Consider the following 62,393-nt stretch of genomic DNA (forward strand, 5'->3'; position numbering starts at 1 on the left):
GAGGAGCATGAGTGGTGGGGAGGGGCAGAGGGAGAGGAAGAAGCAGGGGCCCCGCTGAGCAAGAAGCCTGATGCAGGACTTGATCCCAGGACTCTGAGATCCTAACCTGAGCCGAAGGCAGACGCTTAACTGACTGAGCCATCCAGGCACTCCCAGATTCGCTACCTTTTTACCTCCTCAAAATACACATGTCCAAAAGCATTGGCGAACAAGGTGGATTTTACTGTATGTTTCCTAGGGAGACGGATTACATACCGCCCAGAAAAATGTAGACTATTCCTTTGGAATCTCATGTTTCTCTTCTTGGCATCCTGTTGTCTGGTCTCTTTTCTCACTTCCTCTTTCTCACACAGCGTTTTCAATTCCCTTTGTTTTCTGGAGCGACTCAGCTCTGGCCTGGAGAGTGTGTGGTAATCCCACCTTATCCGTGAAGGCTGGCTTCCAAGACCCTTGTGGGTGCCTGAAGCCGCGGGCAGTATCACACCCTCCGTATGCTGTATTTTTTCCTGTGCACGTGTACCTAGGATAAAGCTGAATTTATAATGTAAGCACAGTAAGAGATGAGTAAGAATAACTAAGAATAAGAACCATGATAATAATACACTGTAATGGAAGTTATGTGAATGTGGACTGTCTCTCAAAATGTTTTATTGTACTGTACTCACTCTTCTTATGATGACGTGAACTGATAAAGTACCCACATGACGAGATGAGTGAGGCATTGTGATGCAGCGCTGGGCTCCTATTGACCTTCTGATGATACGTCAAAACGAGGGTCATCGGCTTCTGGACCGTGGTTCCCTGGCAGGAACTGAAACCATGGAAAGCATGTTACCATGAAACCGGTAAACCACTCAGCAAAACCGAGGCCCACTGTCAACAATGACGTGGTATGTTCTTCAGGCGTGCCTTTTAGGGCAGGGATGCCTCAGTTCATTTGGCCATACCTGTGGCTTTTTGACTACTGATTCTTCACAAAAACAGATCTAGAGTTAAGATCAGTTCAGGCCTGGCAGTAGATAAAATTAGAAAAACCGGCAGAATAAACTGGTAACTCTTAACTTCTCTCCCAATATCCCTGCGTTCTCTGGGTGTCTTCCCCACTAGACACTTGGATCCCAGATTCGATTTAGTTCCCGTAATATTTTTTGAGCTTCTGCTATGGACCAGGCACCGTGCATGTGCCTTCGCTCTTGTAGTTTCATGGAGGAAAGGGGGCCAGCCTGTAAAGAGATGGAAGCAACACCAAGTGCTGCTGAGTGTTTTAGCGTGAGCGTGCACAAAGGGCTTTGGGAATAGTGAGTTCAAGTGGCTTTACAGAGGAGGTGACAGCAGAGATGGCCTTGATCGGCAAGAGCACAGAGTAGGCACAAAGGCTGTCGTGTTTGAAGGCACTGAGGGCTCAGTGGGGCCCCTCGTAGGGAGAGAAGGCCATGAGCTGAGACCAGAGGAGAAGAGGTCAGGGTGAGAAGGACTTGGAGTGGTGAATATTATCTTCTAGGCAAGACGCGGCCCCCAAATGGAGCCTTGGATATCTTAACTTTTCTCAAAGTTTGACGCACTCATACGCTGACGAGTTAAGTATTTCCGCAAGATTTGTTGAAAAATCCTAACAGCGCTCAGCGCTCCTTCCCAGTTCTCCCTTCCAGAGGGAACTGCCTTCTAGAATGATGTTGGTTTCTACCTCCCACCCCTGCACCACGCGTTTGCATTACCATTTCTTGCGTTTTGGGGTCCGTGTCATTATCTGCTGGCGGGAGAATGGGGATTGGGTTCTTCCTCCCTGTACCCTGGTGCCATCACTCACACAGGCACCCTTCCTACACCACCTCTTTTCAACAGTGCGATTTTAGTTGGATCAGTATTTGGTATTTACATTCTTAAGGTCATATAAACGCTAGTCACAGCTGAGGCAACTAGTCAACTACTGTTCCTTCTGCTTTGCTACAGACGGCCCTTGAGTTCATCTTCTTGTTTGTTTCCTTTTTCAGTTCATGTATTGTCACTAATTCATTCCTAAATGTCTGCTCTTCTGCCAACAGTATAAATCCCTTCTCATGTGGTACCAACAAAGTCTAACCATTTCCTATTCCTAAGCAGTCGTTTCTATGGTCTTCGGACATGCCTCTGGAGGAACTGGCGATGGACTGCCCTCTGCTCCTTGTCCTAGGGTCACTCTTATCTTCTTTACTGTCATCCTCAAAGTATTTTCCCTTCTGATTTTGTCTCCGTGTCTGAGGCCTCCTCTTTTCTAGTTTACTCCAATAGCTTTCTGAGAAAAGTGTATGGGATATAAATTATTATTATTATTTTTTAAGATTTTGATTCTCACTCTTGATTGCTGGTTTGCTCAGATATGGAATTCTAGGTTGAAATAACTTTATCTTCAGGTGATTCAAGACTAGCTCCACTTCCTTGTGGTTTCCAGTATTGTGACTGAGAGCCCCAAAACATTGCCGACTACTGATTCTTCTATTTTTTTTGCCTCCTGTTATGAAGATTATAATCTACTTTGAATCTCAACTTACCTTGCTGAGGTTTGATTCAGATCTCAGCGCCTACTCATCCCTTCTTAGTACCCTTCCACCTGCTTTCCAGCTTGTAAAACTTTGTTCTTGTTGTGTTTGTCCCTATTTTCTCCATCCTTAGGGATTTATGCCTAAAAGCAGAAACAAAACCAATAAAAACAAAAGCCAATTACAAGAAAAAACTTTACTATCATTTTATTTATTTATTCTTTAAAAGATTTTATTTATTTATTTGACAGACCGAGATCACAAGGAGGCAGAGAGGCAGGCAGAGAGAGAGAGGAGGAAGCAGGATCCCTGCTGAGCAGAGAACCCGATGCGGGGCTCGATCCCAGGACCCTGGGATCATGACCTGAGCCGAAGACAGAGGCTTAACCCACTGAGCCACCCAGGTGCTCCCATTTACTGTCATTTTAGTAGGGCTTTAGAAATGAAAATGTTTGAGCTGCCATATTTACCTGTAAGTCTCTTTAGAAATGGACACATGGATCTTGGTTAGTAGCGTTTGAAGCTCATGGAATTTTATTGAAGAAGTCTAGAAAATGGTGCATGCCCTCTAAGGCACACTGGTATTATGAGATGACCAATGGCTCTGCACCTTGGTGTTGTCTTGCTGTGAGTTGGCACAGTGGGTGGTGGGGTTATATTGGAAGCCATTCCTACACTGGCTCAGCTAGACATATATTCTGTACTGAGGCAGAGAACCACAGGTATATATGGATAGTACTTATATCCCCAGTTCAACTTCCCTTTAGTCCAATTCCTACTGCGAATCCATTTCTATTCAACACAAGAGGAAATGTGACAGAGGGGAAGTAGAATTGGTAAGAGATGAAAATCTTAACCAATGTTGCTAATCTATTTCAGTTTTGCAGATTTTATAAAGACATATGACCAAGTGAACCCATTGCAGGGGTCCCACCCAGGCTCCTGGAAGGGGTCTGTGGGAGTCAGTATCCCCGAAGCCTGCCTCTGTCCAATGGATGCTTTTCATCCGTGTATGATAGTGATTCAGACCTTTCTTTTTAAAGGAAGGTAAACGATGATGTTGTTTTGGTGACGATATCACCACCTGGATGTTGTGAAACACATTTGGGAAGGAGTCACCCAATTTGGTGATCAGTTCTGCATGGAGAGGTGAGGGAAATGATGTTTTGTGTAAGAAGAATCAGTGAGATCAGGAATTTCTCCTACTTCACTTCTGCCTTTCTTTCAAAATTTAAATGGTATAAATCCATACCTTATAAGAGCCTTATTGTGCTTTCAAAAGTAATATTTGGTTGGTACAAATTTAAGCTTATAAAGAGGATGATGCTGTTGGAACAGGTGTGAACTTTTAATGCTTGTCTCCTTCCTTTTTGTTCTCCAGTCCGAGGGCATAACCTTCTTTTTCTGGGTCTCAGTTTCCCCAAGGAGTTGGATGAAGATCGTAGTCTGGTCTAATATTCTGTGTTTCTCAGACTGCTGATTATGGAGGCTTCATATTGATTTCCTGCACAAGAAATAACTCGTTTTTATTCATTGGATGAGGTGACAAAATTTGTATCTATTGGAATTTGATTATTAAAATAAATACACCCTGCATTTTTTGAGACTTTGCATTTCTTCTTTATAAAGAAATGACTTTTGAGACTCCCACTCTGGCAATGGGAAAAAGCATCTTCTACAAAGGCAACTTCAGCCATATGCCTTGAACAGGATTTTGGTTTGTAGATGAAGAAATTTATCTTGGAAAAAAAAAATGGTCTAGTACTTTATTAGCTCTGCAACTTAGAGCAAATTACTAAAACTTTTGGAGTCTTTTTGTTCTATAAGACAGAAATGACTATAGCCATCTTAAAGGTGTGTTTTGTGGTTAAGTGATGTCATGTATATGAAAAGAACTTAGCCGAGGTCTGGAAGTTATTGCCCCATCAGGTGAGGTGACCCACCAAGGTCATTTTCACCACCATCTTGAAATCTGAGTGCCTCATGGGACACTGATATATCCTACTTCCAAAGATAGTAGCATAGGATTTTTAAGTGGCCTTTTCTTTCCTTCCTTTTTTTTTTTTTTTTTTTAAATATTTTACTTATTTGACAGAGATCACAAGTAGGCATTCAGGCAGGCAGAGAGAGGTAGGGAAACAGGGTCCCCGCTGAGCAGAGAGCCCAGTGCAGGGCTAGATCCCAGGACCCCGAAATCATGACCTGAGCTGAAGGCAGAGGCTTAACCCACTGAGCCACCCAGGTGCCCAAGATACTCTCTTTTTTGACCGGGCTTTTAAAGTTGATAGGATGTGAGTTTAGATAGCTTATGGCCCCCACATGGGGAGTCTCCATTTGAGAATGGGGTTAACTCTAGAGAAAGATGACCCAGGAGGTGAAAAGAGACATATTCCTGATGTCCCTGTGCCTTTGTATAAATCCACTTCTGAAATCAGAAGGCCCCTGGATTACCTAGTCATGAGAACCAATAAATATCTTTTGTTATTTATGCCAATGTTAAATTGGTTTTTGACTCTCATACCTGAACGAATTCTGATTCAAATCCTAATTTAAAGCTAAAGCTTGTTTTCACTCTCCCTCAATCACATGGGAGGTTTGACTGGCCATTTGGTCTGCTCTCACAGTTGGAGGCTTTCAAAGTAAAGACACACACCAAGAAGACAGACAACCACAATAATTAATGGACCATACAGCTCAGTGTCTGGGATTTTTAGCAGTAGTTCAATGCTTTTCTTTAGTAATTTCAATAAAGATGTAACCTTAAAACTGAAGCTCATTTGAGAAATGTCAGAAAAATATTCAGGTTATATCTACTTCCAATTTTAACAGGCTGTGCTCATGGGTTAATATGGTGCAAAAGAAGCAGTTGTGGTTAGAAAAAAGGACGCCAATATTTGCAGACACCAGGTGCTGAGCATTTTCTTGATCATGTGTGTTCGTGTGAAGGGCAAGGATGTCATGGACACCAATCAAGCATGAATTTCAAAGTAGGTCGCAGAAGAAAGTCCCATAAGCAACTAGTCATCATGCTTGTAGCAGTGTGGACAGAGGAAACCTAATGAATCATACCTTCCAAATGACTACTATATTCAAATTGCATATACTTGGTTATTTTCAGGGAAGCCTTCTGTCATCTTAAATTAATGGGGTTAAATGGTGTTTTAATTGTTAATTTGTAAATTATTTATAAATTAAACACAATTAAATTATAAATTATACACAATTTATAAATTAAACACAATTAAAAGCTTTATCAATTTGGTTTTAATAAGTTTCGTGAGAAGCTTGCCCATAGTTTTATGCTTGTTCTTAGGTAACATTATCATCAAAATTATCTAAGTCAATATTGGAGAATACTTTTTCTTTAAAAGAATAGTATTTACTTCCTGTGAAGCAGTCCTGCTTCTCCCAGCCCCCCACCAAAAAAAAAAAAAAAAAAAAAAAAATCAAACCTGAATCTGATCAAGTTTCTGTATCTAACTGTCAACTTACAGGGAGTCTAGAGGGAACCTCTATGTTTCTAAAATAAATAAATTACCAAAAAATGAATTGTAGATTTAAAAAATGTAAAAACAATAGCAACCAGTCATGTATGCAGTCTTTGTTTGGGTCTTGATTAAAAATAAAAAATAAACTGAAAAATTAATTTAAGACATTTGTGAGAAAACTGGAGATCTGAGCACTGTCTGGATGTTGATGATGTTGGGCAACTATGGGGGCTTTTATTTGGTATTATACCCTCTTCAGATGTGCTAAAGAAGGGACTATTCTTGCCCTATGGGGTACATACTGGGATATTTATAGGTGAGAAGAAATTCACATTTTCCTTAGGATAATATTAAAATGATAAAATAAATCTCTACTGTAGTAACAAGTTTTTTTTTTTGTCATAACAAGTTTTAAAAGTTGGTTTTATTAGTTCTAGTTTATATTCTTGGGAAAGAGGCAAACATTGAAATATAAGATAAATATAATTTCCCATAGACAAGAATATTAAAGAAAATCTCATTCTTCTCCATGAGCCTGATGTCTAAGTTATTACAGAAATTGGGACACATATGTAAAATCTAATCAACTATAAATGATAAACATATAGTATAAAACCATTAAAATTCTATATAAAAATGCTTCCCATACCGCCCCCCCTACATACACATTGTATTATTCTAGTTTGGGAAACCATGAGTTATCCTATACTTTCTTGTTGGGCTCATTCTGTATATTAAGGGTCCTAAAACTATAGACCTCAGGAAAAATCTGGCCCACTGCCTGTTTTGGTTTAGCTCATGAGCTAAGAGTGGATTTTATATGTTTAAGTAGTTGACAAATATTAAAGGGATATAAAGTTCCAGTTTTAAAATAAAGAAATCCTGGGGATGTAATGTACAGCATGGGAACTACAGTTAACAATACTGTACTATACGTTTGAAAGTTGCTAAGAGAGTAGATCTTACAAGTTCTCATCACAAGAAAAAGAATCAGTAACTATGTGTGGTGAGGATGTTAATCAGACTTATTGTGGTGATCACTTCACAGCATATACAAATATTGAGTCATTATGCTTTACACCTGAAACTAATATAGTGTCATATGTCAGTTATATCTCAAAGAAACCTTAAATACCAAAAGGGGAACAGTATTTGGTGACAATTGGAAATTGTATGAAAAACTAATTTCATTGTCTATAAGTACAGTTTTATTGGAACACAGCTGTGCTCATTTATTTACTGTTTCATAAATAAAGTTTTATTGGCATCCATCCATCCACTTACGTGTTGTCTATTGCTGCTTTTGACAGCAGAAATGGCAGAGGTGAGTCATTGCAGCAGAGCCGGTATGACATGCAAAGCCTAAAACATTTACCCTCTGGCCCTTTACAGAAGAAGTGTGTCAACCCCTGTTCCAAGTGACGATTGAGACTGGTATGTGAAGTGTTTAGTGTAAAGTTGCCCAGAATCACAATGCAAACCTAGGCCTTCTAACTCTAGATACCAGTTGCGTATGGTTTTCCCTATGTTTTTGCCCCTAAAATAATAATTTTTACTTACACAGTGCTTATTGTGTTCTTGGCATTATTGATCTTTAAATAATCAAAACAGCCTATGATAAATATACCATACTTGGGGAAACTGAGGCACAGATTAGTTAAGCAACGTTACCAAAGTCCCGTACCAACAAGAGACGGAGCCAGGCTGGGGACCCAGAAGAGTCTGTCCTTTGCAATGAGGGAGTCACAAACTCCCAGCAGGACCCATTGAGTGGTTTAATTGTTCTCATCTATTCAGCCTTAAGCTTAGTGGTATAAAGATGATTGTTCTGCTAGCCTGAATTCTCCTCTGCACAAAATACAGAGGACCCTTGGAAAACACAAGCTTGAACTATTCAAGTCCACTTATATGCAGATTTTTTTTTGATATAGTACAGTGCTATATTTCTTCTTCCTTATGATTTTCTTAACATTTTCTTTTTTCCTAGTTTACTTGGTCGTAAGATTAGAGTACATAGGGGCACCTGGGTGGCTCAGTACATTCAGCATCTGCCTTTGGCTCCCGTTGTGACATTAGGGTCCTGGGACGGAGACCCACATTGGGCTCCCTGCTCAGCAGAGAGCCTGCGTCTCCTTCTCCCTCTCCCTGCTCTCTCTCTCTCTCACTTCCTCAGATTAAAAAAAAAAAAAAAAAAGAATAGGGTATATAATACATAAAACATACAAAATATGTGTTACTCAGCTACTTATATTAACAGTAAGGCTTCTGGGCAATAGTAGCCTATGAGTAATTAAGTTTTGGGGGGAATCAAAAGCTACGTGGGGATGATTGACTGCCAGCAGGGGGCTGTTGGCACCCCTAAGCCCCCACATAGTTCAAGGGTTGGTTATTTCATGACATGAAATAATCAGTCTTTCCTTAGAACCGTGGGTCAGGAATGTCTTTTAAACCATTCCCTAAACACTGTTAATAGGCATTAGTATTTCTTATTTAAATTTACAAAACCCTGGACCCATCCTAGCCCTACTGAGTCATTGCCATGGCAGAGCCTAGGAATAGGATTTTTAAAAGGCATGGGCCCAGTGATGAGTCAAGTTTGGGAAACACTAGCCTGGAGCGCACTAAATCTTTCTCAAATGAGTGGCACCTGGCTGGCTCAGTTGGAAGAGTGTGCAACTGTTGATCTGAGGATTGGGAGTTTGAGCCCCGTGTTGGGTGTAAAGATTACTATAAATAAGTAAGTAAATAAATCTTCCTCAAATGCTTATTGAATTGTATCGAGACATTCAGATCACATTAATTTTTTTAAAGATTTTATTTTATTTATTTATTTGACAGAGATCACAAATAGGCAGAGAGGCAGTCAGAGACAGAAAGAGGAGGAAGCAGACTCCCCGCTGAGCAGAGAGCCCGATGCGGGGCTTGATCCCAGGACCCTGGGATCATGACCTGAGCTGAAGGCAGAGGCTTTAACCCACTGAGCCACCCAGGCACCCCCAGGCCACATTAATTGCAATGATGACCTGTCCCATGGGCCTCTGTGCATATTACAGACCACAATTCAGAAGCAAGTTTGGATTTCATTTTCTGAAAAGCTCCTAGAATACTATTAAAAACTAACTTTCACCTCATAATAAAATACATTTATTGCTGAAGAGAAGAAGAAAATAAAAATTATACACATTGCTTTTACTCAGAGACATACTGTTCATCTGTTACTATTTTGATGTATATTCACAATCCTTTTTTGATTGAATTAGTACAATTCTATTAAATTCTTAAAATACCATGTAGTTATTTTGGGTTACAGTTGTGGGAAGGAATTTCACTTGGGTTTCAGATTTGTTACTCTCTTGAAAGTGTTTAGATAAAGAGCCAAGAAATACATTGTTGCTCCTATGGGAACAGAAGAGCTAGTGAATATTAATTACTATTTAAAACCTTGAATTTATATCATAAGACTTGGACAGAGCACATTTAGATTATTTGGATGTGTTCTTTTTGTTCCTTTCTGGTTGCTGCCAAATTATCCTTTAATGAAATCTTTCTCTTTATAGTTCTTTATCAACTGGGCATCCACCATATCACTGTTGATGTCATCTTTGATGTGACAAGGGCGGAGCCATGGACACCGAGGCCCACAAACTGGGCAGTCCCCAGGATTGCTTTAATTAACGCTGAGGAATTGTCTGCCTAAAGATCAATGTTGCAACTGTCAGGTGCTTCTGACAATAACATAAAGAGTGATTGTTCTATTGTATTTAATGTGTAACTTTCCTTTTCTATCTCTGGGTGGTTCCTCCAGGGTTTTGATGATGGAGCAGTGGAGGAAGGTGCTACCTCATTCTGGGTCTTTCCATTCTGAAGGGTCAGCTTCACTGGAATCCAAATGCTTCCAGCTGCTAAATCGTTTGGCAATGTCAATGTCGCCGCCAGCGTTTCTGAAGGTGCACTGAGGGGTTGATTTGGGAGCGAGTGTGGACGTGGTACCCCCTTCGCCATCAGCACAGATAAGATGCCCAACTTTGATTTCCTTGGGGAGTCATGATAAACATGGCTGGCATTAAATGAACCTGGATGCCAGACCATTGAAGCAAGTTATACTTCTGTCTCCTCCAAGACAAAAGATAAGAGTCAGGCATCATTCATGAAAGAGTTCAGTTGGGTATTTAATACAGAGTGCATTCTGGTGTAGTGGAAATAGGATGAACCAAAAATTAGAAAACTTGGATCCTATCTGGGTTCTTTATTCTATACTGATCATTTATCCTTAAGACTGTTACTTGTATTGTCTGAATCTCAGTTTGCTCACCCGTAGGTAAGGATGGCAATATTGACCATGATTATGTTTAGGATTACAGGGAAGGTGAGGATGAGATAGTGGATAAGACTCCTTTGATAAATTATGATGCATTATGTCAGGTGATATTATTAACCATAAAACAACAAGAGTAATAATGATTCCTGTAAAGAATTGCCATTAGAAATGCAAATAGGTTTCTATGTGAAGGCTCTAATTATCTGAATCTGTGTAGCTTATTGCTGTGGATATCATAAGAAATTAGCACCCCCCCCCCTTTTTTTAAGTAGGCTTCATGACCAGCATGGAGCCCAGTGAGGGGCTTGAACTCACCACCCTGAGATTACAACCTGGGCTGAGATCAACTGACTGAGCACAATCTGCTAAGTCCTTTTACTTATTTATTAAACTTCTTTTTCTGAGCAGTTTTAGGCTTACAGAAAAGAATAAATAAAAAGGAGGTTTCCCTTATACCTTCCCGATGCTTTTTCCCATTTATATTCACATCGGGCATTAGTATGGTACATTTGTTACTAATGATGAGCCAGGATAGAGACAGTATTATTAACTAAAGTCCACAGTTTGGGTTAGGGTTCACTCTTGGTGTTGTATATTTTGTGGGTTTTGACAAAAGTCTAATGACATGTATTCACCATTATAGTATCACTGTACAGTATAGTATAGTATAGTATAGTACAGCATCACTGGTATAGTTTCACTGCCCTAAAAGTCCCACCTGTTTAACCCATGCTGCTGCCTTTCCCCTGAACCTCTGGCAACTACTGATCTTTTTCTGTCTTCTTAATCTTGCCTTTCCCTGTGTTGCATAGTTGGAATCATGTAGTCTGTAGCCTTTTATTTTTCTTTCTTTTTTTTTTTTTTTTTTAAGATTTTATTTATTCAACAGAGAGAGAGAGAAAGAGGGAATACAAGCAGGGGTGCTGGGAGAGGGAGAAGCAGGCTTCCCCCTGAGCAGGGAGCCCGATGTGAGGTTTGATACCAGGACTCTGGGTTCATAACCTGAGCCAAAGGCAGATGCTTTTTTTTTTTTTTTTTTTTTAGATTTTATTTATTTGACAGACAGAGATTACAGGTAGGCAGAGAGGGAGAAGCAGGCTCCACTCTGAGCAGAGCCTGACGTGGGACTCGATCCCAGGACCCTGAGATCATGACCTGAGCCGAAGGCAGAGGCTTAACCCACTGAGCCACCCAGGCGCCCCAAGGCCGATGCTTAAAGACTGAGCCACCCAGGTGCCCCCAGTCTCTGGCCTTTTCACATTGGGTTCCTTCAGTTAAAGATACACACTTAAGTTTCTTCCATGTCTTTTTGTGGCTTGAGTGCTCTTTTCTTTTTATCATGAATAAGATTCCCCTATCTGGATGGACCACAGCTGGTTTATCCATTCACCTTCCAAAGGACGTCTTGTCTGGCTTTGGGTTTTGGCAATTATGAGGAAAGTGGTCGTAAACATCGGGGTGTGAGTTTTTGTGTGGACAGTAGTTTTCAACTCCCTTGGGTAGATACCAAGGAGCAGGACTGCTGGGTCATAGGGTAGAACTAAGAGAACTAAGAGTTCTCTTAGTTTTGTGAGAAACTACCGAATTGTCTTCCAAGCTGGCCGTGCCATTATGTGTCCTCATCAGTATTGGATGCTGTCCTTGTTTTGGTTTTGACCATCCTGATATGTGTGTAGTGGTTACTTACGTTCGTAGTTCTCTAACGACCTGTGGTGTTCAGCAGTTTTTTGCATGCTTATTTGCCATCGTGTATCTTTGGTGAGGCGTCTGTTCAGATCTCTTGTGTATTTTAAAAAATTGGTTTGTTTGCTTTCCTACCCTTTAAAGAGTTCTTTTCGGATTTTGGACACTGGCTCTTTATCTGGTACTTTGTTTGCAAAGACAACTCTTTCTGTCTATGGCTTGTACTTGCTTATCTTTAATTATTCACCCTCACTCAACATCATGATCCAACTCTTAAACTAAAGCACCGGCAGGTTTATAGCTATTAAAGAGGATGAACAAGTGAAATGCTCCATTCCTTTTCACCATGGACTGGTTTTGCAGTCGGGAGTGTTTGTAGATGAGATGGAGTCATCGAGCCCATCCGCGTCCATCTCAAGCCCCACGTTCTTAGCCGGGATCCTTGTTGCTAGCATCTGAGAGTCAGCCTGCGGCTTGTCCGAGTTGGCCGGGTCTTGCTGAGCCGATTGGAGCTGCCGACATTTTTGCTGACTGGAGTCATGCTATCTTTGCCAGTTTGCTGGAATAGACACAGACACCGATTGGGTCACGCTGAAGACATTCCTGTCTTGTGAAGCAAGTCTGTTTGTATTTTAGGTTTGCCAGGACTAATGAATTAAAACATTTGGACTCTCCACAACTTGCTGTTTATCAATGCCTCTGACAGGAGGAGGGTTTTCTTTTGCACTTGCTTTTTCTAGAAGCATGACCACATCCTGGCTGGTGGCGAGGCAAGGAAAGGAGAGAGGGGTTGCGGAGGGAAGCGGAACAGGGAGGCCCGTGGGACGCGGGGTCTGGGGGAGAGCAGGTAGCAGTGACGTGCCCTGACAGCTGTCCTTGCTCCTCAGACTGCCCGTGACTGCTATGCAGCAGGTGCAGCCTGCTCTCTTACTAGGTCTTCACTCCACAAAGGCAACGACTGGCCAAGGCAGTGGCTGGCCCTGGATGACACAAGTGCAGACACTCAACTAAGTGAGGTAAGGCAACAGGTGTGGAAACCGAACTAAAGGCTCGGGGCACCAGCAACTTAACCGAAGCCCTGGTACAGCCTAGAGGAGGAATCAGTGGTCCATTTCCCCAGGCGGTGTGATGAAAAGGCAAGTTGGTTGAGGGGCTCTCCTGGCTGACACCGTGAGGAACTCAAAATCCACCCCACTTGGCCGCTGTCATCCTTTGCAAGGCAGACAGATGTTCTCGGTTGTGTGGAGGGGAGGGGCTCTCACGAGCTGTGTTTATCAGTTTCATTTCCCCGCGCTAGAAACCTTGAGGCAAATTCCCACCTCTCGTGCTTTATTTCTTGGTGCAGGAAAGCATTGGGAGATTGAGCCAAAAGAGCAGAGCTTTTCATCCTTAGATGTTAGGATATGATGGGTTGGTGATGGTACAGTGTATAACAGTCAGACTTTTTCTCTTAGCTACAACTTTAAGGTTTTTTTTTTTTTTATTGTTTGTTTTGTTAAATTTGAGACAGTCTGTTCTATTCCCTAGGAACAGGTGGCTAACAAGATGGTTGATTCTAAGCAGAGGAGACTACACAGAAATGTATGTCAGAGCTAAGATAAAACAAATCCAGAGTCAAGTAACAGCAATTTTATATTACCCTTTTCTTAAGTTGAATGTTTCATGTTATTATTTTTTTTTCTAACTTAGAAGGACATGACTCGGAGTGCTTTATGGTTCATTGCTGTTTGTGGTTTTAAATGAATGGGCCAAATACGATTCTAACTGGGTGATAAACAGCTGCTGGTTTTTCTCCAAAGCTCTACTAGGTGTTTAGTATAAGCCTGTTCTCTTTCCATATACTGGGTAGGATGATTCCATATCTATGTATGTCTAAATATATGTGTGTATGTGTGTGTGTGTATGTATATATATGCATTTGAGTTTGCTCTATAAATATGTGTAAAAACAAATTCAGTGTTCTAGACACTATTTTTAGATACAAAAAAGTTATGGGAAAGAGTCGGAAACCTTGCTCTGAGAAAATGTCCTGCTAAACAGTTCCCAGAATCTTGCTGGGGATGGTTAAAGAGATGATTTATATTTTGCCATTTTTAGAGACGTTTTCCTAAAAATATCACTCAGAGCTTTTGCTTTATGGTCTACATGAGAAGGAAAGTAGAGAGTTTAGGGGAAGCAGGATTAAAAATAGAAAAGTTGCATATGTGTATTTAAATAATGAAGATATCATGTATTCATAACAATTTCTTTTCCTTAGTCCCACTGAACCAAAATTATCAAATATCTTGGTTAAAATGTATTTGGGCTAAATTCTATTATTATAACAAGGAAATATGCATGTATTTTTGCCCATCCCAACTCATCTGTAGGATGTTTTTCTATTCATTCGATCTGAGTTTATTAATGATAGTTTAGCAGGTACAGTGAAACATCTGTAGGATGTTTTTAAGTCCTTTTTTTTTTGCTTGCACAATGCATTGTTAAGATGTGCAACCTGATAAAAATTTGATAGATTTATAAGTAGTTAACTAGATATTTAAAGCACATAATATTCATATATTACAACTGCAGGATATTTTAAAATGTCTTTGGATTTCTTGAAGTGGTCCTTGATATTCATTCTTTATCACTCAATAATTCAGATCAATAATTCAGGTCCAATTTAGGCTTTTGAGTGTGAGAAGCTAATTTAATATGAAGCCATCTGATGCCCTACTAGGACTTCTTTATCCTCCTCAATTAAAAATAAAACACTATATAAGAACTTGAAGGCCAGGGTTAGATCAGTCAGTGTGAAGAGATACTAAAAAAGTGAGGTGGGTGGAGATTTTGCTCTATGTTGTATATTTTATTCTAGATATGTATTTCCAAAACAATTTTTTTTATAAGCCAGAAAAAGAATTTTAAAAGGGGCAGGTGAATACTTTCCATGTAGGGAAAGAGAGCTAGGAACTGAGAGTATCTTCAAAATATGAATGCAGTGCTTACTAACTTTCCCTCCAATTCCCAAGATCCTCTGAGTATTTGAGGGATGACTTGGGTAAGTGACAACGGCTCTCCCTTGTCCTTACAGCTGGAAGACCCAGGGGAAGGCCAAGGCTCAGGTGCCCACATGATCAGCACAGCCAGGGTACCTGCGGATAAGCCAGTACGCATTGCTTTCAGCCTCGATAATGCCTCAGGTAAGCTCTGTTCCCCGGGGAGGGGGCCATCTCCCTGCCTGTCACTGCTTTGTGGTCATCTTTTCCTGCTCCACAGAGGATGTTTAAAAAATGCATGCCTGCCATGACCTAATGATGGGGTGTGTGATTTTTCATCAAGCATTATAGGAGCGTGGCTTCCAGAAATGCCTCTGGGGGTGCTTCCCCCACCCCCACCCCCATCCCCCGCCTCTGATGTCTGGTTGTTTTAGCACAACCAGAGGAGTTGTTTAGCACTTTTTGCTTTCCCTATTTAACTTTCTTTTAGCATAAAATTCCCGGAGCTATAACAATTTCTAACAATTCCACTGTATGTCATCATCGAAACTGTGTGAGGAGACGTTTATTAAAGCTCTGGCAGTTGGTTAGGTGATGTAAAAATAATCCCTGTCCCAATTCCAGCAGCATTTCCTGGAGCCCGAGTTCCAAATGCTGGTTTCTCACTGCTGCTCCCACACTTCCGGCTGAGCAAACAGACTTCAGCCAAGAGTGATGAATGGGACAGGTGAGGCAGACCCTCTTGAAATAGTAAGGTCTGAGGTGAGGCTGCCACACTTAGAGCCCTTCAGTGACCTCTTAACACACATATTGGATTACACCACCTATGATGGGGACCTCAGGTGGTGTGAGGTCACAGACGCGAGGAAGGGAACGCTTGGATCTCTTTCGCTGGCATCAGCCTTGGCTGTCAGTCTGTCATCTGATAAAATCCATATCACACACTCAAACATTTCTCTTTCAACCTTGGGACTTTGGAGGACTGAGTCTATTTACATATCTATCCGTCGATCAGTCATCTATTTTTCTTTGTATGCTGCCCCTCGATGGGTAATATTTTAAGAAGTAATAATTGAGAAGAAGCAAGTTTATCCCCCAAATAATGCAGAGTAAGGATCTGGGCTCTGTGAAGTCCGACATTACCCAGCCAATTCAGGTTTCACTAATACCAAGTGATTATGGTGACGGTACATCTGCCTCCATTTTCCTGGACCGTGCAGCCCCCCGCAGAGGATTTGTTCTAGAGAAAGAAGAGGTGAAGCCTTGACTCTCAGTCACCTGTTCTTTCAACCCTCTTCCCAATGGCCTGCTGTTGTCCTATATCTTTGCTCAGGGGTTGCCTTGAAATGCAGTGGTAACGGGAAATCCTCCCAAAAGGCAAACCACCCAACCCAACAAGGAAAGGATGACTAACATTAATTGCATTTCGCATTTCTCTTTTGTATTAGGCATTCATATGTATTATTTTAAATCTTCAAAATAACCATGCAATGTAGGGGCACCTGGCTGGGTCAGTTGGTAGAACATGTGACTCTTGATCTCAGGGTTCTGAGTTCAAGCCTCACACTGGGTAGAGAGATTACTTAAATAAATAAGTAAATATTAACAAAAATAACCATGTAATATAGACATTAGTATTGCCAATTTGCAGACACAGAGCTTGAGGTCCAGAGACCACGCTGTTAGTAGGTAATAAAATTATGATTTAAGTGCAGGTCTCTAGACTTATGAATCTGAACTCTATTATTCTATATCACTACTCTAAAAAGAAAAAGAGGAACCCCTCCTGCTTTCATGCATTTCATAAATGTAAGATTTTGAGGAATAGTTCATGCTTGAGTGGTTCGCTTTCAAGACAGATACATGTGAGCCCCCAAATCTAGGGACAGAGAAGTATAATTTACTTCCTTGTGATTATGTGCCATGTGAGCAGAACAAGTCTGGTCACAATCAGCAGTCTTACAAAGACAATTTCAGTACATAAAGGTTAGTTATTCCAAGCAGTGTTATTATATCATAATTTTGCGTGAGACAAATACGTATACAGTTTCTTCTTTGTTGTATTTATTTATTAAGATTTTGTTTATTTATTTATTTATTTATTTGAGAGAGAGAGAGAGAGAGAGAGAGAGAGAGAAGGCGTATGAGCAGGGGGGAGGAACAGAGGGAGAAGCAGACTCCCCACTGAGCAGGGAGCCTGATGCGGGTTTCGATCCCAGGACCCTGGGATCATGACTTGAGCCAAAGGCAGATGCTTAGCTGTATGAGCTACCCAGGCGCCCTCCTCATCTTTATATTAACATAATTCAGTTCATGTACAGAAAAGAGCCATGGAGAGGTGGATCTTGATCTTTGAGCTGCATAGACTTTTCCTTGAAATACAAGATACACAACTTGTCATTAATTTGCCACCATCCTTTGAATGGTAGCAGCCCCTGACTAGGAGCTCTTGCATTTTTTTTTTTTTTTTTAATCAGTCAGTTTAGATTGATTCTTCCCAGTCTTTCAAACGTCCCAAGAATGCCCACTTTCAAAATTCATGTTTATTGATACGGGAGCTTCCAAAAGGGGTTGTTGTTTAAGTAATCCCTAATCTCTAGCTCCACAAAAAGATGCATGGGAAGATGTATAAATATACGGTTACAATTTAAAAATTTTTTTTTTTCCCTGTGATCTGTGTGTCCTCACATCTCTAAAAAGGCATCTAACTTGAGAATCCAAGGCAGGAGTAGGTTTCTGTGTTTCTCAGCCTTTCTTAAAATAATGACCTGACCAAAAATACATGTTCCAAGGCCCTACTCTTGTATATTCTGGGACAGTAGGGACAGAAGGAGGCCCAGCAATCTGTATTTCTGTATGCATGTGAAGTCGTGAGTGCACAGAAAGATGCTTCGCAGATATTTGGAGACACTCCCTCTGAATTCTTGAGTAAGGAGCCTGGGCAGTGTCACACTGAGCGACACTTGCAGTCACGCACCCTGTGCATGCCTTTTGAATTCCAGCGCATTCTAGAGCACACATTTAGAGGGAAAACAAAGGCAAACATCCTAGATTCCCATGGTAAATAGGGAAACTAGATGGAATTTTGGGAAGTAATTCCATATTTATGGACTGATCATTGAGGGGTATGCAGAGTCCATGAGAAAAGAGACCTCTTTGCCTGTTAATATTAAATTTATTCATTTCTTATGAGTCTAATACAGTGCTCATTCCTTTAGTTATTTTAGAATTTTTTTTGCCTATTTTTCTGACATGATTTGGTGTAGAGGTTAAGGACATAGGGCTTTGGAATCCCCAAGACATGGTTTCTAGACCCATCTCTATCTATCACGATGTGTGTGATCTTGGGCAAGTCACTCAATTTTGCTGAACCTCAGTTTCCCACAAGATGTATATAGTGATAAGTCATGCAGTGGTTATAACAATTAAATATCGCTATATAGGGAAAGCATTTAGCATAGTGCTTGACACAGATTCAGGACTCAAATGGTCCTTGTACCTATGATAATCGGTTCTGGAGTATTAAGGAACATATAGATGTCTTAAGCAGTTTTATGTCTCATCTACATCTTCCACATCCACTTAATGTCACGATGGAGATTATAGTACAACTGGCCTGAGATTATGTAGAGAGTGGTTATGCGATTGGTGGATTTTGGGTACCCCCGTCTTTCCTCTTATCAATGGGCTGAACTTAGTTTCTATGCTCTTGCACTCTGCCACAGGTGAGTGAGATGTGCAAATGCAAAGTATGCCATGATCCCTCCCATAGGTTTCATAAAGAGAGTTGGGGGAAAAATATCTGTGGCTTGAACAACTTCTTGGGAGATGTGATATTCAACCTGCTCTTGAAGAAGTGTGGGGTATTAAAAGGCAGTGTAGGAAAGGACCCATCTCTGGGTACCAGGTAAAAAAAAAGGGGGCTATATAACATTTATTTATTTATTTATTTATTTATTTATTTATTTGACAGACAGAGATCACAAGTAGGCAGAGAGGCAGGCACAGAGAGAGGAGGAAACAGGCTCCCCGCGAGCAGAGAGCCCAATGAGGGGCTCGATCCCAGGACCCTGAGGTCATGACCCGAGCTGGAGGTAGCAGCTTTTACCCACTGAGCCACCCAGGCACCCCATAGGCTATATAACTTTTAAAAATTCTTCCTTTTCCTTCCAAACAGAAAGGCTGAGCAAAACCTAAAGGTCAGGAAGAGCATGATATATTCATGAGATAGTAAAATTCTCATCAGCTGGAGCAGAGGTCTGGGGGGTAGAAGAGTGGCGTATCATTTAATGAACCTGCTTTGAGTTTTACCTGGAATATCTGTGTATATAGCCATTGGCTAGGGTTAATAATATAATCCTAAAAGTTCAACAACAGGGTTTGGATTTGATCCGAAAAAATCGAGTGTCTACAGTTCTTGCGCAAGGGAGTGATAGGATGAAAATGGTAAATATTGGATTGGTTGAATAGTCTGGAATGGATAGAGAGGAGAGAATGGAAGAGGCTTTTTTTTTTTTTTTTAAATATTATTTATTTATTTGAGAGAGAGAGAGAAAGAGAGAGAGAATGAAAGTGAGCCCAAGCAGGTAGAAAAGCAGAAGGAGAGGGAGAAGCAGGCTTCCCGGTGAGAAGGGAGCCTGACTTGGGGCTCGATCCCAGGACACTGGGATCATGACCCCAGCCGAAGGCAGACGCTCAACCGACAGAGCCACCCAAGCGTTGCGGAAGAGGCTTTTTGTAATGGTACAGAGACCAAGTACTGAGTGCCTAGATCAGACGATGGAATGGGATGACTGAATTCAGAGTGCATTATGAAGGGAGGGTTGAAAGGACTTGTTGACAGCCTGGCTCTGGATGGGGCGTTGATCATAGTCTATTGATAGCAGAATGTGCCACAAACTCCAGATAGACTGTGGACCTCCAGGGGCTTAAATACAGGAAACAAGTTTTTAGCGGGGAAGTGGGGGGTGGTGGTGGTGGTGGTGGTGTAGAAAAAGCTCTTTAAAATACAATCACCACTTCTAGCCCATCATCAGAACCTTTCATTAAGTAACACTTAGCTAACCACAGTTCCTGAAGGCATCAATGACTCTTTTTAATAAACTAATGATATGATTGGCATTACTTCTAACCTGAGAATTCCAAAGAGTTAACTTTCTAAATTAGGATATTTCTGGAGTTAGTTTTCCCAATAGAAAATATGCAGAATAGAAACATGAATCCCATCTCTTGGGTTATTAGAGAATCACTGGCTCTTCTCCAGTTGGAGAGAATTTGGAGTTGGACAGACATGAGGATTTCGTGTTCATTCCTTGAGAGTTTCCTTTATTTCAGTCAAGCTATTAAATCTGCTACACTCATGTGCACATTTAGACCTTGGCTTTGGGGCTCTTTTTGTTGTTGTTGTTAAGTTTTTAGGGTTTATTATTATTATTATTATTATTAGTGTCAGCCCAAACCGGTAGCTTCCAACATTTTTGTTTTTATTGTATTTTGTTTTATTTTATTTTTAAAAAGATTTTATTTATTTATTTGACAGACAGAGATCACAAGTAGTCAGAGGAGCAGGGAGAGAGAGAGAGAGAGAGAGAGAGAGAGAGAGAGGAGGAGGAGGAGGAAGCAGGCTCCCCGTGGAGCAGAGAGCCCGATGTGGGGCTCGATCCCAGGACCCTCGGACCAGGACCTGAGCCGAAGGCAGAACCCACTGAGCCACCCAGGTGCCCCTCAACATTTTGTTTTTTAAAAAATTCTTTCAGACTATTAGAATTTTTCATATCTGGCCATGAATTAATCATATGACACTTAGTTAAAAAAAAAAATCCAAGACCCATTCGGTCAATATCTCTTTGAAGTACTACTATTCTCCTCACATATCAGGGAGTTTGTGTGGCAGCGGGATTTGTGTCGAGCAGCTGAAGTAGTGAACGTTGAATCTAATTTCACTGGCCGTTGTGTGAATGTCGAGTGTGCACGTGCACAACTGGTTCTCAGCAGAATCGTGACGGCGGTGAAAGGTCTCTTGTCATCATTGTTTTCCTTTGACTTTTTCTACCTTTGGTAGCTTTGGCAATTATTTCCCTCTCCCTCCTCAGGACCCTAATGCTTTCTGTCTTCTTTGGCTCCATGGTCTCAATCCTTGTATCTCTGGAAAGACTGGAAAGCCTCATTCACACTAAGCATTAAGTGAATGAATATTGAGGTTTACTTTAAAAACAAACAAACAAACTCTCGGGGTATTTTTTCTTTCTTTCTCTCTCTCTCTCTCTATATATATATATTATTTTTTTCTTTATTTTTTAAATACCCACAGGGGAATTGGTAGGAAGTCAAGGTTTAAAGCTCCCCTTGGAATTTTACCAGCCAGTGAAGGGTCAGGATGGTGTTTAGAAGAATAGGGGCTCAGGGAGCCGTTTGGGGCTCTTTCAAGTGACCTTTCCTAACTCTGACCCTGCCTCCAAAGCTATTTTAGCACTCTGTAACAACAAGCAGTCAAAAGCCCTCATATGTCCATCTGGGGGGAATTGAGGGGGCAGGGATCTCCTATATTTACATCTTTTACAAAGCATGGAGTTGAGAACTGTAGTAGAAACATAATCATCAAATACCATAAAATCAATAATATAATATCTGTAACCACTTTGAGTTTGTTATTCTGATATGGATGAAGTTTCTTTGAGATACAACCAGATTTATGCATTTGTATCTGTTGCTTAAGGCCACAAAGGCTGGAAGGGAAGTCATTATTTGGGTACCGAGATGCTTTTACTCATATCATCTCATCCGTTTAGACTGGCAGCAGCTCTGTGGGAGGATGTCATTATACCCATTTCACAGATGCGGACCGTTGGCTAAGGGAGGTTAAGGAACTTACCTCAAATCAAGCCGTTAATAAGTAGTAGGAAGGGGTTGATTTTGGGCTTGATTTTGGGGCTGATTTTGCTTGATTACCTGTTTGAAGGTAGGGACCGTGTAATTGAGAGAGAAGCATGATTGTTTCTGATAGCAAACAGCTTTCTCAGTAGTCATGGGAAATGGTAGAGAAAGGTTAGTTGTGTTATATTTTTATAGAGCAGGAAAGAGGAAATGTAGAGATAAGTTTTATTTGGTGGTGTGCTGTGAAATAAATAGATCTCCAACTGGCTCTTTTCGAAGCAAATGTTTCTGGGAAAATATGTTGTAAGCTAAATAAGTAAAAATATTCTTACAAAAGAATAAACTGGTAAGATTCACAAACTCATAGCTACAATAATAGTGGCTAGATGAATGTTTTTAAGAAACATAAAACCTGTCTTTAAACTGAATCAGGTCTCTCTGTGTGGAGAAATTCAGTCTGTTTGATGTATGATCTTTTTTTTTTTTTTTTTAAAGATTTTATTTATTTATTTGTTAGAGAGAGAGTGTGCACAAGGGGGGGGGGGGTGGTAGGGAGAGGGGGAAGGAGTCTCCCTGCTGAGCAAGGCGCCTGATGTGGGTCTCAGTGGTAGGGTCCTAAGATCATAACCTGAGCTGGAAGCAGATGCTTAACTGACTGAGCCACCCAGGAATCCCTTAATGTATGATTTTATTTGTAGGTACTGGCTGAGATGATATGATGATTACTATTAATTATAAAGAACTGGCATTCTGCTAGGTGTCATATGAAACTGATACCTGTATCCGTATCCATGTCTATACTTTTAATTTGATGGGCCCTGAAAATCCAGTGTGTATTGGAGGGTTCACATGTCCAATGTTTCACAGGCAGGAAGCAAAATTTCAAAAAGCTTTTGATGTGTTTCAAAATGACGTGATGTTCTAACAAGAACCAAGGTATACAGAGGTATACAGACATTTTTAAAAAGTTTTTTTTTTTTGATATATTAGTTTATGTGCTGCCGAAGTAAGCACTTTTTTCTGATATATTGGTAATGTGAGTTGAGAACCTTAGATCACTTATTTCTAAAAATAAAATATGAATCTTGATTTAGATTTAAAATGAAAGTTCTCAAAGACCTTTCATGTATAAATTAGAAGTTTTTAAAATAGTATTTCATACAGAAAGTGTTTGCTTTAATAAGGAAGTTAAAGGGAAACCCTTCCTAAATTCAGATTTAAATGAAGAGAAAACCCACGAGACCTGAGGTTGGGGCTGCACCAGGGAACTCTCTCTTAACCAGCATGGGGAGAGCTAAGCAGTCAGAAACAATGATTCTCATCCTGTCTCCTGTCTGTATTAATCAGGCGAGGAATAATACTTTCACCCCCAACCATCATACACACACTCTCATGTGCACACCTCCACACGCAGGTCCCTTGCCCCCCATTACCCCTTTGGTTGGGTTTATGCTGAAAAGGAATGGAAAGTGAGCTCAGTTATATTAAACATTCATTATTGTTCTAGATTATTTCCTAGGTATCAGGCTTTAGGCTGAATGAATTGACATGCATTCCTTTACTAATAAGTTTTTGAGAAAGGGGAGGAGAAACCAGGTCTCGAAGAGATTATGTTGCTTGTCCGCATTAAAAAGTGCCTGACCTGAGTCCTATAGAATGTGGATTGATCCACTGGGTCTCGAGTGGTTAGGAGTCTTCACAGTTCCAAGAACGTTTTTGCATGAGTCTTGGCACTGTAGCCATTGTCTAAACCATCTGCCTTCTAAGTGTGAGTCTGTCCCTGGTGCCTTGAAGGATGATCTCCAGGACACTAACTGGCAGGATAGCTACATAATTTGTGGAGGCACAGTACAAAAAGCACCGGGCTACTCTCTAAGAATTTCAAGTCCTCTTGTTAGAGCATTGTTAGAGCATTACACCAGGAGCAGGGCCCAGCTGGGGGAAGGTCTCTGTGAGTCTTCGTAGACACAGGCTCATGGGGCCAGGTCTGACTACAGAAAATGCAGTCAAATGGAGTGCATTCCGGGCAGGGCTGCCTCTTGAGTTTCTGGGTAGAGATTGGGATGGGGCATGTCCTCTGAGCATGGCTTGTCTCTGTTCTGAGGTCTACTCTGTGTGGAAACCAAAACTCTTCCTGCCAAGGATTTGCCCACAGTTAATGCCCAGGTTGGAGAGCCCAGTGGAAGGGGGAGATAATGGATCCCAAAGTCCAGTCAAGATGTTGCCCAGAACAGTGGTTCTCAACTGCTGCTTTGCAGACCTGGTCTGGCTTTGATGAAGTTTTCACTTCTTCGATGTACAACAGAAGAAACAAGAGCATGGCAGGGAGGTTTCCTTGGTGTGTGTTTGCTTTCGTCTCTAAATTTAAATTTATCCATTTATAATGGACACTCTTCTTTGATTACCTTTGTCTTAAGATTTGGGGGCTAAAATGTTCTTTCTGTCGTAAAGAGATCCTAACGACACATGGTAGGTGTTTTGAGTCATCTTCACCTGCTGAATAAAAAGTTGGACACTCTAAGGCATGATTCCCAATGTTTTGAGGAAAATGCACTGTCGTGAAATATAAAAAAGTCTGGAGCCAATGGACCAGAAAGTGAAGGAGAGTGGAGTCGTATAGTGGAGACCCTGGGCAAGGAGATACCCCTTCATCTTATGAGACTCTTTTTCTTCGTTGGGGCACTTGTCCTTTGCTCTTCACTGACTCCTGGACCGGATGATGGCTTAGCCCTGTCCAGCTGCAGCATTCTCTGAAAACTCTAACCACATAGCTCTCATTGCTAAATAACATCGAGGGTTTGGATTACAGCCCCAGCGGTTCCCACTTATCTGATTCATGGAGAAACACAGAGAAGACAATTTAAAGAAATCTGAAACAGAATAACCACAAAAGTAACTCAACAGCTGCTCCATAGATGCTGGGACAAGCCCATCATAAAATGTACTATGGCATGTCTTAATGGTTGGGATATCAGTAAGAAAGTTCTATCTTAAGTACCATTGACTTAGTCATGTTGTGTTTTGCAAAACAGCAAATATCTGCTTATCCAAAAACAAACAAACAACAACAAAAAACCCCAACAAAACAAAACAAAAAACCCTCCACAAAAAACCCCCCAAATCTTTAAATTATTTCCTTTATATTCTAATATTCAAAAATTCTGTAGGATACACTTTGCTTGGTCCATTAAAGCCCACAGGGGCATTTTGAATAATGAAGCTGATGAATCACTTTAAAAAATAATAATATATTAAAAAACATGATAAAGTGATTTGCCAATTTAGCAAGAGCCCGACTACTTGCCTGGTACGTCATAGGCATTCAATGACTATTTGGTAAATAAATATATTTCAATAAAAATGTACTTGCATTCTGATTTTGTCATATTATAACTGCTCTCCTTTAAAAAAAAAAAAGCCAAATTTGCCCAAGAGAGGGTCTCTTGCATACCTACTGTACAATCCACTTTGTGCCTCTGAATTTTCAAAACAAATCTAACTGCTGTCAGGAACTCCGATCCAATGTCACTGTCAAAATGTTTTACAACGATTTGGCCAAATGTTGGTAGAACAGCTGTGCTCCTAGTCTGCTTGAATCATTTTCCTTCTTTCCTTTTGGCCCAATCCTATGATTCATCATTCTGCTTTTAGAATACTTGCCTATTTTTAAAACCAGTCAAAGAAGGCAGCCACTGTTTAAAAGTAAACACACCGCGCATCCACTCAGACCAGCTTTGTAAGCGGCTTCACAAGCCCTGAAATTTCTGGCGGGCAGGGGCGCCTGCTGAACCAGATGGCCTCGGGCAGTGAAGGCAGCCCTGGCTTCCAGACTCGGTCGTCTCCTTACATCTGTCTTTGGTTTTCTTATTTCCGCTGCCGTTTCCCGCTTGGATTAATCCAACGTGAACCATTCTTTAACCAAAGTCTTATCTTTATTTTGCTCAACATTATTACAACATCTGTTACATGTTTCTATGTCAGTGAGTTAGACTTTTTTTTTAAACTCAAGAAATCCAGTCTTAAGCCATGTCAAAATTATCAGCATACTTACATATAAGTGCCACGGTTTGATTAGATTTCTATAATGCACTGTATTAATTCCAGGTCATATCAGAATAGGCTACTTACTTTACTATAATAAAGCAATTGAATAACTTTCTTCGTTTTTATAACTAAGCAGGAAGGTATATGACTTCATAGACAGCAAGGTAGATTAAATCCCAGGAAGCCCTGAGCTCCCTTCCTGGCTGACTTTTAGGATTCTGGAAGGCATTATCTATTCTGGTACTTTACAGAAGTGGTTTCTCCTTCTAACGAGTGCCTGCTCATCTACGATTATTAGGGTTGGCGTGCCAACGTATAAGATGTTCCCATTGACCTGTGCCAAGTTGTTCTGGCCTTGAAGTCAATGAATTGACAAAATCATGATGTCAGGCTTATTGATATTTTATTGAAGTACATTTAAATCTGCCTTAGACCCAAGTTAGTTTTACAAATGATAGGTTTCATCGCGACGGCTCAGTAGCAGCAAGTGAATATCTCTGCTTTCTGTCCAGCTCTTTGCCGATGAAGGGATGCACTTGAAAACCACAGTATGTGGCGGACGTTGTCGTTCCGAGTAGGAAGTGAGCACTCACAGGGCCCGGGGCTCAGATCTCCTTGGGTCCTCTTGATGCAGTCCTCCAGCCCGCAGCAAGGATCCTGGGGAGATTTCTCCATTTCTCCATGCTCTGTGAAGCAGAACAGTGTTAGTGAACCTGCGGGCATCTCTCGTCTGGCATAGGTACAGGGAAAAGGAGATTCAAATGTGGTGATGCATTATCATTGTCGTAGCCACTTTTAAACGGAAGTATTCTTATACGACTCTTGACTAAAATATACCAGAGGCTATTAACTGCGGTGACCCGTGCGGTGCTTGGCAGAGGCAAATACTGTTCTCCTCTGAATTCTCTTTCTGGTAATTATCTTTGATGCCTTCAAAGAATCTTACTGCCTTAGAAGCCAGGAGCTCCTTGCATGCTGTGTTTTATTCTGGACTCTGCTTTCAGCGAGTAGGGAGAGGAGACTTGTTTCTTCATTGGGTACGGCCCATAGTCGTGCTCTTGTTCAAATAGAACAGCACAGTTTTATAAACAGATTGGGTTATGAGAGTGAGAACATAAAAGCCACGAACTTTCTTTTCTTTTGTTACAATGTAAAAGGGATTCGGTTTTTAGACGATTCTTTAGCTTGTCTTTTGTCTTATTCTCAGAGTTGTCTGTCTCGGGGTAGGTGTTGCCAACAGGGAGGGGACAGGAATGGATGGCCCGGGAGAGCCAGAGTCTACCTGGACATAGGAGGTTCTGCTGACAAGGGGCTGTCCTCTTGTAGCGCAGCTGGGTCCCAGTTTGTTCTTGAAGACATTTGGGGGTGATTTGAATATTTTAGGCCAAACTCCTCTCGGGTTTCCTTGGAGGCCTCTGAGAACGTCTTTGGATCCAACAACACCTGCCCGTTGCCAGTCATCAGTGAGGGCGGTTGAGGTCAGAGTGCCCTCAACGCTCTTGGCTCTCCACATCAAGGCAGTGCATGGGGCCTCAGGTGGGGACTGCTGCCTCCTGCGCAGGGAAGAACCTCTCTGACTGGGTTGCTGCCTGGTGGTGGTGGTTTGTGGTAAGGACATCAAAGCTTGCCAACTTCGGAGTCACTCAGAGTCGAACTTCTATTTTTCACTAACACATTCTTCTGTCCCATTGAGGTTGCTCTGGTCACCTCATTAGCGCCTTGTTAAAGCACTTTCTTGCATACCAGGGAATCTGGTTTTGGCTACTGTGAGAATTTTGAAGGACAAGCAGTGCTTCTCAATTGTAGAGCCACCAGACTGAACTGTGGAGGATTCTGGTATTTGTTTGCAGAATTTTGGCTGGGTCATCTATGCTCTCCAGGCTTCTGTTTCTATCAAAAATGAACAAGATTTCTTTCTTTTTCTTTTTTTTTGTATTCTCTGTGGCCTCACCTGAAGTGATGAGAATAATTAAAGCAGTATATATTGATGATTTAATTGTATAAGTCCAAAGATGGTGAGAACGGGACCCCCCACCACCCCCCACCTCAAGAGAGAAAGAGCTCTATAGTGAAGAATCCTTTTATTTTTCTTATTTTAGATGATACACCTTCTGAAGACGCCATTCCTCTGGTCTTTCCAGAATTAGACCAGCAGCTACAGGTAAGGATATATTGAGAGTCTTTCCTTTTTCCTCCTTAGCTTCACGGATGTAGTGAATGGACACGTGGCCTCATTGAGAAAGGACGGACTTGGAAACAGAGCGGGGAGCTTCCAAGTCAAGTCATCCAGGCTTCTACTTTTAGAACTCCAAAGTCATGCAACTCGCATTTAACCTCCCTGTCTGGGTATCTGGCTATAGCACCAGAATATCAAGAATTTATAGTGTAAGCAAGCACCTACTTTTAAAAAAATTTCTTTTCAGTGTTCCAGAATTCATTGTTTATGCACCACACCCAGTGCTCCATGCAATACATGCCCTCCATAATACCCACCACCAGGCTCACCCAACCCCCCACCTCTCTTCCCTCCAAAACCCTCAGATTGCTTCTCAGAGTCCACAGTCTTTTTTGGTTTGTCTCCCCCTCCAGTTTCCCCCAACTCACTTCTCTCCATCTCCCCATGTCCTCCATGCTATTTGTTATGCTCCACTAGTAAGTGAAACCATATGATAATTGACTCTCTCTGCTTGACTTATTTCACTCAGCATAATCTCTTCCAGTCCCGTCCATGTTGCCACAAAAGTTGGGTATTCGTCCTTTCTGATGGAGGCATAATACTCCACAGTGAATATGGACCATATCTTCCTCATCCATTTGTCCGTTGAAGGGCATTTTGGTTCTTTCCAGTTTGGCGACTGTGGCCATTGCTGCTATGAACATGGGGGTACAGATGCCCCTTCTGTTCACTACATCTGTATATTTGAGGTAGATACCCAATAGGCAAGCACCTACTTTTAAGGAGTTCTGGAGCCTGGGAACAGGGCTGGTCCCTGCCTTCTTTCACTGAGAATGTCTCTGTACCATGGCACTGGTTGCCCATTTTGAATTAGTGACTAGGGGCAAACTGTATGGAGGTGACTTGTCATGGATGGGGGTAGGGGATGGATAGGAGCTTCAGAATAATCTTTCCCTCCTCCGCCTGCAGCCCCTCCCCAGTCCTCTGACAACTTTCTGTAGAATATAATTATTGTGAGTTAAACATTCTGAATGCTGTGTGGTTTTGGTCCACAGAAAAACTATTTTGTGTGCCTAGGTACGGATGCTCTTATCAAAAAGATCCCATTTTAGTACACCAGAATCCTTTGAAAGGGGCTGACTTATGACATTTCAGTTTTCTTTAGATGATATATGGTGATTCCAGGTGAAGATGGCTTTAGGAAGAGGCTCTGCCCAGAAGACGTGGATATTGGCTGTGGGTCAGACGAGCTCTTGAGCACCTCACTTTGCAGTCAAACTTAGACAAACTGAATAGGGGACTTGAATCTGGCACACAGATATTTACTCAGTCACTACTTTTTAATTTTCCCTCTAAGTATGGATTTTGAAAGCCTTTAGGAGGGATCTGCATCCTCTACTTCCTATCGGGCCTCATGTCCACCATTGTCTTACACCCCACAGCTTTTCCTATTTGCAGGTGTGACTGGTATCCTGACGTCATTCACATTCGTGACCCCCAGTCCTGAACAGTCCCCGATTGAGGTGGGAAGAACCAAAAATGAGCCCTGGTGCAACCCAAACAATGCCCTTTTTGATGGGTTCCAGTTCTGATTTCAGCACCCAGTGCACTGAGTTAAAAACCTAGAAGTAGCCAGGTCAGATCAGAAGAGCTTGTGTTCCAGTACTGGAAGGGTCTCTTAAAAAAAACAAAAACAAACACAAACAAACAAACAACAACAACAAACAAAAACAAGAACCCAGCAAGACTCCAGCGTCACTAGGCTGCTTGGAGGAGAGTCCTCCTTCTTACGTCTGCCGTGGTCCTGGGCATCGTCACAGCCCTCCAACAGAAAGTCCGCTGAACAGACCGGGATCCGTTATGCCGAGGTTACTGGACAGCGCCGGAAGTGGGAGGGTTATGCTGATCACCACACAGTGGTCAGAGGACAGAGCTGTTCTCCTTGAAGATTTCTTCTGTGGCTATCAGCCACCTTATCTCCTCCTTCTCCTGCTCCCCATGCAGGGTCTTCAACCCAGCTCCCCTAGATCCTGATAGCTAACTTCGTTCCAGTATCGCTTTTTCTCACCACGGAGAACGATTCAGCTCTCAGTTTGCTTTGCTGCCCGAGGTGTTCTATACACACAACTTTCCCCACTTTCATTCTGTCCTCACAAAACGGCTGTGCACGTGCTACTGGTGTTAGAGATTATAACATAAAACAGAGATATTGCGGGCGCCTGGGTGGCTCAGTGGGTTAAGCCGCTGCCTTCGGCTCAGGTCATGATCTCGGGGTCCTGGGATCGAGTCCCGCATCGGGCTCTCTGCTCAGCAGGGAGCCTGCTTCCCTCTCTCTCTCTCTCTGTGCCTGCCTCTCCGTCTACTTGTGATTTCTCTCTGTCAATAAATAAATAAAATCTTAAAAACAAACAAAAAAAAAACGAGATATTGCTCCTCCAAGTCCCAGTTTTTTTTTTTTTTCTTCTTGATTTTATTGTCACCTCAAGGTTATTTCATTAATTATCATGGCAGCTAGGTGAAAATAATGAGTATACATGTTTTGGAAATAAAACAAGAAAAACATGTTTAGTTATGGTCTCCATCCAACAATCGATCATTAATTCTACTGTTTTTTTTTTTTTTAAGATTTTATTTATTTATTTGATAGAGAGAGACACAGTAAAAGAGGGAACACAGACAGCAGGAGGGGGAGAGGGAGAAACAGGCTTCCTGCTGAGCAGGGAGCTGGATCCCAGGACCCTGGGATCATGACCCGAGCCAAAGGCAGACACTTAACAAGTGAGCCACCTAGGCGCCCCATTAATTCTACTTTTTTTGTATTGACAAATTTTTTTTTTTTCCTTTGGGAACATTGATGGTCTTCCCTGTTTCACAGATTATTCTTTAAAAGATATTCATAGTGCCCTTGACAATTCTCTAGACATTTTTCTGTTAGAACATCTCGAGATCCATTTGGATTTTATGGTTTTAATTCTGTTTTATATATATCTATATCTATATATATATATACACATTAGAAATTAGGTCTATTTAGTTATTTTAATCCAATGAGACTATTTCATCTTCATTGATCCTTAACAAGAGAAGCAGTTGAGATACTACTTTCTGACTCATGGGTTTTGAGCCCCCAATTCCCTACCCTTAAAATATGGTATTGTTTTACCTCTTCATGAATAGAGGGAACAATCCCAGCTTCACACCTAAAATCATCTAAGTAAGTGCTTGCTTCCTGAGTGAAGGATCTGATCCAGTTTGCTATAAACATCTGCCAGTTGTCCATGTCCTAACCATTTGGTTAGGGTCCCCTTTGCCTGGTGATAACCTACTACCTTTATTCTATACTCCAGGGCATCAATGACTCAAAAACCAAATGGTGGGAATTGAGAGGGGGAAAGCTAAGACAAAAAAATCACATCTAAAACCAGATTCTTCTTTCCATGCTTTGCATAAGCGTATAAATTTAAGGCATTCAGCAGGAAGTCTCTGTACTGAAAGCAATGAAAATGCTTTATGTAGGAAAGGAGCAATCCATTCTGTGGAACAGACCATCTTCACAGTCAGTGTCATGGGCTTTCATCACACAGTGATGGCTCTTGGAATTTTTCCGACCATCATAATCCTCTATGGAAGAATAAAAGTTAGGTTACAAAGGCAGAGGAAGTGCCTTGTGGTTGTCACTATTCGCTCGAGGATAAACTGAGTCTTCATTATCTCTATAGGAGCCTTCAAAACATGCCAAATGAAAAATAAATGATGCCAGGTGATTACTGCCAGTGCTATTCTCTGCATAGCCTCAGATTTAAATCCCACCATGCATACAGAGTGTCGCTAGACAAGTGACGTTTCCTCACAGATAATCTCATGTGAGCCTTGCCATAATTGTGTAAGCTAGCTATTATGTCTCCACTTTAGAGATGAGAAACCCAGGGCCAGATTTTGACCTGAGTAAATTTGCTATTTCTGACTCCATCTGGAATTCTGCATCTTGGTAGCTTTCTTTCCCTTATAGCTTTTGGGAAACCTGTGGACTGCTTAAATTACTTTGATAGGTAGAGGGGTTTTTTCGTTTGTTTCTGGTTTGTGAGGTGGCCCTGATGAGGTTATAGGACAACGTTGTCAAGTCGGTTCTGACTTTCTGATATCTCTTACGCATTCTTGTGTTGTTTATAAAATGGAGCTATAAAGTAGCTATTTGGTAGACACTCTCTCACCAGTTTGACCCCCTAGATTTTTCTGTTGCTTTGCCAAGAATGTGGACATGTTGGAGCATGTAATTCATGGTACTTCTATTTTCACAGAAGCCAAAAAAAGCCCTATGCAAGAATAGCCGTGACAAACATTTCTCTTGATGTCTCTATTAAAGCAAAAGGTTGGGCAAGAGACTTTGGGGTAAGGTAGGTGTTAAAAGGAGCATCTCTTTATAATGTTTGTTTGTGGGCCTTAGGCCTCAGCGAGGGGGCAATGGGTAGGTTGATTCTATTTTATGCAGATTCCTTTCCTAGAACTTGGTTTCTAAATTCTCTCTGGCTATTAGAGGCAGTAGTTGGGTAGAGCTGGTTTAGCACACAGTCCAAAGAAAGGAGGCTCAATTCTATGTCCACTTCTAAGAATGATTAAAAATCACTCTTTTTTTCTTTAGGCTCCAGTTTCCTTCTATTGGAAAACAAGGGTATGCCCAACCTCCCTCTTTGTTCTGAAGGATGGTCTGAGTTGGCATCACGTTTGTTTTAAAATTTAACCATATTGTTGTGTTTTGGAGATTGTTATTTGACCTATAGATGACCCAAAGCTGAGCTGTAATCTGGTCTTAATTGCATTGCAGTGAAGAATATGCTTTCATAATCAGGTAGAGAATATTGTAACAAGTAAATTGTAACAAACTTCCTTAATGGGGAATTATAATGGTTGGAATAGGGACAGTGGCATTAGATTGCCCTGAATTTGGATCTCAGCTATGTACCATTTTCACAATTTGGGGCACAGTATTTACTTCTTCTAAACCTCACTTTTCTGAACTGCAAAGTGGAGACAATATTGATCTCACAATGTTGTGAGAATTAAATGTGGTAATGAGTAGATCTAGCACAGTGCTTGGCAAAATAATTGCTCACTTTATGTTAATTTCCTTCTTTAGTGAAATCTTTTTTTTTTTTAAAATGAAGTATTTAAGAACTAGTCATTTATTTTTGTATGTGTACACCGACAAGAGAATCATCTCTTTGGATATTTGAGTTAGGGATACAGGTTCTGATGCTCTCTTCTTTCCATTAAGCTAAGATACTTTGAAAATAATATGGCTTTATTTTTCAAGCCAAATTGAGCAAGAGCTTCAATCCTTCCTAACATCCTCTCCTCTAATCTGAGAAGACAGGGACAGGTGTCTCTGTGGTACACACTGAACTTGCCTTTTCTCAGACAGAGTCTAGTAAGTCCAGAAACTGATGTCACCTCCACAAATAAACAATTTCCTAGCTTCAGTTGTGTGCTGTAATATCTTGTTATCCGAACAGTCTCTCCAGAAATTTCTTTTAGGTCTTATTGTCAGTGTATTGCTTGATATCTTGGAAAGGAAAATGAGAGCGAATGGGGAAGTCTTAGTATTCTGGAATTCTGCTATGCTGGTCTTGAACATCCATCTGGAAACGCAATTAGGAAATAATCCCATAGAAAACACTGAAAATGTCTGCATTTTCTTCCCTATACGCATGTTGAAAAGTATTTTATCATTCATTGGCTGCTGTGACCACATGGAAAATATAGCCAGATACCTTGGAGCTTTACTATGGTATCTTACTTTTATTTATTTATTTATTTATTTGCTTGCTTATTTTGAGAAGCCTAATAGCCATCCAATAAGATGCTTTATTGGAAAGTTTGAGACACTCTTGAGTAATCTCTCCTTTTAATATTGCTTACGTTAATAAAAATGACTTAAATATCTGTCATTTCAATTCTATAGAAGATATGCAGTACAATGACTAGTGTTGACTCTGGCCATCAGGTAGATACTATAGAAGTGCCAATTCTTAAAACAGTTTCAGAAGTGTTTTAAATTCTAAGATAACAGAGTTTTCAAATATTGTGATTAGTCCTGATGATGTTTTTTTTTCCTTTTAGTTTTAACAAATTGTACCTTTTCATTTGGGGACATTAAAATGCAACATAAATTCAAACCAGATACCTCCACCCCCCCCTCCAATAAAGATAACACTGAGATTCAAGGAATAAATAAAAAGTCTGCTCAGCAACTGTAGAATATTTAGCTTCCTAAATATAATCTTCTGTGTGGGAAGCTGGGAGAGGAAAGTTAAATTCTTACATTTTTTGAAGTAGATGGGGCCAGTAGTATTTGAAGAAGCCAAGTAGAAAACGGAAGCACTCAAGTTGGCTTTGCCCCTTGCAGAGAGAGATGCTTGGCTTGGTTCTTTCCCACGGGGCGCTTTCCAGAGGACGGGAGTCCATTTCAGGAGGAGCTTGCTATAAACTCCCAGGCAGAGAGCAGAGAGGGATGGTGTGGCTCAAGCCAGCATTCTTGGAACAGGAGCCTGCGGTTTCTCTCTTACTTCATCTTGTTAAATCTGTCCTGTTGATTGGGTGGATACCAGGGGTAGTAGCAATTCACTCACTGTGTGTGTAATTTAAAGCCCTTACAAGTTTCATCCTCAGGCAGCTGCGGGATGGGGTGGAGAGGAGAATAGGGGGTGAGTGTGGAGCAAGTGCCCCCTCCTGGGCTCTGACCTCATCCCAACCTCAATGTGGGTCTCGGAAAAATGTGCTTCAAAATTGGCTTGAGTTGCTATTAGGAGAATATCTTGATTTAACCTTCTTAGAACTGCTGTATTGTGATTAGGCTAGATACCAAAGCATTAAGGGGAATGAAGGGTCGTCTCTGTGATTCCACAGGACACGTGCTCTAGTGCATGAAGGATACCTTTACCTTTTCACTTTCAAATCAAGTATCTTTGGACTCCTTGTCTTTGGGATGCAGTAGTTCATCCTTTAGGCAGGAGTGTGGGAGAAATGTATCCAGAGTGTGGGAAGAGGTAGTAATTATGGATAAAACAAGGAAAATTTTTTTTCTCCTAATGTGAAAAGAAATTCCCTGTCAACATGAAGAGTTTATTTATTCTTTGCTTGTTCCCAGCGAATGACGACTACAAAAGCCTCTTGCACGGAATAGTCGAAACAAACAATGAGCAGTAAAGCAAAAATATGTGTTAATTTTTATCCCAAGAAACTAATAGAGGGGCGCCTGGGTGGCTCAGTGGGTTGGGGCCTCTGCCTTCGGCTCAGGTTGTGATCCCAGGGTTTTGGGATCGAGCCCCGCATTGGGCTTTCTCCTCGGCAGGGAGCCTGCTTCCCTTCCTCTCTGCCTGTCTCTCTGCCTACTTGTGATCTCTATCTCAAAACAAAACAAAACAAAAAAACCAAAACAAACAAAAAAATTTTCAAAAAAAAAAATAGCTAATAGATTTTTTCATTTCGTTACCACCAGTATTGTCTTACATTATTTTTTAGTTTTCAGTGTGAACATGTGTTAAAATGCTATCTTTACCTATGCATGACTGATTAATTCATGAATGCCAGTGTTTCAAATATCACATGATATAAACCCATCGATAGCTCCATTTTTGCCCCAGAAACCCAATTCTTGTGTTTAAATTCTAAGAATCTGTTTCCTCAGGCAAACACTTTCATTTTATTCAATGAATGCTGGTGGTCATATGTCCTCTCTTATTTTGTGGGGTTATAAGAAGGTTAGAGAGAGTCACCCTCAGGGAAGACCTTGGGATGCTACACACACACAAACATGCAAACACAAGTGACAAGCAGTGACAGTGTTTTATATTGTACAGAACAAAATGTCATTACTTATAGCTATACTTTTTTTGGGGTGGTATAAAACCAAATATCTCTCTTTTTTGAAGATTTTATTTATTTATTTGACAGAGACAGAGAGAGAAGGAATATAAGCAGGGGGAGCAGGAGAGGGGGAAGCAGGCTTACTGTTGAGCAGGGAGCCCGATGTGGGGCTTGATCCCAGGACCCTGGGATCATGACCTAAGCCGAAGGCAGACGTTTAACAATTGAGCCACCCAGGCTCCCCTAAACCTAAATATCTTAATACTCTTCTTCATCAGAATTTGTGTTGGGATGGGAACCGTATGTATTTTAAAAATGCTCTGATGAGTTTCTTTGGCTGGGATAAACGTCCAATGCCTTCCAACGACAGTGCATCCTGCTGCCAGGGGTAATTTGTTTTGTCTAATGACATTTAGGGTTTGTGATGAATGACTGTAGACATAAAGGGATGAGAAACTTTAAGTTCCCTGGGGAGAAATTTGGGAAGGAGGGAGCATTAGGTTGCATATGAAGTGAGCCTCAGATAGCGAATCCTTGCCATAATTCTTAGAAGTGAATCTTTGCAGCAATTCTTAGAAGATGAGTGGGGTGGCAGCTGCGTGGCTCAGTGGGTTAAGCCTCTGCCTTCAGCTCAGGTCATGATCTCAGGGTCCGGGGATCGAGCCCTGCATTGGGCTCTCTGCTCAGCAGCAAACCTGCTTACCCCAATCTCTCTGCCTACTTGTGATCTCTCTCATTCTGTCAAATAAATAAATAATATCTTAAAAAAACAAAAACAGAAGAGTAGGGATAGTAGAAAGCTCTAAAGATAATTTTCTTTTTTTGCATTAACTTTTTAAATTTGTGGTGGAAATGCATAGCACATTTTCTTGGTGATTTTTTAAGTGTACAGTTGAGTAATGTTAAGTCTATTCACATTATTGTACAACTAACTTCCAGAACATTTTCATCTTGGAAAACTGAAACTCTATACCCATTAAATAGCTCCTCATTTCCCCCACTTCTCTCCCAGCCCCCGGCATCTAATGAAATGACTTTACAATGTTGTGGTGGGCTGTGCAATGTAACTTCCTTCCTTGCTTCAGAAAACCTTCTCTATTGGTCTTTAATGCTTTCATACAAATTGAGAGAACTGAAAGTGGTGCTGAGTTACATGCCAGGTTGGGTGAAGTCAGAGCTTGTGGGAGCTGAAGGCTTGAAGTGACACCTGGCATTCTTTTTTTCCCTGAGATATGGAACACTAAGTATTTTTGGCTTTTCCTTTTTAAATTGGCACTACTTTTTAATCGTGGGAAATCTTGAAAATAGTGTTATGTGTAAGTAGCATGATTATCCTCTAAGAGCATATGAGGATACTGAATCTATTCTGAAATTGTCCTTATCCTCAATACCCTTAGCAGCACGATCACACTACCTATACGTAATATCTTCAAATTTCCCACAATTAAGAAGTGTCAGTAAATCAGAACAGACAAAAAAAATTCCCACTAGTAAAATGGATTGCAAAGTAGAAAGCTAAGGGGGGAAAAGCACTCTGTTCTTCAGAAAATTATATATGTAAATGTATATTCTCTTCTTAAGAGAATTATATATGTGAACTTAAAAAATTATATATAGAACTTTATGACATAGTGTTGTATGTTCACACACAGACACACGTATATGTAACTTTCAGTTTTCCTTCTTGATCATAGCAGCCAAGGGCATTTCTTCCTGTACATGGCTACATTCATTTATTTCCTCTTAAGGACATGAACCCTTTGCACAGAATCCTAGAATCTTTTGGCTGTCACATAGGTGACTATGCTGATTTTGTGACTCAGGGACCTACAAGTGGTGGCAAGTTACGGAATGAGCTGAATATAGTCTACATGATGTTTGTAAGGACAGGAAATAGGATGCGAAGAGTCTTAGGGCTTTCAAGTGAGGACAGAGGATACAGATGATTTAATAGCAACTTGGCCAGGGTGCCCGGAGTAAATTGTTTTCATTCTCCTTACTGTTATACCTGGTAATCTGCCAGGGTAACAGGTGAAAATTGATGAGGGGGTGGTGATTTCTAGGACATAGACCAGAGGAGCCAGGAGTTCTGAATTCCTTTGGCAAGAGCTTTGTTTCATGGGGTGCATTATACTGTAATATTACTGGGCAGTACTTTTCAATTTATTTCTATAAAGAGAGATGATAATGGTTCCAACAGGCTGAGTTCATGTTGTAAATGTGTTCATGGGGCAGAAGGGAAAGATGCTCCATAATGCAATTATTATTAGATTTTCCGTGAATTTGGATATGAAATGTTCCACATGGAGGTAAATTCTATGCAAATTTATTTCAAATTTTATTTCCTTTAGAAGACCTCTAATCGGAGGCCTCATGATAAATAAGAAGGGTCATCTTATTTGTTGATCAGACTTTATAGGCTTTTATAGAACTTCATAGAATTTCTATTACATCCTGGGTGGGGTTGCTGAATACAATACCTGAAGAAATCTTTGTCCTCAAAGAATATAAAGAGAGGAGAAAACAGGAAGAAATGCATCACTTCCTAATTTCTGAATATAAAATTAGTGAAAATATTACTTAGTCAGACACATACTTAGATATATAGACTATAACAAGAAAAGGATTTAACCAGAGAGCCCACTCAGCAATGAAATTGTTATTTCTGAGACGTATATGCCATTTTCTGTGAATTATTGTGATTTAAACACTCTTTAAAAGACTATTAGCTAGTGTTTCTTAAGGTAATGTTTTTAATAATATGTTCCAAAGTAAAAATTAAAATTACAAACTCAAGGAAAGCTAGTTCTTTAAAAAATAACTTCTGGAAAGGAGTAGGATTTTCCACATGTTTAGGGTTTAAAGGCTTTCCCTCCTGGCCTTTGTTTTCCTTGTGGATGAGAGAGGAAAAAAAGACAAAAATCCACATTCTCTTTGGCCTCACATGTGACAAGCATTGTTTCACTTGAGGTTTGGGTCTTTCATGGGGTTTGTTAATCCTCTATTTCCAGCCCAGCAAGATTTCTTCAGTTTGTTTGCATTTCTCAGAAGAGAACCTTTCTCGTAGGGCTACTCCATTCCCCAAGATGAGACTATGCCTCTGGGCTGCAGGTGTCGAAAGCAGGGGATGGTTAAAGCAGACCACTGAAATACTCCCCCCGCCACTGCCCTTCTCCAGGGCGGAGTTTAAGATTTCTGGGGAGAAGTAGGGAATTATTAGATGACCTATTTTTACAGGCCTGAGAAAGCCCATGAACGACACCGGAAGGTGACCGTGGGGAAACGTCAGGCCACCTCCCTATTTTCAGTCTAGTAGAATCAGCCAAACTCTGTCCAGTGTTGACCAACAATGCTATTCTTACGCAAAAAAAAAAAAAAAAAAAAAAAAAAAAAAAAAATCCCTCTAAAGGACATCAGTGGAGCGAAATCATTGATAATACATTCTGATGCGAAGAAATGGACTGATTTCTGCTTCTTCTTGTTTGTGAAGCCTCTGCCGCCTTGCCATGACTCCGCGGAATCCATGCAGGTGTTCAAACAGCACTGCCAGATAGCGGAAGAATACAATGAGGTCAAAAAAGAAATCGCTCTGCTTGAGGAAAGGAAGTGAGTACTGCCCCCTCGGAGTGCTGTCTGCTGGTCCTGGCCCTGGGGGAGGCAGGGAAGGAATGGGGCTGAGCTTGAGGGTGAGAGGGAGGGAGGGGGGCAAGGGGGTCACAGGTTACTAGGCCACTTCTGTGGATATCATGCTTGATGACAGAAAAGATCCAAATGGGACTGCTGAAGACAAAATGCTTTACTTTATGGAGTACTGAGAAGAACAGTAGGAAGACTTCTGACCAGAAACTTAAATTAAAAAAAAATTCTTTTAAATTTTTTTCATACAGGAACTTAATTTTTTTTTTAAAGATTTTATTCATTTATTTGACAGACAGAGAGAGCGATCACAAGTAGGCGGGGGTGGGGGGAACAGGCTCCCTGCTGAGCGGAAAGCCTGATGTGGGGCTTGATCTCAGGACCTTGAGATCATGACCTGAGCCAAAGGCAGAGACTTAACCCACTGAGCCACCCAGGTGCCCCCCGAAACTTAAATTTTTAATAAGCATTTTTAGTTCAAGAAATTAAAAATACCAGAATACCACCCAGAGTCACACTGTGCCCCCCGTGCATGTGCCCAAAGGCCCCAGAGCACTTTGGCTTGGAAGGAATTTTGATGATGCTTAATGGAGGAGTTCCCGCATCAAGTCAAGTAAGGGAGCCTGTAGGACAGATCTTTGGAATAATGTAAATATATGAGTCGACTAACTGCATTTTATAGTCCAGTAGCCCGAGGAGGTTTGTTTGTTTGTTTTAATCTGATAGCTTCCATTAGCATTCCAGTTCTGCTGTAGGGAATTATAGAATCCTAATAATTAAATTAATTAAAGCATTCTAATTTTAATCACACGTAGCTTTTTCTTGCAGAATTCTCCTCCTTTTAATTGCACTCGGTTCTACCAGTGTCTACCCCAGTGATCCCCATTCTTTCATGCTTTCAAAGCCTCAGAAATCTTGTCACCCCAGCACTGCTTAGCCCATCCTTATGTATTTATTAGTGAAATCTTTTGGCTAATATTTGCATCTCCTACTACATGGTAATTGCTAAGTGCTTTTGATCCCTGAATGCAGGGAGAGCCAGGTGATGCTCACTGTCGTACTTCTGAAGCCAAGCACAGTACGTGGGATGCAGATGCTGAATCAGGTTTTGCTGAGAGCCTGACGTTAATCAAAACACATTTTGATTCCTTAACTTTCTACTTTGTTTCCACTTTCTCTTCCTGAAGTGATACGTGGTATGCATTTATTACCTTGTTTTTAAATCAAAGCAAGTGAAATATGCTTTGAGAAATTTATAAAATTCTTGGGACTCTGTTAAGACCCTCCCTGAGCTCCCCTCCCCCATCTGCCTCCCCCAGAATGGTGGCTGGACAGAGTAACATGGTGGGGAGTGGTATGGGTTGTAGGGTTAGACCTTGCACTTACTCTAAGAGCTCTCCGTTAACAATCTTTTTCTTACTTCCTTTCTGTGTTGTGCTTCTAACATAAAATCACCCCTGGTCTTATGGCTAAAGGGATGAAAAGATGTTTATGAGGACATCAGAAAAACACAACTTCCCCTCATTTATCTGAGACTTTGGTTTTGATCTGAGAGTTCTCATAAATTGGTTGGAAAGCTCAGATTGCACATTTGCACACAATCTGAGTCCTAAAAAAGCCTCTTAGAGGAGCTGAAGAAGCTTATTAATAATACCCATGGGGAAGTCAAAGGAGGACTTGTATAATCAGTAGCCTATAAATGTATCTCCTCGTGTGTGTGTGTGTGTGTGTGTGTGTGTGTGTGTGAACTGTGCCGTTTAGACAGAAAAAACAGGTAATCATGTATCTATTTGTAAACTCTTCAGATTGAAAGTATTGGAGGACTTGGCCTATTTCAATTAATCCATGGATGGCCTTTTTTTTTTTTTTTTTTGGCAATGCCAAATTCACCCACTAAATTGTATGTTTCGTAAGTTTATATATTTGTGTGTTTCATTAAAAAATAGGATAAGATATACTGGTGACTCATATGGTCTTTTATTGAAAACATATCCTTGCTGTTTCTGCATAACTAATCTTATGTTTCCCCTAAGCCTGTTCGAACTTCGGACTTTTCTTGAAACTGTGATGTTATCTCCTCCCCCTCCTCAACTTTCTTCTTAAATAATTGGCTAGATGTACAGCAAAGGCCAAATTCTTTTGTTATCTTTTTTTCCTTTCTTTCTTTTCTTTTCTTTTCTTTTTGTTTTTTTTAAAATAAAGTCTCTTAAATTCTTTTTTCTCCATTCCTGATTCTGCTATTTGGGATTAGGACCTGCTGCTTCAAATCCTGGTCAACTGGTTTCCCTGCCTGTGGTTTCACATTGCTGGAAAAGGACACCAAGTTCTTGGCCTGGCTTGTAAGCTCTAGCTCAGGATGGCCTTAGCACCCCTGTGGAATATTCTACCTCATCCTTAGTCTTCAGCTATGTTGGCCTATTCACTCTTCCTGCTCCTGTGCCCTGGCTCACACAACAAGCTCTAGGTCTGGAGCACTGGGTCCTTCCTTTTTGCCTGCCCAAACGCCACTCTCAAGGAGATCTTAGCCAATATCCCTGCCCAACCAGGGCACGGGGTTCATCTTTCTTACTGGGTGAAAGAAAACACTCCAGAATGGTTCTTTTTTTTCTTTTTTGAGATTTAATATTTATTTATTCGAGAGAGAGAGAGAGAGAGAAAGAGAGCAGGCAGGTGCAAGCGAGCTGGGGGAAGGCCAGAAGGAGAAGGAGAGAGAGTCTTTCTGGAAGACTCCACACTGAGCACAGAGCCCAGGGTGGCGCTGGACCTCATGACCCTGAGGTCATAACCTGAGCCAAAATCAAGAGCTAGAAGCCCAACTAGTCGACTGAGCCACCCTGGAGCTGCTGGAATGATTTTGGGGGCATATTTGTGGGCTGGTGTTATCAGTAGTTATCTATTTAACTTTATGTCCTGACTTTCTGCCTGTGCAGAATTCCCTACAAATATGGTCACCTTTTAACATCTCGTTGTGTCCCAACCACCGAGCAGGGACACGTGCGTAGAGTCAAACACGAGTGACTAATTATAAGACATGGTAGTACCCTCTATGTATACAAACACTGTAACAGATGTGTCATTTGTAATTTGTAGGGTCCATATTTAAAATACAGAGTCAATATCAGCAATAAGGAATTGCTAAGATAAATTGTTAAAATAGGAAGGATGGTATATATTTTATTTAATAAATAAATAAGACTGGTTCTCCAGGCGTTCCTGGTGATCACTGTTTTCATGAACACTTTACTGAAGCAGAAATTCATTACATGACAGGTGTTTTCCTGGACATTCTTTGTGTTCAAGCAAGATAAATTAGGTCAAATGGATCTGAACCAATTCATTAGCTCTCTGTGTTTTGATGATTTGGATGTGAATTTATTTCCCTCATTTCATAAAGTGTGGGCAATTATGTTGTCTCTGGTGATTGGCTAGCATGAGCTAGACCAAGGAGAGGTGCTCACTCAGGTATTTTAAAAAGAGTTTTTCTTTGGTGGAACCATGTGGGGACAGGTGAAGCTGAACTTCTCTCTCATCTCCAGAGGGGGTCACCCTGGATCAAGTTTGGGAGACTGCAGAGGCGAGAGAAGAGTTGATTATAACCATTATTTTAAATCATGTCTATTAGATAGATAAAGAGAGTCAAACATTTTCTTGGACTATAAACTCAGCATGCGGTGAATTTAATTTAAAGAATCACTTCCGGCTCATTTGATGTATGAAAAGCTTGTTCTTACTTTTATTGGATTTTTTTTTCCTTCTCAATTGAAAAAAATGACGATTTTACTGAAGGCTTTAAAAACTTACCAAGAATTCTGACATCTGTCCAGAATTCCTACTATTATTTCTGCCTCTTTTTAGGCCTTTTGAATGTGAACCAGTAGTTTTGTAAAATTGCATATATAATAAAATGGAATGTGTACATGCTTTTCTCAGCTTTTAAAATATAACACAGTCTTTTTGTAGATGTAATGGGAAAAAGTGAGAGGGAGACATTTTATGACTTCTGGAATTTATCACCAATATTTTGACAGCAAGTTAAAGTATATGATTAAGCTACAATTAGATCTACAACCAGATTTACAATTAGTAAAGGTGGCTTTGCTCCAGATAGGGTATTTCATCTTGTTTAAAGGAGAAGCCATTTGTCTTCTGTATATGTGGAATGTGTGCCAGATGCTGGGGTATTTAAAAGATTGACTTAGAATGTCAGAAAGAGAGATAAACTCTTAGAAAAGTCAGGATGAAAAATGTTACATAATTAAAGATAACTCTGGGTTTCGGTATGTTCCCAGAATTGTGTTGCCACCCTGACAGTTTTAGAGCATTTTCATCACCAGGAAATAAACCTTGAACCCCTTTTTTCTCCCCAGCTCCAAGCCACTGGTCCACACTCATCTACCTTCTCTCTGTGGATTTGTCTATCCTGGATATGTCATATAAATGGAGTCATACAATATCCATTTTTTTTCGACTGGCTTCTTTCACTTGGCATGATGTTTTCAAGGTTCATCTATGTGGTAGTATGTAGCATAATTTTCATACTCAATATCCCATTGGACGGGCAGTCTGTATTTTATTTATCCACCCATCAGTTGATGGAAACTTGGATTGTTTGCCCTTTGGTTAAATAGGAACATCTGAGTACAAGTTTTTGTGTGGAGGTATGTTTTCAGTTCACGTCGGTATGTGCCCCAGACTAGAATGGCTGGGTCATGTGATAACTCAATGGGTAATCTTTGGAAGAACTGTCAGACTGTTTCTAAAGTGGCTACACCATTTTATAGTCCCACCAGAAAGGTATGAAGGTTTTGATTTCTCCATACCTTTGCTGACTCTTATTATGTCTCTTTGGTTATAGCCAGGCTAGTGGGTGCAGAATGACATCCCATTGTGTTTTTGACTGATGCTTCCCTGATAGCTGAACTTTGTTGAGCATCCTTTCATGGGCTTTTTGGCAATTTTTATGTCTTCTTGGAGAAATGTGCATTCAGATTCTTTGCCCATTTTCCAGTTGGGTTATTATGGAATTGAAAAAACTGTTATATAATTTTTTGTGGGTTCAGGCAAAACATAAAAATATGGGGGTAACATAAAAATATCAGACCTATATCTTTAGATCTCTTTTTAAAAAGATTTATTTACTTACTTCAGAGAGAGAAAAAGAGAGAGCTCGCACATGAATGGAGAGGGGAGGGTGCAGCGGAAGAAGAACAAGAGATTCCCCGCTCAGTGGGAATCCTGGCACAGGGCTCAATCCTGGGACTATGAAACCAAGAGTCTGACACTTAACTGAGTCACCCAGGACCCCCTATCTTCAGATCTTTTAAAAATATCATAAAACGGTGATTGAAAGAGCAACATCTCATTGAGGGAAACATATCAGGATGGGGAAAAGGGAGCATATGTGATTGGTAACAGCATTGCCTGAAAATAGCCCTGTTAGGATTTGTTTTCCGTCATGACATTTAATTTGTTCTTTATTTTCCAGTAGTGATAGATTTTTATGTTTAACCAGAAACAGTCATTTCTTTAGGACATCCCTGATGGTAGAGATGTTTAAGCTATGTTCTGGGGACCATTTCAAAGATTGGGAATAGAGCAGGTGTCACACAGGGAACTGTCCAAAGACCAACCAGAGAAAGTCCTATCTTGTCGGTTTTATTTGCTTCACTTCAGGGTGAAATTTTCCTTGAAAAATGGTATCACAGTTAGAAAACATTGAACACCAAACTTCACTTTTATATTCCAGGCACTTAAAAAAATTCTTTGAAAAAATTTACACAGCCTCCAGAAATTAGCAAATTTGTTGTCATAAAGCAATAGTAAATGGAACCCCGTCACCCAGTATCACCCAGTACCAGCGTGTACCCTAGTCATAATGATTTGGCCTTTGATGCCACCTAATTATCTGATGTTCAGTCTTCTACCTAGAATCTCATTCCTCAGTATCTCTCCTTCTAATCTCTGCCTGGAACCATAATAAAAGGGACAGAATATTTACCACTTCTCAATGAGAGTGTCTTTTTAAGTAGATCTCCCTGGCTAAGGAAAGAGGCTCCAATCTTTGGGGGAGTAGAATGAGGAAAATTTTGCCTTTCATCCATTCCTATTCCTAGATTAACTCTCTCTCTCTCTCTCTCTCTCTCTCTCTCTTTTTTAAAGACTTTATTTATTTATTTGACACAGAGAGAAAAAGAGAGAGAGAGAGAGAGAGAACAAACAAGCAGGGGGAGCATTAGGCAGGAGGAGGGAGTAGGCTTCCACTGAGCAAGGAGCCTGATGTGGGCTTCGATCCCAGGACTCTGGGATCATGACCAGAGCTGAGGGCAGAGGCTTAACCCACTGAGCCACCCAGGCACCCCTCCAGGATTAACTCTTTGTGGGGTGATCAATAGGGGAAATCTCCATTTCCTTTGGGGTCGTGGTTCTTAACTAGACCAATTCCTCAGTTCCCGACCCCTGGTTATTGGCAATGTCTGGACACATTTTTGGTTGTAATCATCAGGGGTGGGGAAAGATGCTACCGGCATTTAGTGAATCGAGGCCAAAGATGATGCTAAACCTTCTGTGGTGCCAGTGAATAGAGCAGCCTCCAATAACAAAGAGTTTTCCCGCCCAAAAGATTAATTGTGCCAAGAGAAACTCTAGAGCAAATCTCACTTCTTCCTGCAAGAAGTGTTGCCCTTTGGCTCCCAAATGATGTAATACATTTATTTCTTATGCATTATTCATTTGTAGGGCTTCAATTACCACAGTCTAGACTGTGCTTTGCAATTCCATTTCAATAACATCGATTGTTCCCCCACCCACATAAAATGAAGGTAGATTTTCACATCCTTTTTCGCCATCTGGAGGCATCTGCTTCTTTTTTCCTGTGCATCAATGCTTGTACTAGAACACACATCTTTTAAGAACCACCAATAGTGCAGTCTAAATCACTATTTAGAATAAAATTCTTCCCATGATGAAGATAGTATTTTATCACATTATTATCCAGAACTCTTTAGCTCATTATAGCAAAAACATCTTAGATTTTGTCTTTTCCAAATAAATGTCTTAGTCATCTTTGAAAGTCCCAAGAACAATGGTAGTGGTCTTGCCAGAAACAGGTGAATTCATGTTTTAATTTTGGAGTTAGTTTCCACGAAGTTTCAAAGGTCTCTTCACTTGCACTTTCCCTTCCTCCATTTGTTGTAGTAAAAAAACAAAAACAAATGAACAAACAAAAACTTTTCCAGGCATACATGGCATAGGATGGGGATGGTTGATGATCTCTGATGGACCCAAGGTCAAGGTCTTTCCAAAGTTGAAGTACATCATGTTGGAAACTGTATTATAGGTTCTTGATTTCAGAAATAGGATTCCATGGAGCACCTGGGTGGCTCAGTGGGCTAAGCCTCTGCCTTCAGCTCAGGTCATGATCCCAGAGTCCTGGGATCGAACCCCACATCGGGCTCTCTGCTCAGCAGGGAGCCCGCTTCCTCCTCTCTCTCTGCCTGCCTCTCTGCCTGCTTGCGATCTCTCTCTCTCTGTCAAATAAATAAATAATATCTTAAAAAAAAAAGGAAATAATATTCCTGTAATGATGGCCTCCTACCCCCTTATCATATTACACTGAAAGGAGTGCTAGAAATGATAAACACACAGTCAAAGGCAGGGCCACATTTTAGCCAATTATAGATATTGATTTGTTCCTCAGATCATCTGTTTATAAGATTGTCTCCATAGCTTGATATGCAAGGTTTAATTATGATTTGCTAATGGATGAACATAAATATATCTATAGAGATATGTCTTGGACAGAAGACAACATACATTTTGACAGTATTCATTGAATATGTATATGTTTGCTTATCAGATACATCAAACTAATTTATAAACCTATCATTTGAGCCCTCTTGATTCCAGTAAGGAAGAAATTATTACTGACTTTCTCCAACACAAGAAAACTGAACTAGAACATCATGATCATTCCTTTTAGTTGCAAATTCTGTGATTTTGTGATTTATCTTTTCTTACCAGTTAAAACTAATAACAGATGTCCTGAGGAGTTTTAAGCAAGGTCAGATATGGAGCCACAAACATCGCTGTTGTTATACCTGGTACTCCCAATTTCCAGACCATGATTTGAAAGCAAAACTCTATTTCGATGAGAATTATTTGTGTCACACAGTTCATTTGAGTTTTAAGTCTTATTAATTTCTCTAGGACAGTTACATAAGGAACTTTACTAATACTTAATTATTGACATTTCCTGCTTAAACTATGCTTAGAGGCAAAGAGCCATAAACATTTAATGAGAAGGATAGGTTTGATTTTTGGCTCTTTCTTATGAGTTAGGTGATTTTTTTCCAATAAGTTAAGCACTGTGCATTCCCATTTCCTCGTCTTTAAAATACACGTGATTTGTCTCTGAAGTATCTTACTCTTTAATTATTCATTCAGCAAGTATTTATTAAGAGCCTTTATGTTCTAAATACCATGGAAAATTCAAAGAGCAATAAGAAACCTTTTGTATTTATATAGTAGTGTTCTAGCTGATCTTCCTTTTGTCCCCTTTGGGCACTTTCTTGCCAAGGCCTAGTTTTGATCAGTGGTCATCAAAGTCGGTGCACAAGGCAGTGCATGGGGTGAAGGACGAATATACAAGAACTTCAACTCTGATTTGTGTTTTGTCCGTTTCCTGGGTAACTTTTTATTTTGATACTTTCAAACTTACAGCAAAGTTGCAAAAATGATATAAAGAACTGACGTATATCCTTTGCTGGATTCACTAATTATTCAAAGCTTCTCCAGTTGTACTTTATTATATAGTCAACATTGCATACTACTGGTGTTCTCTCTCTCTCCCTCTTTCAGTTAGATGAGATATTTATCTGTCTGCAGTCTATCTATCTAATCATGCCCCATTGCTCTAAATGCTTCAGTACTTCAGCATTTTCTAAGAATAAGGACATTCTCTCATTACCATAGTACCATAATTACAAATTAAGAATTTCAGCATTGATGCATTACTACTACTTAATCCATGTTTAAATTGCATCAATTTCTGAACAATGTCCTTCAAAGCAATTTTTTTCCAGTCCAGAATTGTACATTGCACTTAGTTGTCATTTTTCTTTAGTTTCCTTAAATACAGAACAGTTCAGGCTAGCAATTTGAAGACTACAGGCTAGCAATTTTGCAAAAATTTCCATCAATTTGAGGTTGTCTAGTGTATGCATTTTTGGCAAAAATACCAGAAAAAGGATGTGTCCTTGGTGCCGGCGGTATCTTATTTATCTCCTTACTGGTGAGGTCAAGGTTGGTCACTTGGTTAAGGCAGTCTTCCAGGTTTCTTACGCTTTTACCTATAGAGAAGGAAATCTGACACATGTTTATAGGCAAAGAATTTGGTTAGATCTAGTTCAGGATTAATTAACTCACATAAGGGGAGTGGACCTGTTTTGGGTCGTCATGTTTGATGAATCTAAACATAGAAGGGGAATCTACAGCTCCTTATTATATGTATTTATATCAACGAATTATTTACACGCAATTACTGAGAACTGAATTTAAGAACTTATCACTACAAGTTCCTTCCGATAACCTTAGCCTACCTCCTGAATTCTAGAGTCAGGCCAGCATGAATCGTAGATACATTGTTTGTTAAATAGGGCTGCACAATACACATAAGCAGCAAGGAAGGAGATGGAAAATAATATTTGTAGGAAGGAGTTGGATTCTTTAGTTCAAAGAAGCTTAATAAAGATTTGTTAAGCTCTGAAGCAGAAAACAAAGGAAGACAGTATTTGAATTTGGAAGACAAAGACAAGGTAAGAGACAAACTATAGTTCTACCCACAGGACAACAGATCCCATCTTAAATAAGAAACTCACTTTTGGTTTTTTTTCTGCCCTAAACTAGTTGCAATTTTTATGATCTGTTACATTCTTAAAAAAAAAAAATCACTTTTGTTTTGACCATTGAAGGACTCATTGAGCTTTTTTGGTCTCTATTTAGTATTTTGGAGGTGTCTGTTTGAGGTTCTAGAGTAAAATAAGGTGGCTAAAAATCATGAAGTTGGAAAAGCTAAAAGGAAGTCACTGGAAGCCAGTAGAGATGGTGAAATTCAGGAAAGCCAAAGGAAACGTTCTGCTTCCATTATGCTGTCGCTGCACCCTTTAATTTGCTTGCATTAACTCTTGTGCTCTTCTACTGGGTATTTACCCCAAAGATACAGATGTAGTGAAAGGAAGGGCCATCTGTACCCCAATGTTTATAGCCGCAATGGACACGGTCGCCCAACTGTGGGAAGTACCAAGATGCCCTTCAACGGACGAATGGATAAGGAAGATGTGGTCCATATACACTATGGAGTATGATGCCTCCATCAGAAAGGACGAATACCCAACTTCTGTAGCAACATGGACGGGACTGGAAGAGATTATGCTGAGTGAAATAAGTCAAGCAGAGAGAGTCAATTATCATATGGTTTCACTTACTTGTGGAGCATAACAAATAGCATGGAGGACAAGGGGAGATGGAGAGGAGAAGGGAGTTGAGGGACATTGGAAGAGGAGATGAACCATGAGAGACTGTGGACTCTGAAAAACAATCTGAGGGTTTTGAAGGGGGTGGGAGGTTGGGGAAGCCAGGTGGTGGGTATTAAGGAGGGCACGAATTGCATGGAGCACTAGGTGTGGTGCAAAAACAATGAATTCTGTTATGCTGAAAAGAAATTAAAAAAAAAAAAAAAATCTTGTGCTCTTTTCCTCACCCATCCCCTGGATCTTCAGAAAGGAGCTCATCGCCAAGCTGGATCAGGCAGAGAAGGAGAAGGTGGATGCCGCTCAGCTGGCTCGGGAATTCGAGGTGCTGATGGAGGAGAACCGGACGTTGAAGTTGGCTCAGTCCCAATGTGTGGAACAGCTGGAGAAACTTAGAATACAGTATCAGAAGAGACAGGGCTCGTCCTAACTTTGAATGATTCAGTGTGAGCATAGAAGGTTGGTGACTGTTGTGTGCTGGCCAAAAGATTTTTATTTTCAAGGGCTAGTGTGTAAAATTTTATTGTTCCTTTTTATTACCCACGTGGCAAACGTCTATAATGAATTTAATGCTTGCCAGATCGAGTTTGACAGAAGGGATATTTTATTTGAAATAAGATGATTAAAGCAAACCTATGGCCATAATATGTTTTCAGAGATCAATTATTCATTTCCAAAGATTTTTTTTTTTTTCTTTAGGAAGATGTGATCACCCTGTACATCAGGGTACAAAATGAAGGAAAATAGAATATTGACTGACTCGTCTAAGAATCTTGAACAGATTTGAGCCATGAAACAAACCAGTGAGAGGCTTGCCACAGGTTCATAACCATGTATCTTTAAATTTCACGTCTTGACTCTTTCAACTGTGCTTGGACCTGAAGTCAGAAATGTCTGCACACATATTTATGTTCACCAGAGTTAGGTTTAATCCCTCAATGATTGATCGTACTAAGAATAAATGGTTGCCTATCATAAAAGCTTTCTCATGAAAATATTAGCAGAAAGCATGTTTGTGCCAAAAACACATCTGCCAGTGCTAACTTGCTGTTGGAATAAAATGCTGATAAGGCTGCATTTCTTTCACGCCACGTTACCAACCAGTAAACATCTCTGCCTTTGCTTGTGTGTGTTCTGGGGGCATGGGGGGGAATGGAAAAGTATGGTTTGGACATGACTTTGGTGAGTTCCCATGAAAACATCCACAAAACTGTAACTATGACTTTGTTTTGGATTTGAGGAGATATTTTGGATCAGGAATAACAAGTAGGATATATGAATAAATTCAGGAATAAAAGGATTTTTCCCTTGTTCCACCTTTCACCGTCTTTCCCCAAACTGATCTCTTTGTTTTGTGTCCATTTCTATTCATGTAAGTTCTTTTTCATTAAACATGAATCAAAATTGTCAGTCTGTGTTTTGTCTCTTTCTGAGCTTCTCTTAGGCTAAAAATTAGTTGGGTTTGGTTACCCCAAGTCAGGCTGTGTTCTTAGTTGTATCTGAATGTGTGAAATAAGCAGTGAAGTCCCTTTTCTTGGAAAGACTGTGGTTTCTCACAGGAATCATTCAGAGTTCCAATATTTAATATGATGCATCAACATCTTAAGGTATTTTCCAGAAAACATAAAAGAGAATAGTTGATTATGCCAGTATGATGGTTTAGAAGAGACCAGCTGTTATGGGACAGGGGAAGATTTTATCCCGGGGGGACATGTGGCAAAGTCTAGGGGCATTTTGTTGTGGTGGTCATGACCCGGTTAAAGGGTTGCTACTGGTCTCTAGAGACTAGAGGTCAGTGATGCAAGGACAACACCCCAACTACAGAGAATCATCTGGCCCAATGTACCCATGATGACAAAGTTGATACACCCAGGACCAGCCTAGTCACTGGGAAGACATTGCGGGGTCACAAGTTTCTTGCCATGTGCTGGGGAGTCCATGACGTCCTTCTATCTCCTGACTCTCAATTTCCTCATTTGTAAAATACAGCTTTTAGATAGATCTCAAAGTTTTCAATGTTACATGTGCCTATTCACCCTGAAGCTGGTTTAACATTTGACCAAAAATGAAAGTCTCTATTATCCTGGTAGAACCTCCTTCTTTAGTAACCCCAAGGCTCATAGATACTAATACAAAGGAGGGATTGTCCACTAAGTTTCTATAAATCCAGGATTAATGAACTGGGAGGAAGAAGAGTATGTTACCAACATTTACACACAAGAATTCGTTTTTGGTCATTGCCCGTCTGAAGATAGTTACATCTATTTGCAGAATTCAAACAGTCATGGCCCCTTATAGATAATGGGGAGGAACAGGGAAATATAGTTCCAAAATATCTTTGGTCTATCAGAACGAAAATAATTTTGTTTGTCAAAATGTTTGAACACTACTGGTAATATATTAAGGAGACACTGAATAAATAGTTTTCATGTCTGTGCCAGTCTCAGCCTGAAAGTTTACTATGTGCTTCCAAAAGGTATCTATTCATGACTCAAAAGTAAGAATTTCCCTAGGTGTGTGTGTGTTATTCATTGAAAATATGAAAACATCATCTACTTTTGAAGCATTACCAGAGCAGTCCAAAGGTAAAATATTTTACATTGTCAGTCCCATATATTTCTTCATTTGACAGATTTCCCCCAATCTTACTTACTGCTGCATATTACCGATATAACCCAGAATAATTTAAGGATTTTCTATCTTCAAATACATTTACTGTATTCTTGCTACTAGCAATAATGAAAACGTTACAGAGCATTAAAAATGAGCAGAGAGGTCCTATTAATATCAAGGTGAAAATACTTGCATTGGAGCTAGAATTAAAGGAAAATGTAACCTGTATTACATCCTGCAATTGCTCTACGAAAGAGTCGCTGTTTGCAGGTCCTTTAGTTTATGTAGATGTGAAAAGAACATGGTCCTGTGTGGCTAGAAGTCAAATCTCTCATCATCGGTATGGGCAGACCATGTTGCTCTATCTTATTCTGGTACTGGGCTGGGATGTATCATTAAGGTGGTACAAATAAGGAAATAAAAACCATCTAGAATCCAAACTCAATTCAACAGAAGTTTATTATACTCTTTCCTGGTGCAGGGCAGAGGAACTACAATAGAGGATGTAAGAATGAGTGGCATAGTCCCAGCTTCGATGTGTTTCCAATTTAGTAACAGAAATAGCACACACTCTAGTTCCTGGAACCCATGAATAAACACAAATGCAATAAGATAAATTGGGTTTATAGTAGGAGCTCAAAGAAGAAAAGAATGGCATAAGCAGAAGGACAGTGGTTGGGAAGCACAGAGCAAGGGCTACACATCTGTGGGCAGTAAGTCGTCTTCTTGGAGAGTGTGCATGGGGGGTCGTGGAAAATTAAGTTGGGCAATTCCACTGGGCTCTGGTTGTGGGGGGGGGAGTTTGGACAAAAACGATTTGAAATGCGGAAAGTTTAAAGATCTTTCACGTGGTTGCGGAACATGGGATGGGTCACACAAAACAGATACCAGAAGGACGAGGAATTGTCAGGAGGGCATAGGAAGCAGGGAGCAAGACAGAGAATGGTAGCAATGGAAGTGGAGTCACAGTCTGGGAGTGATGGAGGGATGCGAGAAGCAGAGTCCGTGTGGCCTGGGGAGTCTGCTTATGTCATTGAAACAAAGAAGATGAGAAGTAATATTTAATGAGCCCCATTCTGTGCCAGATGGTGCTGGGTGCTTTATATAGGCTGTATTGTTTAATTCTTACAATAGCCTGAGAGGTAGCTGGAATTAAACCCAATATCCAAAACCAGTGACTGATATTAGAAAATTTGTCCAGAGTTCCCTAACACTGGGATTGAAATACAAAGGTTCATTCCTTTATCATTTAATTCATTCTTTTAACGATTTCCTGAATGCTGTACTTTGCCAGGCATTCCAGAAGGTGCCAGGGATACAACAGTGAACAAGAGAAACATGGGTCCTATTCTCAAGATACCCTTGGTCTAGTAAGGGAGGTAGACATTTACCCAAAAGTAGTCTTGGGTTAGTCTTAAAATATATCCAAAAATCCCTTCCAAATGTGGAGCTTAATTTCCCGGCCCTTCACTGTGAGCTGGACTTGAAGACTTGTTTCTCACAAACAGAATGGAGGAGTAGAGTATGTGACTTCTAAGACCAGGTTCTAAAAGACCTAGGGCTTCTTTCTCTTCTGTTTTCTTGGATCACTTGCTCTGGGATGAGCCGGCTTCCATTGTTCTGAAAAGATTCAGGCAAGTCCTGGAGAGGCCCCCATGGTAAGGAAAACTGAGGCCATACTAGTGAACCTGGAAGCAGTCCCTCCATCTCCAGGCAGGACTTCAAATGACTATAGTGGGCCGACATCATCTTTTCTCTCTCTCTCTTTCTTTCTTTCCTTTTTTTTTTTTTTTTTTTTTAAATTGTTATTTTTTTTAAGAGAGGAAAGTGGGAAGGGGCAGAGGGAGAGAGAGAATCTTAATCAGTGTCCACACCCAGTGTGGAGTCCAATGAGGGTCTCCATCTCACAATCCTGAGATCACAATCTGAGCTGAAATCAAGAGTCAGATGCTTAATTGATTGAGTCACCCAGGCACCCCCTGGCTGACGTCTTGATGCAATGTAACGAGACTCTGAGCCAGAACCACCCAACCCGGCTGCTCCTAGATCCTGATTAATAGGAACCAAGAGATAATAAATGTTTGTTGTATGAAGCCACTAAATTTCAAGAGGATTTGTTATGCAGCAATAGATAACAGATATACCATAGAAATGAGGTAAGTAAATGCCAAGCAGAAAAGAAACATACTTTATGAATGCACATATGAAAGAGAATCTAACTGAGATAAGGAATCTGGAATGATTTCCTAAAGGTGATAAGTACTGAGCGAAGATCTGGTGGATGAATAAGAGCTTAAGACACAAGTGGAGGCAGGTGGAGGAAGGCATCTAGACAGAATGAAAATGTGCAAAGGCCCTGTGGCATATTCAAAGCCTTGAAGAAAGACTAATGTGGCTGATTATGAAGATGTTGGGAGAGTGTGATTTGGGATGAGTTTGTAGAATAAAGCAGAAACTTGAAGATTACATTAAAAATTTTGGCCTTAATCCCCAAAGCATTAGGAAGTCATTGAATTTTAAGCACAGGGAGTACCCTGTGAACACATTATCTTCTACAGTGACATGTTTTAAGAGTTTTTCTTTTTAAAGTTACCTTACCTTCCATTGTTGGAAATGCTATAGAGGGTATTTGTGTTGTATGTATTTGGCTAGCTGGCCAGAAAGTCTGAAGATGGGGTTAGTTACATAGGTTATTGCATACATTTTACTTGATAATTCATTTCAATGAATATTTTTCTCCTTAGAGAATAATAAACCCTCAGTAGTATTGTGTGTCCTGACAGAATAAAAGACAGACTGAGTCTACCTTCACAGTCACCATTAATATGTTTAATTTGATGACAAATATTCCTGCTTTTCCATGACTATTTCTACCCGCCACCTTTTTAAAAATGTTTAATAAACATTTCAAAGTTTCCAAGCCTAGAATGGGCAAGAGAATCCTCTGAAGCAATTCGAACTTCTAAGACAATGTTTTCACCCCTCTTGTTATTTTAAAGAACCATAACAATCAGAGCCGGAGTGAAATTCAATCACACGTGAACGTAGAAACTCAAAATGCACATAATCCGAGGTGAAGTAACCATGATGTTGATAGCATGAACCATTCGATTCCTTGAATTCCCTTCCAGTTCTGACTGTCCATATTACATCATTGGGTGAATATATTATTTCTCACGGCTACCAACAAATGCTCCCTCAAAGAGAGATATCTTATACTCAAAAAGGTTTTAGGTTACAGTGTTAAAATCATATGTTTCATTTTGCTCTTGGAAACCTTGGAAACATCCCTTCCTAGTCAGTCCTTGTGTGTGGGTGGCTTTGCAAGTGTAGATAATACGATAATGATGGGGAGGCAATGGCCTGAGTCACACCAGCCAGAACACACAGTTGTTCCCTCTGGAGTCTGTCTTCTAAAAACTCGTTATTGGCTGCTTTTGGACTCAGGCGTTCAGGACAAGAATTCTGAGCCGAAGCACCGAGCCAGTGGGAATGGAATAAAGGAGGAACCAAGGTTTTCAACAGCGGAATGAGAGGAAGAATTCACATTAGCAATCGGCTTCTCTGAACCAATTTTGTCTGTCACGGAACATGTCCGGGCAGTGGCTGTTCTCTCAGATCGGACTCTTGGAAAGGGAAAGATAAAGAGATAGCAGGACGAGGTAAAATTATGTGTGAAAGAGACTGTCCTCCCCGGCCCCTGCCCCCAGCTTCTGGTCGGCTCATTTCTCAAAAATGGAGTAAATACTGAACATGCTGACTTTCCCCATCATTCCTGTAAATAAGGCTATGACTCACAAGCCCTGCAATCTTTAGAATGCCATAGATACTATGGTGATTTGATCATTTAAAAATAGCTGGGAAAAAGCAAGAAATCGGCCATGGCTAAGTTGGGAGGGTTTCTTTCTTTCTTTTTTTTTTTTTTTCTCCCCACTTTTGTTTTTGTTTTTCATTTAACTTGCAATTGTGTCAGGCCCCAAGGATCCTGACAACATCTGGTTTACCAGTCACATTTTAGGGTTTTCTGGGAACTAACACGGTGAACACAGTGATCAGATCCTAGGCAAGAAGCAAGACTCAAGACTTTCCAGGAGTCACTGTGGTCTACAGGCATATCTCTAGCTGATTATATGTTCTTCTTTTCACAGAGAGAAATGAGTGTTGCAGCATTTGAATACACTGGCCTGCACCCCCAAACTGTTGCACAACCATTGCAACATTATAAATACAGATATTTAGGGTGCTAACTACAATAATAGCGGTTGAAATAACAGTAACTATAAACACCTACTGATCGGGGCGCCTGGGTGGCTCAGTTGTTAAAGGTCTGCCTTCAGCTCAGGTCAAGATCCCAGTGTTCTGGGATTGAGCTCGTATTGGTCTCCCTGCTGGGCAGGAAGCCTGCTTCTCCGTCGCCCACTCCCCCCCGCTTGTGTTCCCTCTCTTGCTGTGTTTCTCTCTGTCAAATAAATAAAATCTTAAAACAAACCAAAACTAAAACCAAAACCAAAAACCTACTGATTGGCATTCACTGATTTTTAGCTAGCTGATCCAGAAATGGGAAGTCAGGAACCTCTTTATTAGTGGTGCTAAAATCCCCAAAGCAAGACTTTCTGCAAACCTCGTTTCAGTTTGAGATTTAGGATTAAGGTACAGGTGAGGAATTTCCCAAATCTCAGTCTTACCTTGAATAATCAATGTCCTGGTGGGGAACAGGAGCACATTCAAAAGGGGCCAATAGAAGAGACCTAACAAAGGGAATATTGACAAAGCTGGGGGAGAGTTAAGGGAAACCGGGAGGGTTGGTGAAGCCCTGGGGACTGGCAGCCTCGGGAAAGTCTCTCTTAAGCTTCCGAAGATGAAGGGGAGAAGAAGCAGGACTAGGACCTGGCAGAGACTGTGTCTGGAGGGGAGGTTTCTCCCCATCACATCCTCAAGAACTTGTGCTTTGGTGGGAATGGGAGGCCACAGGGCTCCCAGGGCTTAGCAGGGAGAGGCCTGAGCTTAGCAGGGAGAGGCCTGGGCAATAAATACTTGTCCTTCCCTCTTCTGCTGGTGGCTCCCAGGGCGCAAACCCAATCACAAGTCAACTTTGTGGCTTTAGTTCAGATAGGCAGTCAGTCCCCTGGGGGAACATAGCAGGAGGGAAAGGCAGGGACAGGGGATCAGCAGGGGCGCACGGAGGGTGTTTAGCACAGATGACCAACAAGCTAAACAAGGTAAAAATAGCTCAGAAGTGCATAAGAAAAGTAGGATAGCCACGCTTGTGATTTTAACCCAGCATCCTTTCTACTTTGTAAAACCCCATTAAATGTCCAGAAACACAAACCAAGAGGGCCCTCAGCTCCTCCTCCCTGAGGAGGGATTAGGGGCAGGAATGCCAAACAAATACGAGATGCCCAGTTAAAACTGAATTTCAGAAATCAGATAAACAATGAATAGATATATAAATATATATAGTATTAGTATGTCCCAAACACTACGTTAAAAAAAAAAAAAAAAGCTGCTTATCTGCTGTTCAGTTTTAACTGAGAACTCTGGTATTTTTAATTGGATAAATCTATCAATCCTAATTAGGGAGGTTGGTGTGGAGATGGCTCTGTGGATGTATCCTGCCCTGTCTCAACCTCGACCTTAACTGCCATTTGTTTAGAAGAAAGTGCTCTGGAAGTAGAAAGTGGTATAGGATTTCTGAAACCATGCTCTTGCAACATCAGTGTTTGACGTGTGAAGCATTAAAAAAAAAAAAAAAAGGAGAAGAAAACACTGTTTCATGATCAAATAAGTTAGAGTAACACAGGGTTAAAGTTAAAGAGCTCTCCCAGCTTTAGGCTTTCTCCTGAACTTTTCATTTATTTATTTATAGATTCTATTTTATTTTTATTTATTTATTTTTAAAGCTCTTATTTATTTATTTGTCAGAGTGAGAGAGAGAGAGAGAGTACAAGCAGGAGGAGCAGCAGGCAGAGGGAGAAGCAGGCTCCCTGCTGAGCAAGGAGCCCGATGATGCAATTCGAGACTCCATCCCAGGACCCTGAAATCATGACCTGAGTTGAAGACAGATATTTAACTGACTGAGCCACCCAGGCATCCCATAGATTTTACTTTTAAGTAATCTCTACACCCAACATAGGGCTTGAACTCACAGGCCCGACATCAAGAGTCGCATGCTCCATTGACTGAACCAGCCAGGCCCCCCTCTCCTGGCCTTTAATGCCACTATGCACTGTGACACCAACAATGGGGCTTTCTGGCTTTATTGAAAACTCAGTACAGCCAACAAATGACAGGCCCAAGATTCTTTTGTTCCACAGTGACCAGAGGGTTCCATTGAAATGCAATTTAAATTTAGCAGTCATTTTGATGTCCATCATGTTAAAACAGAATTTTGCCAGTACCTCAGAATCTTGCTTTAAGGCTTAATCTGCATTTATAAAGAGGTTTTTAAAGCTCCCCATAAATGTTTGTAAACTGATAGCGATCTATTGAATAAGATATTAGATTGTTCGCTTGATACCGCATGGTTTTGCTTAGCTTAAAATGAGGAATCATTTAGGGCGCCTGGGTGGCTCAGTGTGTTAAGCCGCTGCCTTCGGCTCAGGGAGTCTGCTTCCTCCTCTCTCTCTCTGCCTGCCTCTCTGCCTACTTGTGATCTCTCTCTCTGTCAAATAAATAAATAAATCTTTTTAAAAAAATGAGGAATCATTTAAAACCAAATTATCATCCAAGCAGGAGCGATCCTGGATTTTTCAGAGAGAAAAACAAGGACAAAAATATAAGCTTTCTCTGCTTCGCAAGGTTCTTTTTGGAAAGAAATGGGATGTTGTGAAAGACACACAAAAGATTACTGTGTTGAATGAAGTTTTCTTCTTACCCTCACTGTACTGTTGGTGGGCTATGCAGGTCTTACGGTTTTCCTTCTTTCCAGTCCTAAGTATTTTAGCTAACTTACTGTCCAATTCGTAACCTTATTCTGTAATGTGCAATGGGAGAAAAAGGGAGGCACATCAGGTTAGGATTAGAATCTGCCGTGAAATAAGTCGGTCGGAGAAAGACAAATACCATTCGATTCCACTCATATGTGGATTTTTTTTTTTTTTTTTTTTTTTTGACAGAGATAACAAGTAGGCAGAGAGGCAGGCAGAGAGAAAGGAAGGGAAGCAGGCTCCCGTCTGAGCAGAGAGCCCGATGTGGGGCTCGATCCCAGGACCCTGGGATCATGACCTGAGCCGAAGGCAGAGGCTTTAACCCACTGAGCCACCCAGGTGCCCCTCATATGTGGAATTTAAGAAATAAAACTGACCAATATAGGGGAAGGGGAGGAAAAATAAGGTGAAATCAAAGAGGGCGGTAAACTATAAGACACTCTTAACTCCAGGAAACACTGAGGGCTGCTGGAGGGGGTAACTGGGTGATGGCATGAAGGAGGCACTTGATGGGATGAGCACTGGGTGTTGTATGGAACGAAGAAATCATTAAACTCTACCTCTGAAACTAATAATACACTATATGTTCATTAACTGATTTAAATAAAAAAAGAATCAGGGGCATCTGGGTGGCTTAGTGTGTTAAAGCCTCTGCCTTTGGCTCAGGTCATGATTCTAGGGTTCTGGGATGGAGTCCCACATCAGGCTCTCTGCTCAGCAGGGAGCCTGCTTCCCTCTCTCTCTCTCTCTCTGCCTGCCTCTTCGCCTGTGATCTCTGTCAAACAAATAAATAAAATCTTAAAAAAAAAAAAAAAAGAATCAGCTTCGAAGGGCAGATTGCATGCTTGCCCCCTACCCTCTGTCACCACATCAAGTAACAGTGGAAAGATGTTTTTTTCTATGATATGAAAAACTGGAGATGTAGATCCCTGGGTTGAGTTGGAGGTTCCGCTCCATAAAAATCTTGGAAGCCTCAAATTTCTCTGTCATTATTGAGGGATCTCCCTCATTATTAATGTCCAAGATGGCAGCAGCTCATTGTTGTGGTTTAAGATGGCTACGTGAGGAAAGGACATAGAAGAAGAGCGGCTGACTGGGGTGGTCTGGCTATCCTGGGAGGTGCCGCAAGATGCTTCTGGGCCATGGGGTGCTCAATATTTGCTCAAACGTGATTCTGGGTGTGTGAGAATGTTTTTGCATGAGATTTGCTTTTAAATGAGTGAACTGAATAAAGCAGATTGTCCTCCCGATTGTGGGAAGATTTTTTTCTTAAGATTTTATTTATTTGTTTATTTATTTATTTATTTTTCAGAGAGAGAGAGAGAGAGAGAGAGAACATAAGTAGGCAGAGTGGAGGCAGAGGCAGAGTGAGAAACAGGCTCCCTACTGAGGAAGGAGTCCTATGTGGGACTCGATCCCAGGACTCTGGGATCATGACCTGAGCTAAAGGCAGTGGCTTAACCGACTGAGCCACCCAGGCGTCCCTGTGGGAAAATTTCATTTGATCAGTTGAATAGAACATAAAGGCTCTGAGTAAGAGGGAAATCCTTCTCCTGCCTGCCTGCCTACCTTGAGTTAGGATGTTGGCTCTTTCCTGCCTTCAGACGAGGACAGAAACATTGGCTCTTTCTGGCTCTCAAGCTGCTGGCTTTCAGAGGAGAATGACACCATTGCTTGCCTGGGACTCTAGCTTTCAGATGACAAATCTGGAGACTTGTCAGCCTCCATAAACACATGAGCCAATTCCTTATCATAAATCCCCCTCTCCTTCTGTATCTCTTGTTGGTTCTCTTTCTCTGGGGGAATGCTTACTCATACAATCTTATTGTCTGGAACTTAGTATGGAAGAAAAAGAGCAAGTATGTGGAGTGAACTGTGTTGGGGGGGTGCAAGCAGAAGATTCTGCCACAGGAAGGAAATGCAAACCCTTCAGGCTACGTGTGAGTCAGCAGGGGTGCAGCCTTTCACTGGGGGAGCTGACCAAGAGCACAGTCATATCAGCAGGTCAGGCTCTCCATTTATCTATTTGGACAGCAGTGTCTTCCTTTGTCCTACCAGTTCAAAGTTCTTGGAAAATATTAATCATATCCACATTCCTTCATTTTCAATATCTATCCAGAGTATGTTAATACAAATATCTCTACAAATAGAAAGCTCTGTCACTTTGTGCAGTGATGCATGTTGGTATTGATACGAATATATGTGTATAAAACATGCAAATAGGATATTTGGTCTGTTTTAATGACTGAAATGGAAGTAAGGGTGATTACTTTTGTGTACCAAGTAATAGACCCCCAGCTTCTTGGCATTTTCTTTTTCTTACACCGGGTAACTGTCAAGGGTGAAAGATGGATGACAAAAAGTTTTGACAATGGTGAGAAATTTTTCAGTTCCTAGACTGGGGATTTTTTTTTATTATTATTATTAGTTTTAAGGGTAGAATTCAGTGATTCATCAGTTGCATGTAACACCCAGTGCTCATTCCATCAAGTGCCTCCTTCATGCCCATCACCCAGTTACCTCATCCCCCATCCCCTTTCCAGCAACCCTCAGGTTGTTTCTTAGAGTTAAGAGTCTCTTTTTTTTTTTTTTTTAAGATTTTATTTATTTATTTGACAGAGAGAGATCACAAGTAGGCAGAGAGGCAGGCAGAGAGAGAGAGAGAGGAAGGGAAGCAGGCTCCCTGCTGAGCAGAGAGCCCAATGCGGGACTCGATCCCAGGACCCTGAGATCATGACCTGAGCCGAAGGCAG

The 62,393-nt window shown here is 40.8% G+C and overlaps 1 protein-coding gene across 1 annotated transcript; it reads left to right on the top strand.

Annotated features, from left to right (window-relative positions):
* The first annotated feature begins 12,745 nt into the window (after positions 1-12,745).
* Positions 12,746-51,511, top strand: MAP3K7CL (MAP3K7 C-terminal like). The gene is made up of 5 exons (XM_059388188.1): positions 12,746-13,021; positions 15,079-15,187; positions 28,000-28,061; positions 39,430-39,545; positions 50,351-51,511. Exons 2-5 carry the CDS (start codon positions 15,118-15,120, stop codon positions 50,529-50,531), a joined length of 429 nt encoding a protein of 142 aa, XP_059244171.1. The 5' UTR covers positions 12,746-13,021; positions 15,079-15,117; the 3' UTR covers positions 50,532-51,511.
* The last annotated feature ends 10,882 nt before the right edge of the window (positions 51,512-62,393 follow it).

This window comes from Mustela nigripes, chromosome 2 (assembly GCF_022355385.1).
Source record: "Mustela nigripes isolate SB6536 chromosome 2, MUSNIG.SB6536, whole genome shotgun sequence".
In the NCBI taxonomy this organism is placed as follows: Eukaryota; Metazoa; Chordata; class Mammalia; order Carnivora; family Mustelidae; genus Mustela; species Mustela nigripes.

Coding starts and splice junctions, on each gene's coding strand:
- MAP3K7CL (XM_059388188.1), top strand. CDS start 15,118: ATGATCAGCACAGCCAGGGTACCTGCGGATAAGCCAGTACGCATTGCT. Junction 15,188..27,999: donor CAGCCTCGATAATGCCTCAG/GTAAGCTCTGTT, acceptor TTCTTATTTTAG/ATGATACACCTTCTGAAGAC. Junction 39,546..50,350: donor GCTCTGCTTGAGGAAAGGAA/GTGAGTACTGCC, acceptor CTGGATCTTCAG/AAAGGAGCTCATCGCCAAGC.